The 72089-nt window shown below is 41.2% G+C and overlaps 2 protein-coding genes and 1 long non-coding RNA gene across 12 annotated transcripts; 1 reads left to right on the forward strand and 2 right to left on the reverse strand.

Annotated features, from left to right (window-relative positions):
• Nucleotides 1–12409: 12409 nt before the first annotated feature.
• Nucleotides 12410–30875, reverse strand: PLEKHF2 (pleckstrin homology and FYVE domain containing 2). 5 transcript variants are annotated; one of them, XM_040082353.1, is made up of 2 exons: nt 30776–30875; nt 12410–13497 (listed from the first exon to the last, which is right to left on the reverse strand). In XM_040082353.1, exon 2 carries the CDS (start codon nt 13481–13483, stop codon nt 12734–12736), a length of 750 nt encoding a protein of 249 aa, XP_039938287.1. In that variant the 5' UTR covers nt 13484–13497; nt 30776–30875; the 3' UTR covers nt 12410–12733. The 5 variants fall into 5 exon arrangements, with proteins under 5 accessions (XP_039938287.1, XP_039938296.1, XP_039938305.1 ...); XM_040082362.1 differs by lacking the exon at nt 30776–30875 and adding an exon at nt 30389–30554; XM_040082371.1 differs by lacking the exon at nt 30776–30875 and adding an exon at nt 30157–30553.
• Nucleotides 30876–35419: 4544 nt separating this feature from the next.
• On the forward strand, nt 35420–41323 carry LOC120755456 (uncharacterized). Its single transcript, XR_005701782.2, has 4 exons — nt 35420–35509; nt 35856–36012; nt 36496–36583; nt 37464–41323. It is a non-coding gene; the product is annotated as an uncharacterized LOC120755456 (long non-coding RNA).
• A 6688-nt stretch (nt 41324–48011) lies between these two features.
• Nucleotides 48012–65731, reverse strand: NDUFAF6 (NADH:ubiquinone oxidoreductase complex assembly factor 6). Of its 6 annotated transcripts, none has more exons than XM_040083468.1 (9): nt 65592–65731; nt 62035–62134; nt 61001–61123; nt 58911–58967; nt 57140–57242; nt 54568–54701; nt 52659–52760; nt 48659–48715; nt 48012–48156 (listed from the first exon to the last, which is right to left on the reverse strand). In XM_040083468.1, the coding sequence occupies exons 1-9, from the start codon at nt 65729–65731 to the stop codon at nt 48028–48030; spliced, it is 945 nt and encodes a 314-aa protein (XP_039939402.1). In that variant the 3' UTR covers nt 48012–48027. The 6 variants fall into 6 exon arrangements, with proteins under 6 accessions (XP_039939402.1, XP_039939447.1, XP_039939456.1 ...); XM_040083513.1 differs by lacking the exon at nt 65592–65731 and adding an exon at nt 62252–62271; XM_040083522.1 differs by lacking the exon at nt 61001–61123 and having other exon boundaries at nt 65592–65689.
• Nucleotides 65732–72089: the final 6358 nt, after the last annotated feature.

Raw genomic sequence — 72089 nt, forward strand, 5'->3', positions numbered from 1 at the left:
TTTAAGAAAAACACCAAATACATCAAGAGCCAGCAGCACCTTTTTCATGGCCCTCTGCAGCCAGCTGCCCTTCTAATAGCCAGCAAAAGGATTCCTCTTCTGTGGGCTGCTGGAGCAAATTAACCATCCTGACTTCTCTGCTGAAGAGGACTGCTGTGTAGTCTTCCCAAACCCCCCAAAATGACAGCAAAACATGAGAGGGGCAGAATCTGGTTGAGAAGAAAATTAATAACCAGCCACATCATTCACTCCTCACTGCTTTTTGGGAGGCATTGCTGAAGCAGCACACTGCCCTCACCCTGGGTAGATACAGCACCGTCCTGCCCACCTGCAGACAGCCTCCAGCCTCGCTCTGTGTCAGGTGAACAGCACTGTATTGGTACCCAAAAATGAATTCACACTGCTGGTGGGAGTCTCCCCACGCATATCTTCCAGCCAAATTCTTGCCTTCTCCAAGAGCTCTGCTCATTCTTGGTTTCTTATCCAGTCTGTGTTACAAAACTCAGAACTACTACTTTAGCCAGGTTTCTGGGGAAAGCAGTCCTTCTCTCCTGTTTAACATGCTTAAACAGGTTTTGAATCTGCCCACCATATTTTAACATAATAAGGGGGGGGGGGAGGGAGGAAGGGGGTGGTGAAAATTAGAAGCCTTGAAGCCTGCAGAAGTCTTGTGAAGATAGAGATAGTAAATAGAAATCTTGCCATCACCCTCATGGCAGAATAGGCTGATAAAGGAAGGCAGCTTGCAGCAGGCATCAGGGAATCCCACAACAGAACCTCATCTCTCCTGGCTCACACAGCTGCTCATCTACAGCTCCTGGCTCCTGTAAGACTCCTGCTTTGGGCAGTTAACAGCATTTCAGAAACTCATGCAACATTTCTCTTGTCCTGTGCGGCAGCAGCTTCACAGCAGACGGGGCTCTGGCAGCACTCTCAGTCCCTGGAGCTGAAGGGTTCCATGCAGAAAGGCCCCGCAGGACACGGTGACTGCACCATGAGCTGCCCTTTGCACCGTGGAAAGCCTGACGTGGGCGAGCTTATGGCAATGAGCAGTTTCTCTGTGTGTGGCGGGGTCTCCTTGGGACAGTCTCCATGTCTGGGTGCCTCCTGGGTTTGAACCACGAGCCTCCTGTCTGATTTGCTTCCGCGATAAGACTTGCAATAACTAACTGCATGTACAATGAAGTAAATATTCAACCAACTCAGAGCTAGATTGCAGATCAAATATCTTTAAATCTTTCTTCTCTCCCTGTTAAAAGCAAAAACCCACACATGCAGCCTGCAGGGGAAAGATTGCTCTCTTAGCACTTCCCTCAGCTCATGAGATAAATAAGCAGCTATCAGTTTTGTACTTTACAAGAAACAGGCGAGGCAGCTGCGCCACTACATACCATGGTAATGTGCTGGGAAAGAGCCAGATGCCTGCTGAGGTCTGGCTCCTCTTCTCCACTTGCTCTTTAGTTCTGCCCTCCAACCCAGCTCATTGGCATGGCAGCATGGGCTGCCTGAGCTGTCTGTGGTCAGGAGAGGAGGTGGATGCCATCTCCTGTCCTTCCCCACCAAGTGGAAGGACTACATTCATACAGACTCAGACTGAAGAAAATCCCTAGAGAGACTGTGGCTGAAAAACCCAGGCTTAAAACAGAAAGAAGAAAGAAGGAATATGGGATACATCTTCTTTCCTGGTTGTGCATCCTGCAAAGGTTGTGGATTCTGCAGAAGTGAGTGCCAGCCTCCGATGTTCCAACAGGAAGGATGTCACAGTGAGGACCAACCAGAAGCAACAGTCCAACAGTTTCTGCATACCACCATGGGTTTGCTGGGTGCCCCTTCTGCAGCGCAAGGCAGTGTTCCTGGTAAGGAGAGGCAAACTCTTCTTCCCTCACTGCTGGCATCATTTCACTGAAGGAAGGACACAGCCCCTCACATAAACCATCTGCATGTAAAAGAGCAGAAAAGGTTTGTGTCCAACCCTCAGCCTGACATCCAACAAGTCATAACTTCACTGATGTCCCCATCCTGAGCAAAATGATACCCAGCATGCGCTGCAAAGTCCTTTGGGACTGCTGGAAAGGTACTTGACTTTCCTCTAGGCATGGAAACTTATAAGAGTGAGAAACCCAAACCTATGTATGGCACATGTTTGGGCTGAGCAGTGCTGCTCTGTTTGGAGCAGTCCTTTGTTGCAAGCAGCAAATCCAAAACACGAATGAGATCTTAGAGCTTCTTGTCTGTGAAGCATTGAAACTTGAGAGACAAAAACCAAAAAGTGACCACATGCTGCTTAAGCACAGGCTTGACTGCCCACCAAGTATTAGTGTCTACAGTGACTGTACTCTGGTGGAGAAGCACAGCCTAGAGCTGGGTCTCACTAACAGCTTGGCATGTCCCCCAGTAACACCAGGTCACCGAACAACTTCCCCATGGGACAGACAACAACTGACAGTCACCTACCCTAAGCATTTCATCAGGTGAGAGCTCATATTCATGAGTTTCAGAGAATCATTAAGGTTGTAAAAGAACTCCAAGATTCCCAGTGAACTGTGCATCCATGTTCACATTAGTTTGCTGCTGGACCCACAAGGATAAGTTCCCTAAAAGGGCTTACTTTTTACTTGTGCTAAGAATTGCATTGTAAAAACAATTGGCAACACTAAAACCTGAAGTTTTCCTCTTTGTCCTCAGTTTATAGGCAAACAACAGAAACTGGCTGCCTTTCCCTTCCCCTCCATACCTTTCCTGCTTTCCACCACAGGATGCTAGGGAGAGGGAAAAGAGCAGCCAATTTCCTGTCACAGGTGCTCCACTGTAAACCCATTGGGAAGAAGCCCCCATCTTTGTATCCGATCCAAGTGTTCCCTTAGCCGCGGTTGTTCCCTGGGTTGGAAGAGTTGCTCTCCCTCGCAATTACAAGGAGTTTCATGCCTTCTCCTCAGTGGAGCACATCGAAGCAGCTCTGCCTCGGCACAGGAAAGAAGAGAAAATGGCTGTGGTGCTACTGCCAGGGAGCTCCCCCCTTCACAGGGGATGACCAGAGCAGCTCTTGCAGCACCCATTACCCCACCTTGCTCTCAAATCAAGCTGCACTGGAAATCTACCGAGCACAGCTCAAGTTATTGACAGTGCCGAGCAAAGGTGCAGGGAGCTGCAGCCTGTGCAAAGGGAAAGGGAAATCAATGGTGTCCTTGACAGATGAAGGAATCTGAGCAGAGCAGGGGACTGAAAGATTTGGGGAAAGCTTTCTGAGGGCCCTGAATAGCTTCCTTGAAGGCTGCATGGCACATTGCACTGTGAACTTGGCTCCACTGGACCACAGTCAGGTCACAGGGAATGGCCCATGCCCGACCCAGTGACACGGCCGCGGCTGAGCCAGGCAGATGCTGTCTGGAGACAGGCAGGCACTGAGCAGTAGGGATTTGGCACAGTTAGGGCTTTGCAGAGCATAAGCTGCACCCTTACATGCACCTGCTAAAAAAGCCCTGGCAGCCACTAGCTGCAAGGCAGGCACAGCATGGGAACCCCTCTCCTTCCCACCATGGCCTCTGCAATTCCCAGCACGAGCAGTTACACAAATTGTAAGAGGAAATCTGATATGCAGCATTAGGTTATTACTTAACCTTGATTCGGCTCCCCTCCTGTGCTTACGTGAAAAACTCGCCTGTAGTTCTGCTTTGACTTTTCCATGCACGAAAACAGCCCTGGTTGCTTGGTCACTAACAGGTGCCCACTGCCTCGTCCCCACATCCCAATACCCACAAAATACAGCTCCTAACATCCAAATAGCACCACTGTATGGATCATGCACTTTGTACAGTGGAGGACTGGGGCAAAAAGGAGTCTGGTGCAACCTTCCCAGAGCCACAGCAGTGTTGAGGGTGCTCCCAGTGCACAAGCATGCTATGGGTGAGATGGATTTCCACCCAGACCCCCAGCACTTTCCTCCCTTCCCTTGAGAGAGGTGAGAGTGCTGCTTCTGTGGGAGATGCGAGGTCAGGCTTGATTACCAAATCTCTGATCAAAGAGGAGAAAAAAAAAAAAAAAAATTGCACACAGCAGAGAAAGCGAATTAAGAGGAAAACAGCACAGCAGTCTCCAAACCCTGCCCTGAGCTTCTCTCAAATTGCCCTGAACCAGTTGTTTCTCTGTGACTCATATTCCTCTTCTCCTTTATCTGCCCTTTTTCCTTCCAGACTTGTTAGAGAAGGCAGGTTTAGGCATTCCTACGAAGTGAAGCAACAAAGGAGCCCTTATCTCGGCAGGGATGCGCGGCTGTTTCTGTCACAGCCGGGGTGGGGTGTTGCCTCGCAGAGGCGGAGAAGCTCCGCTCCCTGCTCCCCACCTCCCTGCCCGCAAGAAGGTGACGCCTGCACCAGGACACGCTTCTTCTCCAGGGCAGGCACGAGTGTTTGACGCCAAGGCAAATGCCCATCCCACTTTGCTCGGTGGTTTCACGCTCTGAGCACCACATCCTCTCCCTGCCTTCTGCAGGGCTGGAAGCGCCGCAGCTGCCACACCTCTGCCTGCACTAAGCCGCCCTGGGCAGTGAGGACAAACAGGCGGAGGTGAGGGAAGTCCTGTTCCCACCAGCACAGGCTGTCACGGAACCGACACCCACAGAGGTGCTATTTTAGTCACAGGCAGGCCCACAGGTGCGGCAGCGGCCATGCGTCATCTGGGATGCAACCATCCCAAACACGGCCAAGATTTTTGGCATGGGAACTCCTGGCTGGAGCAAACCAAATCCTCACACTATATTGGGAAGGCCAAATCAAAGCAGTGTGAGCGATTCTGCTAGAAAACAGAGAAGTATTTAAGAGGTTGGGCAGTAGTTCTCCCACCTAGAAAGAAACACAGTATGGGTGAGAATGCATGGCAGAGCAAAGGGATGGCAACAGGGGTAATATCCTTGTGTGAAAAATCTGGGTACAAAAAAAGAAAGTACCAGCAATGTTTAAAATCTCTTCCTTCCTATTTCAAAACACATAAAAATACAACTTTTTTTTGGGGGGGGGGGGGTGGGGCGTGGTGGAAGCGGGAAGAAGGAGCACAACTACACATGTGGAACCAGCAAACCTGAAATAAAAAAATCAGGTTAGCAGAAGTTTACAGATGTGCTCAGCACTTCATGATCCAATTTACATGAGGCAAAGTATGCCCTTGCAGCAAAGGCAGCAAACAGTATTTTCAGCTGCAGGAGGCAAAAATGACCAGCAAATACAGAGAGGTGATTCCTCCCCTCTGCTTGGCACTAGTGAGGCCACACCTGAATCCAGTCCAGTTCTGGGCTCTCTAGTAGAGACAAGACATGGACATACTGGAGAGAATCCAGTGAAGGGCCACAAGGATCATTAAGGGACTGGAGCATCTTTCCTATGAGGAATGGCTGTGCCTGGAGCACAGTAGGCTCAAGGAGAACCTTATGTGTAAATACCTGCAGGGAGGGTACAACAAAGAGGGAGGCAGGCTCTTTCCAGTGGTGCACAGTGACAGGACCAGAGGCAATGGGCACACCCTGAAACACAGGAGGTTCTCTCCGAATGTCAGGAAACAAAGGAGCACTGGAATACATTGCCCTGAGATATGGTGTAGTCTCCATCCTTGGGGATATTAAAAAAGCCACCTGGACACACTCCTGGACCACCAGCTCTAGGTGGCCCTGCTTGAGCAGGGGGGTGGTTCAGTCAGCCTCCAGAGATTTTGCCAGCCTCAGCTGTCCCATGACTTCCCACAGGAAGCAGCAGACAGACACGATTTCCCCTCTCCTCCCAGTTTACACAGGTACAAGAAGAGCAAGAGAATAGGTCACAGATTTTTCTTCAGCCAAGGAGTTGTGTCAGTCCTGCCCTCACTCACATCACTAGTCTGACAGCACACAGGACAAGAAGGAGCAGAAGGGAGGACCTTGCATGGCACTGTTGGTCCCTTGCTCCTGCCAGCAGTTGTGTTGCATTTATTTTGTAGACCAGTAAGCTTCCTTTTAACCCCACCTAGGTTGCCACTACGTGCTGTGGTGAAGAGCAGCAGCCAGAAATGTGGCAGGGGCAGAAGCCAGCCCCAGGCATTAGTCACCTGTACACCAGCACCAAATATTGCACAAGTGGGACAATTGCCTGCATGCCTGACGCCCTTCTGACAACCAAAACAGCCTCTTAACTTGGGTACCGACAAAGAACACCAGATCCAAGACAGAAACTGCAGATAAAGCTCCTCAGCCAGCAGCTGTGGTGCCAGGTATTCATTGCTGAGCCCCACCTACCCGACAGAGCCAAGCGACAGCATAAGACATGCTGACGCTTGTGCTATAAGCAGATTGCAGTCTCTGCACTCGCTCTACTACCAACTGCAAACTTCACCAAACCCATCTGCATCCTGGGGTGATCCTCCCTGCAGCCCCCAGCCAGCTCTGAGTTACCCAGCCCGCTCAGGTGAGGACTGCAGGGCACAGCTGGGCAGCAGGAGTTCACCACATTTTTGTGAGAGCTGCTGCAGAGCACCCAGCAGTGCTGGGAACCATCATCCAGGGCAGATGGGCACGGGCACTTCAAATGAAGCATGCTCTACCCCATGTGTGGTTTTGGGACAGCATGGCAGGAAATTACTTGTCTCCAAAACTACATCAAAGGATCCTCAGGCATTTTCAGCTACTAAGGATCACACACTGAACATGCCAGCATTAATCTCTACATGCTGACCAGCAACAGCAGTAATTTTTTCCTTCCCAAATTGTTCCTGTCCCTTGGAAAAGGGTGACAGGGAGGGCCCATGTTAACACTGTACTCATATGCTGCTCAAGACCTGCTGTCATCACCTTCAGTAAACCTGAAGCCACTGGTATGCAGCACATCGAGACTGCTTTGTTTTAGGAATGAGCAGAACTGCACTGTGCTCATTTTGTTTGCATTAAATACTCCCTGCAACAAATCAGATAGATTAGTTTATTCACAGAAAGATGAGATTTTCTTGGTCTTATCACATTTAACTCCCATCAAGGGAAGTAACAAATCCTTTTATCACATGAACTTCAAGAGAAGCCAAATATCCTCTGCTTCCAATTGTCTCATGTGAGACAAACTATATGCATCACTAAAAGCCAAAGAGAACAATATGCAAAATAGACTTTTTCATGCACTCCTCCTCTTATATGCTGTTATTTCTACACTGTTAAGAACATTACCTAATGCTCTTGCTTAAAAGCCAGGTTGCTCTTTCCAACCTTTAAACCCATCTATTCAACAAGTCAAGTTATTGTAAGTAACTTTCAGGTCAGATGCACACGAATAATACTTTCACAGACCTATCACAGACTTTTTTTTCTTTACTTTTAATAGCAACTTTAGCTTGCAGATTACAGACCCTCCAAAACCTGTTCCCACTGAAGCTGGTTGCCTTTCCTTCTGCGTTTGGCAGTAAGCACCACAGCATTTTGCATGCTCTAAGTAGGCTGAGAGGCCAGGTCTTGTTTGTTTTCTCAGTGTAGCACTTAATCTGTTGTCCTCGTAATTCCCAGCGCAGTGTACACATCCCACAGCCTGCTGTAACCCCAAAGGAGCACTCACATTGTCCTGGTCACACTGGAGAGGCAAGCTCAGCCCTCAGTTATTTATCTTCCAGGGCAATACCCTGATAAAGCAAGTATGCAGCAAGCCAGGTGGGGAAGGAAGGAAATTACCTATATATTTACACAGATGGAAGCAGATATCCCAATTCATTTTGGAGTTGTCATTCTGGAGAGAGCACAAGCCTGGAGTGGGGCAAACAGGCACCAGAAGGAACTGACTGCTATTTCCAACAGACAAAGCACATCCCCTTCTTTTGCTGCTGGACACATTTCTCAGAGACTGCTGATCTTATACAAACCTGATACAAGCACAGAGGTTAGAAGTGCTCAACAGCAGCACCAGGCTCTATAAATAAAATAGCCAGCAAGCCCTAACTCTTATTACAACACAACCTATGATTAAATTTGCATAAAGGCAACAGCTTTTGCAGACAAAAATCTAAAGAGTAAGTCTAGCAGCAGATACTAAAATGAATCAGCAACAAGACACTCACACCTGTTATAGAGCTGACCACATTTACTTTTCATCAGCAAAAAAGACTACCTAAGAAAGGTCAAGAGATGCTCTTGAAGGTCTGACTGTTCAAAGATTTAAACCCTTGAACTCATTAGCATTATGCCTCAGAATATCTGAATAAAATCAGCTCTTGCTTTCTGCCGGAACACTTACTTAGTCTGGGGGTATCATCTTGTCTAAAAGGATTTGTAAAGGAGGTTTCTTTTAGAGAAGTTCTTACCGTTTAATCCAGTTACCTTCTGTGTAACTGAGAATGACCCTGAACAGGGCAGGGGGGAAGCTGTGAGTACAGTCAGGCCTCTTGGCATCACCTTGGCCTTTGCTGCTGCTGCGATGTGTTAGCTTTCTACGCTTGCAGAAATTAACCTGGGAAGGCTTTTTAAAAAATACTAGGTACAAGTAACTGTGAGTTTCATAGATGCAACACTTCATCTCAAGGGACAGATTTGCTCACTTAGATGGGACCTGTTAGATGCACTAAGTGACCATGAAACACCTTCTGCTTCTTAGCATATTCATATATATTCATAATCAGCTCAACTGATTCACTCAGTTTTTATCCTAAATGTGTCCAAGTGCAGTTGAAGCATTTTGACTTTTACTCCAGGCACATGTAGTATTTCACAGACAATTAAAAATTTGCATAGCTATTAAGCTCTATTCCAAAGACTGAGGTTGAAATTTCTTACTCATTAATGAATTTCAGAGAACGTTCAGTCCGTGCAGTGCAGCAGAGCCACAGTCACTGTGCTGCGCTCCCGAGCAGCTCCCAGCTCCACCACAGAAAGGGAACAGAGCGGAGATTCTTCCCAGTGAGAGTCACGGGAGCCAGCTCTGGCAAGAGACTGGCTGCAGGCACAAACAAGTAGCTCAGATTTCATCAAATGAAAGGCAACAGAGAGCCAAAAGACTTTCTAATATTTACTACAATCATTTGCTATTGGAGGGGAAAGGGGGGATGTCAATGCTCTGACTCTTTTCTGACTGTATCTGCTAACATAACCAGGCATGCTTCTCTCAGTTCAGGATTTACAGGAAAACACAAAAATCACAATACACTCCATAATCTGCTTCCACACAAACATTAATCAGCAACTACAACAACCACCCTTTCATTTGCATTAAGAGATTAGCTAAAGCGTATCCCCCAGGGGGAAAGCCTCACAATACAAGGTTTCTGAATGTGATTTTCATAATCTGCCTGTTAGAGACAGGACCTTAAAAGCCCCACTGCAAACTCAGCACTCAGTAATCCACTCGGCCCATTTTGTTAAACTTTGTTTCAACTGAGCAGCAGTGCTTGACCCTCAGATTACAACTACAGCAAGGACAGCTGAATTTATCTTAATGGCAGTTCAGGTGCAAAAGCTAAAATTAGTACTGTTCAATTCAAATCTTCAAAAGAAAGACTTTTTCCTTTCCTTTAATATTTCCAGAAAATGAACTATGAAGTACTGGTAAAAAGTGTGCAAAATGTGAACTCAGCCAAAGCAAACACATACTTATTTTTCCAATACAGAATCTTCAACAAAGCAGAAACTGACTGCAGAACCTTGCAAGAGACATGCACACTGTTGCTTTTATTTCACGGAATTTGAAGGAAAAAAAAAAAGAAAAAAAAAGAGGGTGTTAAATCTACCATAAGAAAAAAGCACACAAAAAACAAAGACAGCCCATACATAACCACTATTTTATGATGTGAAGAGTGCAGAAGTTTTGGGAAAAGTACCCAGTTCCTCTCCTGTTTGATACCCAAGGAGTCTTGTCCACAGGGGTGGTCTGACAGGACTGAGAACTGAGATCTGCAGTGCTGGAGCCAGGCTACTCCAAATGCAGGATTCTCCAGCCCCTTCCAGTGACTGGGACTGTCAGTTTCAGCAACCAACACCAGTCCAACAAAACCCAAACTTTGCAATGTGCTTGTCATACTTCTTTTAAACCATTTCCTAAGCATGTAAGTGGCTTCTAAATCCATAATCACATTCATTTCAAAATTAGTCTTAAAACTCCTTCTGCAGGTTTATGCTCCCAGGTCTTCGGTATCTCCTGACAGTGAATAAACCTGCTGCTAAACTACTCCCCAATATAAAAACCAGCTGCCCTGTTTTCTCTCACTTTTGAAGGCTCATAGTTAAAGAAAATTAAACACAGGCTTGAAGCTATACCATGTATTTGTAAATAAAATAACTTGACAGAACAAGATTACAAAATACAAAATGAGCCCTTTCAGAAAGCTTTAACTAGAAGAGAAGTCAATGTTCAGTCCATTTTCAGATGAAAAATTCCACACGCACGCATTGGTTTGGTTACAGCTTCAGGTGTCAGTGCAGCACAGTGCAAGTTTCATTCACAGATAAAAAGATATATGAAGTAGGTACAAGTACATTCTCAAAATAACAGGATGTGATCTAACTCTCAGAAACCCTTTTCCCCACCACCAAAAGGTGCTGAAAAGCAAAACATATGGAAAACAGAGATAGACTCTTTAATAAGACAAGTTAATATTTGACAGCTTAAGAAAGAGGAAACAATTGGATAAGGAAGAAAACTATTGTTAGTCACTGGAAGGTATGTACGAGGGAGGTTTGTACTTTGATTCTACAGAAAAAAGGAAGCTAGCAAGTCTCCACTCCTGAAATAGAAATACCAAGAGGTAAAAATGTAAGCACTATTAACTCAAAGTGCCTTCTCAGAACAGCCCATTTTCCCTGCTGCAGCGTCACCACGCCCTCATCCTTCAAGGAAAAAGTATATGCAACTATTTATTTCCATTAGTCTTCATATATATACACAATCTGGCAATTTTACAGAATCTTCCTGGTCCCAAGTCTGTATTAAAGTGTTTTTCCCTTTGTGTATTTATTTCCAAGTAGAACAAATACTCCTCTGTGCTTCTAAAGAAAGCCTTACTTTTAGAAATTGTCTAAGCTAAAAATACTGATGCAATTTTCACCTGAAGCAATGTCTTGCAAAGAATGAATGTAGAGTGCCTCTCTATAGATGCTAAGTGCATCTTTAGCTACCAGAAATCTCATGGAAGGATACGGCTCTGAAGTACTCTGCTAGTTGTTTAAAAAAAAAAAAAAATTACTGACACTTTCAGCATACAGAATGGAAGACTAGTGCAACAAACATCATTGATTGTTTATTCAATAAATATTTAATCCAATTATTGCCAACCAAGGCAAACAGTGCAGAAATTGTCATTTAGAGATACAAAAGTTTAACATTATATATAAAGTCAGTTGCTACTATATTCATACAACTATTTCAAAGAGGTTTTTCTGCTTCAAAATTGAGGTTATCATTATAAAAATACAGAAACATATTTGGGGGTTTAACATGTCTTTGCAAGTGTAATTTTTGCATTTATATGGGAACACGACGCTTCTGTATTCAAGAAATTAAAATGAACACTATGATAGAGACATTTTCTGCACTGACTATTTCATGGTAGTCCTTACATACATCTTTCTTGGTCCTGGGTATACATTTAAAATGAAATAACTTGCAACTCACATTTATCCTGAGGTCAGCTGTGTAAAGAGGAAAGCCAGTTTTATAAGGATTCTTGCAGGCTTCTTGTTCAAAATATGAGGTTATTTTGAAACAAGCCTATAAAACTTCTGGGGGAAGAAAAAACCCAATACTCTCACCAGTGTTTTAAGAAAAAAAAATTGTGACATTTTTGGGAATTACTTCCAAAAATATGTAGGCTAGCACACCCAAATGCTGTATCACCCAACTAAAATTTCAGTACGCATTTACCAAATTTGAAACTTAGAAACTGTTCTGAAAAGACAGTATATAAATCCCCGTGAAGAATCTCCCTAAGCGTCTCACTTCAAGATCCCAACCTACAACACAACTTCTGCAAGGAGAAAGCTGCTGGAGCCTGTGGGAATCTGCAGTGTTCAGGTCTGCCTGCACAGGGGAGGATGTGCCATTTGAGTCTCCATCATCCATCATGGGGTGCAGTTGTGACCTTGTCAAAGCTCCACTTTGAACACAGCAGTAATTTTCAATAGCACCAACAATCTCCCAGATACCAGCATTTAGGCAAATACAGACATAAAACAGATTTGTTTCTTCCTGAATCAGCACAGTTGGTACAAGGCACTGCTTGGCATAGGAAGTAATAAGTAACAGCAAAACAAGAGTTCCCAAGTTTTGTGACACTTAGGTTTGTACATTGGATGACTTTGTAATTAATTATACACCATGGCTAGAAAAATAAGATGCTCTGCAGGATTAATGAAAACATCACCATCCCGTGCATGCTCACAGTTTTCCTCCCTAGATCTGAAAAAAACCTGCAAAACAGACCAATGTGAAACATTAGAAAGTACGGGTTGTTAAATTAAGGAAGTACATTTCGTTCTCCAATCTTCCACAGAAGTCTAACCTAGACACAACTCAAGTAAATGAAGTTGGAAAATATTCTGATAACATTTGCACCAGTCTATCCCTGCGAGGAGAAAAAACCCAACTATTGTCTAGATAATTCATAGATTGAGGCACATTGCAGTTGAAGATATTCAGGCATATTTCATGGCTAGAACAGGATTTCTCTGAGGAACCTCACTACAGACTTCCCCAAAAGCAGCTCCATATCGTTTGAAACACAACTTGCAACACATGGAAAAAACGTTTGGTCCTTAATCGCTACTGTCTTCATCGTCATCATCATCAGATACATCATTTAAAGATGACTTAGGTGACTGGCTGTAGGAGTCTGACCTAGTGGACTGACAAGCAGTCATCTCCCCTGTAGAAAGCAGATCATAGCAGAAGTCGCAGATCCTCACTGGCTTGGAAGACTGGCTCGGGAGCAGAAACCTCTTTTCCGAGCAAGGCCCGCACACAACAAAGCCACACTTGCGGCAGTGGTGGCGGCGGTTGACGGGCGTAAACTTGGCTTTCTGACAGCGCATGCACACAGAGGCTTCCGAGTCCGGTACCCACACAGCTGCGTGTTCATTGCTAGGGGTCTTCCCACTTTTGGAAAGCAAATCAGAAACACACTTATTTATGTGGTTCATCCACTCTGACTTCTCTGTAGCAGTGGCAGCGTAAACCGCAAAAGACTTTGTTGGTGTCTTGATAAGCCACCCATTCCGTAAGTCTCCCTCATCCTGGATGGAATCAATAGTGACATTTTCCAGTGGGATTATGTGCTGTTTATTGTATTTCTTCTTCTGGATGACAATGTTACCATAAACAAGAATGTCATTGAACAGGAAGAACTGCCTTGCTTTGGGCTTCTTCCTACACAGTTTTGTTAGGACTCCCTCTCCAATCAGAACACGGCCAGGAATAGTCAGGGGTTGACCAGCTGCTCCAAAGCAGTTTTCCACTATACTTATTCTTCTAGTATTTGCTTCGCTGTTTGCCAAGCGATCCACCATCTTTCACAAGTATCCTAAAATTAGAAAAAAAAAAAGTTTGTTATTAGAACAGGACTGATTCAACAGCAAGCAGCCTTCCCTAAGGAAGGTACCAACCCCGCATTTCTTAAAATATCTAACAGGACCTGCTGGCTGAGAGGCATTGACTTGGACTAGATTTAAATAAGTATTAACACCGAAGAATTTTTAGTAACCGATTAGTCTTTTTTCTGAAAGCAAAAATGTTCTATGCAGCTGACAGCTATCTTTGTCACACAGACAGCACCTACAGCACTGCATTCGAGAGCCTCCGGCAACAAACTAGTTTCTCTCTAGTAAGGCCACTGCATCCTGATTTAATGCTCATATTTCTCTGTATATCCTCCTGTACCTACTCCAGATAGCAACAGGAAGTATCATCCATCATTTCAAATTCTACTGCTACAAAAACATCGACTTAACTGAGCAGCCTGGAGAGCCACATTAGTTTTAACACAACAAACAAATTATATAATTGCTGTTCACATAGGAAACCACACTCGCCAAGCTAGCTCACTACTGCTCTTTTTTCCCAGTATGTAAACCTCAAATCATGGGCCAAAACCATGAATCTACCTGCTGGAAACATTTTGCACAGGCCACAGCTTGCACCTCCCACTACACTTGCTTTCATGGCAAACTCTTGAGCCAGGAACAGGGAGTGAGTCATGGATGGTGGCTCATCACCTGCTTGCTGCTGCCTTCATTTTGCAGGAGTCCCACAGTCCCTCCCTCCTCACCTACACGAACCATACCTGCATCCACCACATTCAAACAACCTACATTGGCAGACCTGCACAGAGGATAAGCCACACAGCTCACAACTGCACCTGAGAAAGACTAAGTGATCCGTGCCAGCTTGAAGCTTAAAAAAGACTACTTTATATTTCAGGAAGCACTAATGAACTATGCTCCAATTACAGATTAAAGCCCCACCTTGTTGTTCCCTAAGTAGCAAATAAGATTTTTTTGTGTGTGTGTGAGATAGCTAAGGCATCCAACAGGGAACTAAAATTACGAAGTTACTACAGTGATTCATACCTTGGCAAACCACTCCTTAGCCTCTTTTGCCCTAGAGTTTCCCAGGCAGAAGTCTGGCAGAGGCGAATCCTGCCAGTACAATCTAGCTCTGCTCCCTTCAAACTCCTTGCAGCACAGCCATGAACCTGAACTGCTGTGCTTGACAGAGCAGTGAGACAGCTGGCAGAGGCAAGTACTATGGACAGGCTTTTTCTCAGCACACAGAAGACATTCCCCCATGCCTCGCACAGGGCTGATGCCCACAACACCCTTTGCTACAGCCACAGCTTTGAACAGAGAAGAGTGGAGCAGCAAATATTCCAACGCCTTCTACCTGTGCTTCGTGACACAATTCAGGTTGGGAAGTCCTCTACATCACCTATTTTTTCTTTAATTTGCACTGCCTGCCACCAATACAGCATCAGCCTACAGGCAAGAGGAAACTGGGCTGAAACAGGGCTCAGACTTGATGCTGCTCAGACTCCATCACTCTGCTATAACCTGATCCAGGCAATCTTTCTCCTGTGAATCAAAGCACAGATACTTCCTTACAAAATAAGGATGAAACCTCTCATCAGGCCTCATCTAAATAAGTATGTTGTATGTTATCTGTGATTACACATATCCCAAGTATTATTATTGTAAGTTACTGCTTTAAAAGTGTAATTAGTTTCACACTAAAGTAGTTTGACAAGTGATCTTGCACAGATATAACCATGTTTTTTAAGATCAGCACACTATCTTATATCAAAGTCTGACAAGACAGAACCTCTAAAAGTCATTTCTCAACACTGTTTTTGAATTTTCTTTACATGCCTCACAGCATTAGTTACAATACATGAGTATTGTGTTAACTAGTTTTGTGGTTAGGAGAATTACAAAGCCACCAAATCCAAAACAATTTTGATATGCAGAAGGTGAAGATAAAATACAAACTGCCGAGTAAAATGTGTACTTGCTGTTGTCCTAGGCTTCAAAATCAAATTCAGGTACCTGATTGCTGAAGCCCAGGATGTGGAATGACAGTTGATTGCCATTAACTGCAAAATAACCATTCCCATTTAACAACATACAAGAAATAAACAACCTCTGCAAGCATCAAAACTGAACTAACAGCCTTTCCAACTTAAAAAGCAAGGCCTCAGTCACAGGGTCAGTCTAAAGTTATTTAGTAATGCCACATTCTCCATGAAGTGCAAAAGGACATCAGTCATCAGAACGTAAAGGGGACAGCCCAAAAAACAGACTTTTCTACAGGTACAAATCAACATGCACGACTTATGAACTTACGCTTTTACACAAATTAACTACAAATTACAGCAAGTTAAATGCTTTTGGTAGTGCACAGGGGGGAACACTACTCCCACTTCACCCCCACAAACACAACCATACTGATGGGTTTCAGTGAAGCAAGCTCTTGGTGTGAGGTCACAGCCACCTGTAGGAAGCACTCCCTGTTCCACAGCTCCAACTCAGCCACTCTGCACTCCCTGCCAAAGAACTGCAAACTCAGTTCAAGGCCACTGCAAAAAGCTTTCAAAATACAAGTCACTGGGAGAAGAAAACAAAGGGGAAAAAGAGCTAAAGGTTTCAATTAACTGTTCCCTAGGACAATTTAAGAGAAAAAAACTCTGACTAGGATCATTTAATAATCATCATGGCTTGAAACCAGGACACATGACTCCAGAACTTGTGCTGAAGACTGTATTTTGAGCTTGTTGTGAAAATAATACCTAATGGACCTTAAGCAAGAATCCTGGGAAAGTTAAGGACTGCTAAGAAAGACACGATAAATCCTATCTCTTCTAGATTGAAACATTTTTCTGTAATGGATAGCATTCCCACCTGCCAGCCTCAAGGCTGTAAATATCAGAGACTGCTGCTGCCAATTCCACCTTTCCAAGGCATTAATTGTATTTTCCACACTAACATATTAGACTTTTTAGAATAAGCACTCAAATATTTTTCTCATGAGTTTTTAAAGAACTAAAAATTAAAAATCCATCTGAAATCCTATGCACACTAATGCTCATACACCTTCACTAGCCTTTTTTGAGAAAGGAAGTAAGTTGAGAAATGGATGGGAAACGACCCAAAATACATCCTGATTACAAATAATCATGGAACATGACAAAAATAGACCAGAAATACAAGAGGCGACATCCCTAACTCACAGGAGCTAGTTATGAGAACTGCACCTCTTCCTCTCACGAGCATACTGACCAAGGAGATTGAAATCAAAATATTGTCTGGACATGAAAAGGAAACTTTTAACCCCAAGATGTCACAGTCCAAAACGGAAGTTATCAATACCCAGTCTTTAATACTCACAGTCTTGTCTTAAACCATATTCAGATCTATTTTTAAGGGACAGCACACCATCATACCCTGGAACTGGGCGGCAATATCCTCCTCTCTTCCAGCTAAACTTTCTTCTGTTTTACTGTTGGCTACCACGAGAAGCAGATACTGGATTACTGCCCTGAAGATGCAGGATCTCAAGACCTGGTCAAACAGAGCGATTCCTGAATAATGGCAAATTGCTGAAAATATGCCCAAGTTCTTCCCCCAAGCAAGTGAGGAATAAACTAGAACCACAGGCTCCGAAATAAAAGGTTAGACAGCTCCACTTAAGGGGAAAGTATCTTATACAGTCTCATTTTATGGATGCTATGAAATCAAATACCTCAAACGTATTATTCAGAATTCTATAATATTTTACTAATTTCACACTTCTGGCACACAAACTCCTAAAAGTCCTGAGGCTTTTATGCAAGAGGACCATTTGTGATGGACTGACAGTCCTCAGACATCAGATTCATTTGCTGTGTCCAGAGACAGCACAGTACTAGCTGCTAGTCAAAACATTACCAAGGGGAAAAAAAAAAAACAAAAAAAAACACCCACCCCAAAACAAACCAAAAACACAAACAGATCACTTCTTAAGAAAAGTAGCTTTGTAGAGCTACATGATAAGCATGGTTTAGCAGCCTTTCCAAATAAATAAATCTCAGCCCTCAAAACCCTGCAATACCTTCAGTTTGTCCCTCACACACACTTAGTAAGTACCTTTCATGATGAAAATGCTGGGCAAAGGCTTTCATTTCCATGGCACTTTTTTAAAGGTGACAAAATATTTCATGACACAAAAAGCCCCAACCCTTCTACATTATAAAGAATTGTCTCTGACACTTCAGTTATTTCTACTTTTATTCACATGAAGCTTCTAGGGAAATAACAATTCTGTTATCAAGATATCAAGATCTTCTTGCTCCCCTATTTCAGTCCAGTTTTACACTTGTATCCTGTTGGTGAAAAGAGCCATCTTCAATGTGATCAAATATAGACATCTCTGAAATTTTTGAAGAGCTAAGTTACCCACTTACCTAGAACACAATCCATGTTGAGGAAATCACCCACTTGGTACAGTTAGTAACATTCCAAACTACCGCAGCAGGAAAATAATTCTATTAGGGTTGCTGTGCACCGACAAGTCACTTCACACATAGTTTTTTTCTTTTTGCCACTGTATCCTAGAGACCAAACCAAGGATCTCCCAGGACTCAATGTTTCTACAGGTCTTATTTAAAATAGAATGTTTATTTTATATGCTAGCTCTGCTTGTGATAATGACCAGACTAAACTGCACAGAATTGCTGCAGCTGAGAACAGACATAAGGAGTCAACTAAAAACGCAACCCTGACTGACATAGCTACACCCAATTCAATACCAACAGAAAACTTTTCTACTAGTACATCAGCACTGTAGCAGTTAGCATTAGTACCATAAGCAGAACCACAAATAACAAAGGTGCTGGAGGGGAGAAATGAGATTAAAAAAAGCTGTTATGGCACAGTGATGCAGACTGCATACAGCTCAGCACAAAAATATTTCCTCACCCCAGCTCAGTGCATACTACCATTACAACCAGCACTCCCTTCAGGCTGTAAGATGGGCACAAAGGGTGTGCAGGAAAGAGAGACAACCCAAATTCCCAAGTTCCTTCAGCAAGACAGCAGAACTGGCAGTGTTCCATTACTTCTGGCTTGGGCAACAACAAATCAAGTCCAGTGTACAGTCCCTGCTAACAAATGCTAATTAAAAAGCATCTAATTTTTAGCTTTTTTTTTTTCCCCAACACTCTTCAAGGGAGAAAAGTATTACTGTCCTCCTTATAATTGTCAGTTCATCTATCTAGTCTGTTATAGTCTGTTAGCAACTACATTTAACACACTGCATTAATACAAACCAAGCAGTCTGTATTTCTCAGAGCCATGGTATCAGGACACAGGCAGCCTATCCATTCCTATGAATATTCATAGTTAAGGTGATAGCTTTAAAGAAAGAAAGAAAAAACAAAACAAAACAAACAAACAAAAAAACCAACCAACCAAAAAACCACCCACAAAAAAAAAAAAAACCAACAAAAACCACAGCTGCATATTTAAGCTGCTGCAAAAAGCACAAGAGCTCAGAACTAATCACAAAGAGGCCCATCCGGTCCTAAAGCTGCAACAGGATTCTGGATGTTTCAAAGCCAGATTCAGTAATGCAAGTCCAATAAAAAAGTGTCACTAACCACACCATCAGAATGGACGAAGTTAGATCTAGATATTGCACTGAAGCAAATGTAGGAAAAAGAGTCAGAAATGGAGGAGTACAAAAAAGAATAGAGAAAAGGCAAAACCAGCAGATCTAAATCAAAGCTTGCTATACCTTGTGACTCAATAAACTTCTAAATAATTATCCAGTTGTCATAGAGAACCCTTGTTCTCACACCTGCACATACAAGGTCAGCAACTATGCTATACCACATACATTCAAATTAACCAATTTTCCTTCTTACCTAAAGGTAACATACATGCTTCATAAAAGCTTCTGATTAGTCATTTAATAGAAGACAAAAGTTACAGGTTTTATCATGTTTGACTCCACAACTTGAAGGTTCTGAATAAAACAGAAATTTCAAACAGAAATTAATTTTGCTTCATTATACTTAAATCACACAAATTAAAAATATATGTAAGGTACAGAAGATGATTTTTTTTTTTGCAAGACAGAAACAAGTAAATTGTAAACCAGAGACAGACAAGAATTATCTGCAGACCAAATATCTAATGTGCATTAAATGACTGGTTTGTAAGATGTGGATCATTATTTGGATCCACAGAGGAAAAAGACCACATTCTCCCTAAAAAGATTTCATCAAGCAGATTCAGTCATATAGTTATGTGGGAGTGCTTTAGTAACAGGTTTCAAATAACTGTTATACATTATCAACATCAAACTCATACCGTTTTTCTCTTGCACTTTTTCTGTGCAAGGAAGACAAGCTATTTTGAGTTAGTTGCATAAACACCAACAATTAAGCTACACAGAACCCTCACACATCCCTCACTTAAAGCTGTGGCTGAAACAGTAATATCACTGCTTTTTGTGGACAAACTTCCAACTGTAAAGGCATCTCAGTACTGTAATACAGTATGCTGACATCTATCAATATTATATATATTGCTCTTAATAGCAACATTTGACATTTTGCACTACTGCCAAGTAAAACACAAGTGTAAATTCCTGAAGTGCAACCTGTTTAAGGAAACTTAGCCACATTTAAAATAGTTTTAGTGGGGAAATTGCTGAACTAGAAACATGCACAGCAGATCTGACACAAGTGAGAAGACAAATCAGCATGTTTTAAATCTTACTTCAGCCTCACTAATTACACCTCCTACCCTGCATCCTTCAGCACATCCAGAGAAGGATAATACCGATGCTTGTCCTAGTTGGCAAAATTACATTTTGTATGGACTTGGATCTCATCAGCTGCAATCAGAATCCAAGCAATCATGTATAAGCCACCTTTATGGTCCTTGACTGGTAGCGCCAATAACAGCAGCTGGATTAAACATTATATAGAAAGACATATTCAATTAAATGTTATTTCTATAATTCAGCATATAAAATAAAATACTGAAGAAAATTAGGTGTTAAGCATCCATCAACCCATTTTTAATCTATTAGTATTTCATTCAATTGTCTACAGTTACTTAAATAGATCTATAACAATTAATTGATAGTTTTTTCAGTATTAATTACATATTTGCATTATTCACCAGTTGCTTTTTCTTAAATAGTACAAAGACCATTTTGAGCATAAGGTTTAAAAAGACCATTTTGAGCATAAGGTTAAGTGAAATTGAAAAAATTTCACCCACAAACATATTATGTTGGTAGGAGATACGGGTATGATGAATGTTTTCTAAAGGTCTTTATCACTGCTAAAAGCTGACACGACAGCAACAACTAAATGCCTGTCCTGTGCTGGAGCTAGCTAGATGCTATTTAAAACATAAGACAACAACTGTCACTTAAAGAGAAATACAGCCTTCTAACAAGCAGTTCTCTTAATAATTCTCTTCAAAAAGGTATTCCCCAAACTGTTGCATTTAAGAAACAGTCTTGTTATCACAATCATAACCAGCTGGTAAGGATATAGAGGATAACCCTGATAATATATCAAAGATGTATCAAGTACAACAAAAAGCTTAATAGCAATACTCAAGAGAAAGAAGGGCAGAGATATTAAAGAAACTTTATCAAGGTAGAGATGATAGCAGGAAATGAGTCAGTAAGATCCTCTGAACTTCAGCACAATCTTTATCCAGATAATCACTTTTAACAAACCTGGTTAATGGCTGTAGTGTTCAGAAAGGTACTGATAGTGGGAGAGAAACTGTGACTTGATTACAGGGGAAAAAAAAAAAAAAAAAAAAAAAAAAAAAAAAAGGGTAAGAAAAGCCCAAACAACCTTTTCCTTATGGCAATGTAAGTGGTTCAATCGTCAAATCATTTCCCACATCCCTAATAAATACTGGTATTTAATAAAGTCAGAAAAGCTGCAAGACAAAACACTAGAAAAGATGTTGGCAAAACCAAGGCTGCTTCAGGTTACAGATACAAAGATGCTTGCAACAGTTTCATTGGAACACTACAAAGAAACAGCCTAAGCAGCAATCAGTAGCACACTGGCAGGAAAGAGGGTGTCACTGTGGACCTCTCCCAAGTCCCATTTTATGATTCTCATGATTTTTAGGATTTTCTATATGGATGCATTTTTTTTCTTCCCCCCCCCCCATGACGACACATCTTCCCGCATTGTGCAAGCCTGTGCGGGAAGGGCTCCAGTGCGGGGAAACACAGATTAGCCAACTCACCCCCTTACTGGTACACCCAATATGACCCAGCAGTATTAACCCTTAATTTGTCTCAACCTGCTGGCCAATGCTGTGGCATCAACCACAGAAACCATGCCGGAAATATGTGAACAGCAACCACATTACTTCATACTGTGCAGGTGCAGCCCGTAAATACCCTGCCTTGACAAACCTTTAGAAACCTTCAGATTATTTCTGAGTCCAGCATACAGTCATGTCCAACTTCATCATGAAAGTCATGCAAGCAAATCCATGCATTTGGGTGGATGTCATCATAAGCCTATAATTACTATAATGAACCATATGATAGTTTGTACAAACTATAATGAACTGTTTTGTTTTCAACTGTTGCACATGACTGTCACAAGTCAAATCCCACTAAAATTCTTCTTGAAAGGACAGCGTAGAAAATCTTGTTTTAACTGGCTAACATCTTACAGTTTAGTAATTTGTTCTATAAATTACAGTTAAATTTTGTATAATCTAATTACTATCTTAAAATCAAGGACTGCTCTTTCACTTTAGCTAATTAGTTGTGCAATAATTTCTCATATAATGAAAATAATTCTAAATGTGTAACAACAACAAAAAACCTCACTTTATTACCAAACCTGCATGGCACGTGCATTGCTTTTCAAATTTGCATTATCCAAATGAGTTAGGAATTCCTGAGTTAGGATCGCCTAGAAAGGCCAATTCTATCTTCAGGATGGAGGTCACTTCTAGGTAGACCTTTCAAGATCTATCACCTCATGTTCCCTAATCCACTCAGAAGCTCATAAAAGCTATTTTTAGCTTTATATTTAGCTTTCTTTTAGAAAGACTATTCATTTTGCCAAGCAGCATATGTATTAGCACAGCAAGAGCAGAGCAATGCTGTTTTACTATCCAGGCTACTCTGCTGAACAATTACCACACTCCGTGAGTTGCTGTATGCAGGCAAAACCATCTAAGTTGTACACATTAGTCCTCACAAGGTTTGGCATTTAACACCATAAACCTCAGCTGGAAATAGAACACCAACTTAACCTGCCTGTAAACAGAAACGCCAGCTCCCACATCCAGAAGAGAGTTAGAAGTAATCCTAGAGGAGACACAAAGAAAACAAAGGCATGCGGAAGAGGGCTGTCCCTCCAGACACGTCTGGCCTGTTTTAAACCTGCCCTGCATGAAAGATGAGAGGAACCACCTTGGCCATAACGCCACGTGCAGGAATGGCAGCACCCCCGCTCCAAGCAAGAAACCTGTGGTACCCATGAAAGAGACAGAGAAACCCCAGAATTGCTGAGTTCAAAAGGTGCTCCCTCTAACTTCTCCTGCTTGGAGAAAACATGGAAGATGGAAACACAAGCAGTACTAAAGGCTTTGTATCACAGGGAAGTACATGATCAGGAGGCCTCAATGCACTCCCACACCAATTGGAAGGGTTCCCTTCTGTATTTCCCTTCTGTCCCCTGCTGCACTGAAAGTCACCCCTGAATACCTCTTAGGAGAGAAGATACCTCACTGCACAAGTCCATGAGGAACATTTTTGTAAGAGGTCCAACTTCTTAATGAAGTCAGCTGCTTATTACCACTGTCAGGCTTCTATTTACAATAAACCATGGTAGCTGGTATTGTTTTTGTCTTCTGCCATGATAGAGACAGAGTTGCTGCTAGGAAGAAACACATAATCCTCCATCCCCCGCCTGGCAGTCAGGGGTTGGAACAAACAGAGCAACTATCTAAACTAACTTCTCTGTGTCCTTAGTCATCTCTTGATAAACTGAGCATTTCCCAAGCACCTACACAGGCTTACACTGCTTTGGTGTAACTTCAGGAGCTCAGGTGCTGCCACATTTAGAAGTGGAAATTCATAACACTGTTCAGAATATGAAAGAGGAGGTTGCCAGCATGAGCATGTGAAATGCCTAGAATTAAAGGAATTATTAAAAAAGCAATCAAACAAAAAACATACACCAAAAAAAAAACCCAACCAAACCACAGCAGAACCAAAACCCCCGAAAGCTTGAATTCTGAAGAGATGAACAAGCAGGCCTGATCCACCATGAATAGTGCTCAACTTAGACAAACTCATCTCTCAAAGCACAGAAAGCAAGATAAAGGCAACTACAACCACAGCAAATACGTACAGCTGTCGGCATACTAAAACAGGGATAAGTAAGAAGGCTGATACTTGGTATATCTAAAAATTATGTATTCATAAACTACGTAACATAAATGTGCCCTTTAAAATTAATTAACAAACAACCGACTAAAAAAGCCCGGTATTCAGATCAAATTTTTGTTGTCATGGGAAAACACCTAAGTATTTTGACTTGCCATTTGTATGTATTTAGCAGCACTATCAGTGGCTTAGCTTAACTTCTGGTGCTAGCAAACTGCATCTTTCATCTTAACCAAAGCACTGGGGACACACACCAGAATACAGTCTCAAAATCAATTGCCAAAGATCTGAAGTCCAAAAAAGATCAAGTTCCTTCTGAAGTTTTCCACAATTCTGAGTAGATGAAAGACATCAGCAGAAACACATCAAAATGTGCCTGAAGAGTCAAGGGCAGAGGACAGCAGCCTGGGATCCTGCTACACTTCAAGAAGCTCCAGGAGACAAAAACCCCATCTGCTGGGTCGGTGCCTAAAAGATGACTCGACCGGGCAGCGATACCAAACACTGGGATGTACTTTTCTGTTTACAATTTAATGTTTCCTACTCCAACTGTTTAGCTGTTTGGAGAGTCTCCCAGCAAACGTTACTCTCCAGTTTGGCAGCAGGGACTTACCCCTCCCTTCCAGGCCTGGACAGGCGCCAGGGGTGCCCCTCCCATCCGATACACTGCTTTTCAAGGAACAGCTTAACTGGCAATAGCCCACCTCAGCAGCACCAGGCCACAAATCTGGACAGTTGGGCTAGCAAATTACTTGACAGATACATACACTTAGCATTAAATGAACACTGGGAGAGCAACGTGAAAAAAAAAAAAAAAAAAAAGAAAAAAATCAGCCAAAATGACCTGACCAATTTATGAGCAAGCTACATCCTGCTTCAGATTTGTCAACCCAGCATAACAAAGAAAACCCACTGCATCAACATTTTAAATTTTAGAAAAGGCCTATTTAAATTCTTTTGAGGAAGGGACTCAGCATCATTAGTATAGAAAAACACAGATCCAGATGCAGCTGTTCTACAAGAACTATTGCCAAATCCATCTTGCAAGCAATTTTCCAAAACCAGATTGGCTGCATGGTTTGTTGTTTTTATGGATTATTACAGCACACATGGAGGCAACTTGTTAATGGCTACCCAGACCGTCTCTCAGTCAGTGTGAAAAAGAGGATTTGGTTTCCAGTGACTGAAATAAGTTGTATTTTTCAGCATGCTTCTTGTAGCAACTTTAACTGACGAGTACAGAACAGTAACATAAAGATCTCTATGTATCTGTAAGACACAAGCATACATTAAAAACAGCACCTCCTGGATCTCAGGGCACCTGCTTGTTTTAGCACCTGAGAGCTACCAGACCAGCTACATGTTCCAAAGAGCTTCACCAAGTTCACAGATTTCCACTCCCCCCCCCGCCAAAAGTGCAAACCTGTGACACACTAGCCTGTTCACTGGGTCATGCATTTTTATTATGCACCAGTACCTAAACAAGACTGTGTTAAAAACAAAAACAAACAAACAAAAACAAAAAAACCCCAAACCTTTCTGTTTTAAGTTTTCTTTGGTTCACTTTTATTACCATTATGAGAGAAGTTACTTCACTAGAAGTCTAACAAGGACTAGAGGACAGGTAATAATTCACAGCACAACCAAACTAGAGAGGTTACCAAGTAATCAGAGCCTGATGAGAGCCATTAATTTTCTACAAAGTACTACAACACAAAAGGACTTTCAATTTTAGCAAGCCATGTTTTAAAAGAGAGCAAAGTTTTCCCATGGAGTCTCACAATTTACACACACAGCAACATAACATCATTGCTATTTCATTTTATTATATCAATTTTTTTCACCTGTCTGTGTTCTTTGAACCCTGTTATAGGAAAAGAAGCTGCACAACAAAGAGGTTTATTTTACCAGCCCAGTAATTTTAAGCAATTGCACAAAACTAAACAAGACACAAACCAAGTAACAACACTCAACCTTCTCTTCTCTGAGCAGATGCAATCACCTCAACTTTCTCCAGCTCCTGACCCACCTAAACTAAGAAATTTCTACTTCAAGAGGTAATCCTAATAATATATTGCACTGTAGAAATACTTTCAGAAGGCCAAAACACTGCTGGAGCATATTTTCAATATTATCGTAGAAAAAAACAGAATACAGACATACAGAACTCTTTCAAATTCCTCACTCCTTAATTTAAAAAAGCTATAAGTAACTTCTACCAGACAAAGGACAAGTATGACTGGTTGCAGGGAATCCTTTTCCTACTATTTAAAACCTCTGAAAGAAGTTGCCCAAATTGGTACCAAAAATGGCTCCTGCCCCAGTAACCATATGCAGGGTTGGCATCAGGAAATCCCAGAGGCACAGGGAGCAGAAACACAGCTTGGGGCTTGGAATCAAATTACATGTGATTTTCAGGACATGTTTTTGACAACACTGAAGCACAGCAATCATGGACCTGTCACTGCTGATCATCAACAATATTTAAAATATATTTATCCAGCATTATTTAAAAACACATAAGCCAATATGCCAAGTGTTGAATCCTTCTTCTGAGCAAGGGACATAAGATCTTTCTCACGTCAAATGCTGCTACCTGGTGACAAATGGATGAATGCTGAAGGTGTAGAAAACCAACATCTGACAGCTATTAATAAAAGCCGAAAGGAAAGCTTTGACAATGACATCATAAATAAAATTTGTCAATCTTGGATGCAACCAGCTTCTCAAACATACCCTGTGTGTTAAAAGGGCAGTTCACCTGCCTCCATGCTGTTAACCTAGATCAGAGAGAGGGCTGGAGGGGGAATTAATTGCTGTCACACAGCTTTCAGAATAGAAGTACACTGAAAATTACTCTCAGAAGTTTTATATTACCAAGTATTGACAGCTAAGGCAGGAGAAATTTAAAGCAGAAGAACAGTAAAAATAAGGAGCTACTTCCTGAAAGAAGTCCTTAATCACAGCAGCTTACTGAAGGTGAAGGCCTTCCTGGGAAATGCCTTCACTGGCCCTTTTCCCTTTCACTGCTTGTCACATGTGTTTGATTTATTTTAGTTACATGGAAGCAACTGAGAGTACAGACTATCTAGAGGACAACTGGAAAACAGCACAAAGGTTTGCACTGAAGTTAAGCTGCACAGGGAAGATGCTGACAACCTGAACAGCTGCATGTACGGTACATTGTTAATTTAGTTAGCAAATTATGTGTACACTTCAGAAATGCAGATGTCAAAGAACATGCTGTAACTTTTCCTTTTTCAGAAGGCATATTAAGCACTTAAAAGCAAAACAGTTACCTCTAGATGATATGCTGGACACACAAGAAGCATTTAAAGAAAGCTAAAGCTGCTGATACAAAGATCCTATTTATCACTATTTAGCAGCCCCACGTGTCTGTTCGAATCAGGCAAATTTCTCAAGAGATTGCCCCTCAACACAGTAACTAACAGCTTGCGTGCCATCTTATTACATTCACATTACATTGGGGGTTGGAGGGCAGGGTGATGCAACAAGAACATTCCTGTATTTGAAATCTTTAACTTTCAGCTAGGTTTTTTTTCTTCTTTTACAGTCTGTCGAATGCCAAAATCCTGCTACATTCCATACACAATATGCTTAACACTGTTTTACTGTAAAATAAAATGATGCAAAGGAAAAACAGAAAGTCACTCCCACCTAAATTTAAAATCCTTAAATTATTTACAATCACTAAAAAGCTAAAACAAACCAACCAAATGAATAACAACAATATAAAATCATAACATGATTATGTCCAAACAAGCAGTACTCTTACCTATTAATGCAACTAAAGTGAACATGTGTGCATTTTTCACTGTAGCATTAAAGTGGCGGGCTGAAAAAATGCAGTACTCTTCAATAACACTTCTGCACATTTATTTTTATAAAAGGAGCATCTTCATCATCATATCTTACAGTTCAGGACAACAATAAAATAATCTTCAGTAAACATATTCTACCATGCCTATCTATATAGTAGTTTTTCACTCCCCTCAACTATAAAAACAGGTCCTCCAATGAATCATGAAGACAGAAGTTATCCTACAACAGTAAACTTGGCGCTTGCTGCATCAGGGAGGAAGTTTTAAATATGTGTTTCTATTTCAGAAATCCATATTTGCCTGTATGTATTCTCTTTTGGAACAATCTCCAGATTATCACACTTTCATCCAAATACTGAATTAATTCATGAAAGTAGTAAAATATGCATATATAAGTTTAATCTATAACTTTAAAAAATTACAAAAATTAAATAGAAAAGTAAGCTTGAATATTAACAGAGCTTGAAATAAGTCACAAACAAACCTTTTTGACTTGAGGCTGTACAGAATAAGGTTTCATTTCCTAATACAAAATCAAGAACTTAATTCCTTACCTACCATTATCTAAGAATCGTATCAGTTGTTAATACTGGGATTTCCTTATTTGACATCACCCATTAATAAGTGCACTTTAAGAAGAAAAACTGGCATGCCATTTGTTTGCTAGGATGCCACCGCCAACATTTTATCTAACATACATTTTCAAAAAATCGGGTCTGCAAGTACTAAAAAATTCAACTCTGCCTTATCTATGTGCCATGCCTTGCCCCTAAGCTTTCACTTGAACATCTCTAGCACTCTTTGGTGAAGACAAGCCACTAGAAATGCTGTAAGTGTATGAAATCAGTGTTTGTACTCTGCTGTAATTGCTCTCACAGGGCTTTTGGCAATGTTCTGTCACATCATGCCTCACCTGAAATTGCAGTTCCATCCCTTTAGTGCTCTGAAACTATCCTGCATCCACTAACAGTGAAACTTAAAAGCCACCATACCCTTTGAATATAGCAAACATTTTGCCAATGATAATTTTTGTAAACTAAAGGGCTTTAGGATACTATGGATAGATCCTTCTATCATTTTGGGCACATGTCTTATTACTACAGTTAAAGCTCAGCCCTTGATTTAAGAGAAACAGAACAAAACTCTAGCTGAAAAATTATTTCATCACTGTATCTAATGAAAACTTGCTTCTAGGTCAAAAGATGCTGCACTCTTTCTACAGAATACAACAGAAGAAACTGTTAGCTGTTGTAAACCGTTGGCTTCTCCAGCTAAAAATTTCTATACACCAGTTTTCATTTCACATTCAAGAGACTTCTTCTGTGTAGAGCAAAACCCAGACACAGCAAACAGCACACAGCCGATCTGTATTCAGAAGCCAGAATTTGGGACTGAGGCACACAACACTTCACTTTCACTAGACAAAATTTTTAGACAAAATTGGTGGCACTAAAACTCTTGGGAAAGTATTATTTAACAAACCGAGCTGATATAAAAGACATTTAGCAACACTAGGATTCCTATTACCCACTGGGATTAGTCAACAGTATTCAGATTAGAGGCTAAAAGCAAGAGAACTGCCTTCTGAGTTAAAGGATTCCATTCTGCATGCTGATGACTGCACACAAAGCAATTAATCTGTAGGATCTCGGCACTGATTACACTACTGTCTTTAAATACTTCCCTTCTTTCAGAGAGCCATCCCTAAAATAATTCAATATACAAGTATCAGAATTTAAGATCTGAACATTTAAGTTCTCCTTATTTCAGGAGAGAAAGAGGAATTTGCAGTCTCGGTTCTGAAGCGATTCTGTGTTGTGGGTCTGGTTTTAGAGTCACTTTGCCAACTGTATTAACCTCATCTGACCTTAAGCTGTTAGGCACATCGAAGCTTCAGATATACAGTGTTTCTCAGGCATCAACCCCTTCAGTAACTCTTAGCACAGCCTGACGACAGCCTGAATTAGAACTTACTGGTGCTTCTGGAACCATTCGTATGAATTCAGCCAAAAGACAATCCTTGATCTCTGTTTAAGGACATAAAAGGTCCTTTTGGTCATCAACAACCATTGTACTGACGCTTCATGTCAAAACCCGAATTACAGCTATTTCCCTTAATAGGGACAAAGGCGATGCCAGGACGTGCTGCTCACCCATCGCTTTCTTACCGTGATGAGCAGTTCTACAATTTATAAACATCGGTGCCTATGAACATAAGTATTCCGAATGAGGCGAGAGGAAAAACATGAGGCTGCCTTTTCTCGAGCTACTTTCAGAAAACAGCTTACGAGCCATACGTATCTCTGGCAGAACAGCTACATTACCCTCAAAATAGGCGAATTTCATAGTGGAAAAAAAAAAAAAAAAAAAAAAAAAAAAAAAAAAAAAAAAAAAAAAAAAAAAAAAGGCACCTTATGCTCGCAGCCGCGCGACTCGCGGTTCCGCTGGTTTTTTACCACAGCGTCAACACTCTTCAGGCGACTCGCTCCGAGAACGACCCGGAGTTTCACGGGGCGAGCCAAGGGTCGGGGGAGCGCGGCCCCACCAGCCCGCCGGGGCAGGAAGCGCCCTCCGCCCGTCCCGTCCCGTCGCCTCACGGCGCCTCGGTGGAGTCACGAGTCGAGAGGAGTTTCGGGCACTTACGTAACGCCGCGGGACCGCCGCCGTTGTTGTTTCTCCCCCTTCCCAAAGACGAACTCGTTTCCGAGACGCCCCAACTCCCTCAGTGCCCTGGGACAAGCCGCCGTCGCTTCCTTCCCCGGGTCCTTCCCGCCCGGCCGCCTCCCTCCCTGCCGGCGGGACGCGGCGCTGCCCCAGCCCCGCGGCGGGACCGCGGAGCCCAGCGCCGCCTCCCGCCGGAGAGCTCCTTCCCCCCCAGGCAGCCCCCGGTTCCCAACATGGCCGCGGGAGAGCGGCCGGAGTCCCGGCGGAGAAGGGTTCCGCGACGAAAGTTTCCCTCTCACTCCCCGGCCGGTCCCGACCCGAGCCGATCCTGGGTCGCCCGGAACGCGGCCGGACGGCGCTGCTCACCCGGTACACCCCGCTCCGGCCGCCGCCTTCCCCGCTCGCCGCACGGCCGCGGTCATACACCCCGCGCCGGGGGACGGGCCCCGGGACACCGCCCGGCGGGGCGGGGCCGCCGCCATCTTGGGCGGGAAGGAGCCGCGCCTCAGCCCCGCGCTGCCCGGAGAGCCGCCCTGAGCGGGGAGGGGGGCCGGGGCGGCTCGGCCGATCCCGACCCACGAGTGGCACCTCGTGGAAGAGGGATACTCCAGGCACGAGACCTGCCTCGTGGGGCTTTTTTAAGAGACAGAATGTTTCCATTCTCTGTGGATGATCGTGGGTTTGTGCTCGCGCCTGTGGCTCTAAGTATGCTCGCCCAGAAATAGTTCAGGATGGGCACCCTTCTAACCACCTCTCTCTACACAGCACGGAAGGGAATTAATAACAGGTTTCAGTCTGAAGAGTTGCTGGTCAGCCTGGAGAAACTACGGCAGGTCTACTAGAAGCCAGAAACAGTCAACACAGGGAGCCCTTTCCACCTTCTGTGTTAAAATTTTTTGTGTGCACATAGCGAATCATCCAGAGCAGTATTTCCCAAATCTAGCTGGCTGCGCGGGCAGCTCACCTGATCCTCTAGGATTTCCAGCCGTTGATGGATGCTGTCAGTGGGGAAGGGTGGCTGGGAAGGTTCCGAAGTGCTGTGGAGCAAGGAGGGGTAAGAGGGTACAGCATCATTAACTTCTATGGTGTTGCTCTGATGCCAAAGTCTACGCTGGAAAACAGCCCAGTGGGGTGCTTTCTTTTCTTTTTTCTTTTTTTTTCCAAAGAAAATTTTGCTTACATGTAATATGGCAGTTTCATGTTTCAAATTTCACATTATTGAGCAATAATGTGGTTGGCTTTTCTGGGGGTTGAAAATAGGTAGTGGGGCTTTCCACTAGTAAAATTGAACCCACTGAACTTTCTGACTTTCAGCTGAATTTTCTATCCCAGCACAGACAGGGACACAGATAGGCAAGAGCCACATTACTGAGCTGGATTTTTCCTGCTGTGGAAGAGGGACGCAGGAAAGGGAGCAGGACATGGAGGTCTAAGCACCCTACAGCGTGACAATCTGGTCTTCCACTCCTCCTTCAAATCCATCCAGTGTGTCAGCCTGAGCAGTCATGTAATTATTCTTAATACATTCATTTGTATAAGGTGTGGGCCAAGCTGTTTAACATGAGTTTTTTGGAAACAGGTGCTTGTGGCTGTTTAAGCCACAAATCTGAGAGTGTGTGCAGCAGGGTGTATTTGGCAGGTGCTTCATGTGTAAAGAATTCAGGCACAGGCAGTATTTAAATTGGCCACAAGTGTCTTCATTTTGTGATTGTCAGTTGTAGAGAGATCTTCATACCAGATGATCTTTTATGTATGGGCTGGCCTGGTTCTTGTGAATCAAAAAGATCCCTTTGTGTTGTAAACTTCTTTAGATTTAAGTTGTCCTCTAAATTAATTTTCTTGGCATCAGAAGCAGCTTACAAATAATTTTATAACACCCAGTCGAGTTTAGATGTAGCAGAAAGCTGGATACAGGCAAGGTGAAGCAGTCCTAGTGTTTCTGTCTGTGTGTGTTTTAGTTCTGGTCAGCAAAGTGACATTGTTTCCTGTAGTGTTTGAAAAGTGTAACTAACAGCAGTGAGATGCTTTGTCTACCATATGTAGTCATGGAAAATCAGCACAAGACCTTAACTCTGGTTAAGAGAAGAATAATTAACCTGTTGTCTGAGGAAGGCTGGGAACTAAAAATGACTTAATGTTATGCAAAGCAACTTTAGTGCTATGAAAGCCTGCCATAATTCTTTTCTGTTACCTACCTATATCTTCAGAATCTTTTTTTTCCTTCTGAATGAGATTCTTTTTACTCTGTTCAGCCAGAGGGGAAAACAAACCTGCAAGTGTCGGTTTGCAAAGCCTCAAACACTTGTTCCTAAGTCTCTCTATTAAAAAAGTAAATATTTGACCTAATTTTTAAGTAGTGTTCCCATTTTCCATCAGAAGCTACAAGCCGGAGCTCATAATGTTGTTCTTGTTCATAATCCAGAGGCTGAGCAATGAAGACAGTTCCAATCTCAGGTTCCACATCAAAAATCCCTTTCACATTTCCTGAAGTGATCTGATACCTTAGTTTGGCATTTGCACCTACAAGTAGTGTTGAAAAATTTAGCTAAATGCCAGTGATTCTTTTTTTGTATTCCCATATCAAAATGTCATACTGATCATAGGTGCTGATTTCAATGTTTTTGGGGATTTTTTTTTTTTTTAATTTATCTATCTTTGCTCTTACTTGTCAACTTTGTATCTTACTACTGCAGAAGCAATCTTGCAAAAAACTGGATGTAAAGAGAAGATGCATAGAAGGCAAAAGGTGGAAGATCTTGGGGTTTTCTACTGGAAGAAGTAGACGCTAATTTATTTTATTATTTCACATAGAGTGATTTTTTTTATTTGTAATTTTAATTTAGCTGAAAAAAACCTTCTTCCAAAGCATAGTGTAGTCTAAAGAGACATTTAATTTTGCTCTTTATTTATAATCTTACTTATAAGTTTTGCAAGAGCTGTGCTTTAAGGGTGGAGGAAATATCTTCTTCAGAAAATATGAAATTGTAGTGATATACTGCAACATGTCTTATACTATGCTTCCTGAATTGCCTTATGATTTTTGAATGGACACTGTTTACACACAGCTGTTTCAGGGCTTGCATTTTCACTTCAAATCTTCACAGGGATCACATGAAACTTGAAGCAAATCTGTCTGGTGTCGAGCCAATGCAAATAGTCGTTTCAGTAAGGATTTTTACTTCATCATGTCAATGAGACATTTGCACTATTTATGAAAGCTTCCAGTAGTGGGCTGTCTACAACTCCCTTGGCTTATAGGTTTCTCTCAAGCAAATTGAAGATTGCTGTGAACCTTTTCTTTGTGCTGACATCAAATTTCTGATGGAACCTCATTGAGGTTGCAGCTTTCTTTAACATATGAAAACGCTCCAAAATTTTCTGCACTGTTGAGTGGGTTTTTTTTTTTTTTAAGTAGTTAAAAGTAGTTTTAAGAAAATTAAAAAGTAATATTTAAGAAATTGATAGAAACCAGCATATATGTAGGTTCAGAGGTTTACTGTGAGGCAAGATTATCCTTTAAAGGTGTCTTGCCTTTAGAAGCTGGAGTTGGAGATTTTTTCCTTTAGAGTTCCATGGACAATGAATTACCTCCTGGTAGTCAACTGTAGTTTGCTTCGTGGAAGTCCACTTGTCTCTCCCACAAACTCTGGGATTTTTTCAAATATTCAAGCATCAGTTTTACAATTGATAGAACTTGCAACTAGTACCTTGCAGTGTTTGTTGTGCTTCAGCTAAAATAAGAATCTGTCCACGTCTTACACGGCTGACTTCTGTGTTACCAAATGAAATTATTAGAGATTTAATTATTAACATTATATATTCTTGGTCAGCAAAATTCAGTTATGGTATATTAAAATGGGAATTTAAATGCTTTGCTTACAGTAACTTTAAAAAGTAACAATGAAAGGAACATCTTTATGTCTTTTGCTTCTTTATTAAATGAAATTTATTTTAAAAGAGCAATGTGTTGGCTTTTCTAGCTGATGGAAATGCAGAAATACAGAACAGCTTCCCAGCTTTAGATTACTTCTTCTTTATTACCTGCAAAGGGAGACCAAACCCAGTAATTTAAAGCATTTAAAGGAGGAATTAAATGCTTTGCTCTTACATTTTGCCTTTTGTGAAAATGAGAATGAATATGCAGAACTGGTGATTTCTAAGTTATCCTCGTCTCAGCTTCAGCACTGGAAATTTGTTTGGCCCCACTGTGTTGTAACCATCCCTGTTGGTTTGTCAGAGCTTTTGGATGTGTCCTTCTGGGATGTTAATATCTTTTCTCAATGTTTTGTACATACACATTATCCTCTTCATTAATTTCATTTGCTGCCTTGTTGAATTGTGTAGCAACCCTTTTGACTTTTCTCATGCTTTAGCTGCTACTGCTGTCTTATCCATGAAGTGTTTTGCTGACGACAGCAGAGCTGTGTGTTTTAGGGATGGGGGTTATAATAGGCACTTTTCCATTATGGTTTTTTCTTATGTGATTTTTTTTTTTTTTAATTGCATAGATTTCCTGTTCTATGGTACACCAGGGACTGGAAAGACACTGGTAGCTTGTGCAGTTGCTAATGAATGTAGCCAGGGTAATGGGGGAGTAATCTTTTTTATGAGAAATGGTGTCAACTGCCTGAGTGAATGGGTAGGAGAATATGAATGAGTTTTACTATTTGAGCAGGTGAGATTGAAATATGCCACATGTTCTGTCTGAGTTGTAACTAATTTTCTGTGGTCAAAAAGAATTCTTTTTTATGTTTTGTCAGGTCCTTCCACTGAAATGGGACTGTCAGTGTTTCCTTTTCCAGTGGGGTTTTGGGGAGCTGAAAATCTTGGGATGTATTGGGAAATACGAATAACGCAAACAAGAAAATTTTGCAAAGCACCACCATCCCCCACAAAAAAAACCCCAAACTAACCAGTTCCAGTGCTCTTGTAACCATAATGTTTTTCATGTATTTTCTCTTTCAAATAGTGCTGTTTTCCCGATGTCAGTGTTCCTGTGTTTTCTTTGCAGGCCTACCAGATGCAACCATCAGTTGTTTTCCTGGATGAGATTGATGCTCTTGCTCCTGTATGCAACAGCAAAAAAGACCAGGTTCATAGGTAGGACATGTCTTGTATCTTGTGTAGAAAGTGCTTGATCTTTGTGAAAAGAAGACCACAACCTATTTAACTTGATGTGACACCTTCATTTAACCTGAAAAGTAGTAATTCAGTGCTAGTGAATTTCAGATGATTTTTAAATGAGAACTGAAAACAATTCACTAAGCTTGAAATCAGCCCAAGGCCTGTGTTATCTTATCTGTATTTAATGTCTTAAAAGTAGTCTTCTGCAAATCAGCATCTCATCATTAAAAACTTGTCCTTTTTGAGGGATTAGTGGAGATGGTTATGTGGAACTGAAGAAAATTTACTAAACTAGTGAATGAAAATTGTATTTTTCTGTTAGCTCTGTTGCAGGAACACCTCTGGCGCTAATGGATGGCTTCACTGACGGAAAGGTTGTGGTAATCAGAGCCATCAGCAGACTGGAATCTGTAGATCCTGCTTTACAAAGACCTGGACACTTCGTGTGAGAATTCCACTTCAACTTGCCAAACAACGAGGTCAGAACTTCAACTCAGCCTTAGCACTTATGAGGCAAAGCCCACCTTTTTAACAAACCCCAGTAACAAGGCAGCATGGCAGAGCAGTGCAAGTCTCCATCAGCATTGTCCAGACTGGACACCAGAGAGCTGTCTGGAGGCTGCATTTACTGTGGAGGCCAGACCTGGTACTGGATATGTGTGAGTAAGATGATCTCAACAGGTAGTTAATTCTCTGGTCATTTTTGGTTTCACTTTGACCAGTGATAGAACGGGATGCTGCCAGACACCAAAATGTTTAAAAAAGAATGAGTTAATGAATTAATTATAAAGTATGGCTGTAGCATCTTGAAGGAGAAAAAAAAAAAAAAAAAAAAAAAAAAAAAAAAAAAAAAAAAAGCGTGCACACATTTTCTTTTTGGTAACAAAAGCTTTGATCAAGGCTGGTGCTGGAGCAAATTATGTGTGTTGGGATCTGATGTTCTTACTTGTACTTATTAACAGAGACTTGGACTAAGATGTAAAGCACACTGCACAGATGCAAGGCTTGGGACCCTTCTAGCTTATTGGCAACAGCTAAGCAAAAAAATGGGTATGTAGCAACCAAAAACTTTTGGGATAGAGGTGGTGTGTGGGGGACAGTGTGCAAAACTGGTACCCTGGTTTTGTGTTTTTTCTCTGTTTTTTTTTCTCTTTAGTATTATCACTAATACTTTTTAGTAACTTTGGGAAAAAAAAAAAAAAAAGATCCACTTCTTGGATTGAAGGTTAGTAAAAGTGCACTAAACAGCACATTTAGCACAAACATTTGTCTCCAGTTTTTATTTGCTTCCAGGAACAGAAGATGAGGTGCCATGAAACAGATCTAATACATAATTCCCTGCTATGGAAGAATTCTAAAAATCTGTCATAATTAATCAGGAAGTACTTCAAAGAAAGATTTGTGAAGATCAGAGATAAGGATAAGTGACATTTTCTGGATGAGTGACAGTAGTTTGAGTTATACCTACTCTTCCTGATAGTAACTGTAGTAATTTGGAATGGAGTGCTAGGACTGTTTTCCTTGAATGAACTGGCAGAAAAACAAATTTAATGAACTGAGACTGTCACCATGAAATTTTGCTAAATTTGATGAGAAAATTCGATGAAAAATCTAAGTTTTCTGACAAGGTTTTACTACAATTTTTTCCTCATGATCATTAGGTCTCACACTTACAAAAACTCACTTTTGATGGAAGGGGTATATGCCTTTTATTTCACTACAACCTGTAGCAAGTGTTTAACATAATAAGTTGAGAATTATTAACTTTCCCACTTGAAGATGCAGAGTGTATTAATAACTGACCTTTAAAATGCTTAAAAGTATAGCAGATAAGAAAAGTATTTGTGTTGGGGTGAGGGCTTGCCAGAAGGATTGTGTTTTTTTAAAGAGAAAACTTAGGGCAAACTAAAGTGCAACCATTTGTTTTCAGACAAGAAAAGGGATTTTCAAAAGTCACACAGGAGACTGGACCCTGAAGCCATTGGACAACTTTCTTGAAGAGCTGGCTGTGCTATAAAGGACTGTGTTAGTGAAATATCTACAGTTAACAAAAACTTTCAAGGAGGAAAAAAATCCAAACACCAAACGATCCCACGGTGCATAAAATTCCAGGCAGGACTTTCAAATGCACTTCAGGATCCACAGGAAGCAAGAAATTATCTTCTCTAGGAGTTGGAACATGGCACATGACAACAAGCCAACCTGTTTTCTGTGCTACACTGAGCCTGCTCTGAAGGCTTTCCAGGGGGAGGTTAGGAGCTATTCCCAAAGTCACTGTTGGCTTTCCATCCTTCTGAGCTGCCCAAGAGATGTAAAACATGGAGCAGGAAGGCCTCATAGGAGTGTCTGTGCTTGTATGACAGCAGGTGGTTGGCCAGGAACATGCTATGCGTCAATCACTGCAGGACATAATTGATGAAAAAAGTGTTGCCCAGGTTTTGGAGGCCACCTTCAACATCCCCCTTGCCCTGCCAAGCCACGGACCTCTTCTGTAGAAGATCCCATTCTGGCAGAGCCATTTCAAGATGGAGAAGGACACTCACGGAGGAGCACCACCATTGCAATGGTTGCAATGCCTTGGTTTTGGGTCCGTTCTTTGCATGCTCAAACTCTCTGCAGAAATCAGAAGCAATTTAATTTTCCCACACTCCTCAGTGCAGCCTCTTGCTGCCTACCCTATTCCTGCAGCGACTTCCTGCTGAGCCCCATCTTTGTGTCTTCCAGGAGCTCACCCGCAAATTTTCTTCATCTTCTGGATTTCTCATTCCCACAACATCTTCCATAAAGATCTGCACTCAACCCAGCTTTCCCACACCAGCACTCTGTGTCTCTTGGGACTCAGCGCCTGCTCCAGGGTGCAAGCCTGGAGTAACAAGGGTGGTCTGAGGCAGGGGTGTCCCTGCAGTCTCCTTATGGCTCCAGTCCCATCCTGTCACGTTCAGGTAGCACATGAGAGGACACAGCACTAGAAACTGGAAATTAGATCAAGGTGCTCCAGCCCCAGCTGTTCCTGGACAGGGACAATTCTTGTCCTCCCTGTCCACAAGAAGAGGCAGTGCATGGCATTAAAAAGCCACTATGGAATGGTCCTGGAGTGACTGGGAGAGACTGAAGGCAACAGCAGAGACACAAGCTGACACAGGAGCTTCTCCCAGGATGTTGATTCCAACGCAGGGCCCCAGCATCAGGGTGACCTCAACCATAGGGACCCCAACAGCCCATGCTTGGAACCCCATGCTACATCCCAACCTACTGACACCCCTCACACATACACACCCCTTTGGGGACCAGACCCTGGCAAGCTCATCCCAGCACCCTGTGCCTGCTGAGCCAGCATTCCTGAGACCTCCCACCCAACCAGCACTGTTCCACCACTGTGCCCCTGCCTTAAATCAGTAAATGCTAGACTGATGCCAGAGGGTTCCGTGTTTCCTGGGTGCCCCCATGCACTAGTAAGTGTCCCCTGGTGCCAAGTCCAGTCAGAACACACCCATGTCGTGATGGGTTTGTGTGTCCTATGGATCTGCATGTCCAAAACTAGCACACATCTCCAGAGATGGAAGGACTGATGAATGAGAAATTAAGTAATTTTTTTATCACCTGTCATTCTATAAAGTTACAAGATTTCACCTGGTGATCATCTTTCTCTTTGCTCTTTTGGGTTTTTTTTCCCAGTGTTTGTGGTTTTGGCTCTTCTCCAGTTCTCTTCCATTTCCAATGCTTCCTGTGCTGCTTCCTGTACTACTGCTGCTCCTTTTTCTCTTTTTCTTGCTGCCTTGACTCTCCAGAGCTGGCACTGCTACTCTGCTTTCTAGCTTGACTCTCCAAAGGCTGAGGCTACATTTTTCTGCACTCAAAAATTAAATTACTGTAATTCAGTCATCCTCTCCCCAGGTTTTTCCTCCCAAATTTGGCTTGGGTCTCTTTTTTTAACTCTGCATATGCTTACATTAAAACTTCTTTCAGCTGCTGACATAATGCCTGACAGCCTGTGAAAGGTTCTGCTTGAAGGCAGGACAGCTGCTGCTTTGTGAGTGTAGAACACACCAGAAGGATCAGTCTGCTTCCACTCCCTTCTAGCCCATGATCTACCAGACCTATTGGTGGATTTCAACTGGTATATACTGGCCTCTACTGGTACCTGACACCCACTTTTAATGTTTGTTGTCCAAATCTGTGTGCTCACTGACTGCACTGTGTTACTGAGCATGACTCTGACTGATCAGAATACTGACAATAGAAATGTTATAGAAGTTTAAGAGGAACACTTTAACTCCAGCAGTTGTGTGTCTTTTATATTCCCAATATGCAAATTTACTCACTGAAAAGGTCCCTTTGTTTTTTCAGCAGAGAGAGATGTTCTTCGGATTGGAGGAACGCTGTTCCAATAGCTGTCAATAATTAGAATCATTGTTGATGAAAGTTTTTAGCCAAACTAAGGAAGTTTTGGGGGTTACAATCCACTATAACCCCCCACCTATAATTAATGGATGAATATGATCAGGAATTGAGAGCATAAAGCTATCAACAGTGCCAGAAATTTCTGGTACACAGCAATACTGTCTGGTTTGGGGATTTCACTGGTGTAACCTTTGAAGATGTTGAACTGGCTGGGTCTAATGTTTCAACCAGTCACTTTTCCACTCTCCAGAACAGTGAAGAGTAACCAATCTCCAGGTTAATGAATAAACCACATTTCAAAGCACTCAAAATTAAACTAAACACTGAGATTTTTGAAGACTAAATCTCTCCATAGCTACACCACCAGAAGGAGGAGGTGACAATTTTCCTTCTGTAGATGGTTAATAGATGAACTAAGAAAATAGGTCAGACTAAAACAAATAATTTTTGACAGCTAGAAATGAATTTTCCTTTCCTGTTGTTTGCCTGAACCTGCAGGTTCAATTGCAGGACAATGTTGTGTGCTCACAACACCTCACCAGGTTGAGGATCCTTGTAAAATCATATAGAGACAGTTGACAGTGGCACCTCTGCCTCACCTCTGCAGCTCGAATACCTTTTCATCTACTGCCACTTAAATGGAGGCTTTTTGGATTTCTAACCCTCCCCTGCCTGTCTTCAGAACACCTTTGCTTAAAGAAATGGTCTAAGTCCAATGGGTTCATATTTTCTATCACATTACCTCAGCCACTAACTTCTCTCTGAGTGAAATTGCTGGCTAGAAGTAAAGTCAGGAATTCAGGCCAGTAGCACTGACATCCCACATCATAAAATGGTTCATCAAGAGAAGACTACTGTGAGAGGGTGGGAGATGGGATGTGTTTATTACTTGATAAAACTGCAGGCATTTAAAAAATTAATTTATCATTCATTTTACTTGCATTGGGTTTACAGTCCTGGAAAAGTGTCATTGTCACAGAGGTTACAGGTAGGGCTGGCTCCTATGCCTCAAAGGCTCTAGAAACCCACCATCTCTCTCAATGATGTTAGGACCATTTATTCAGCCATCTCCTATTTTGGGGGAAAACAAAACAAAACACATCAGGATGCAGAACCAGGAAAAAAAAAAAAAAAAAGTCCTTTTTATGTGTTGATAACTACAAGTCTGACACAGCAGGCTCAGCAGGGACTAGCAACTGAAGGGGCCTGATCTGACCTAAGCAGAAAACGTAAAGTAACTTTTCAGCTAATGAATTTGATACAGCTAAATATTGGAAATAAAGACCACCACTCCAAGCAAAAAGTTCCCTGTAGAACTGTAGTAACATTATTATATAAGCCAACAGAAATATTCAGTCTTCTTTTCTTAATCAGTTACCAGCCAATGAAATTGAGTACACAAATAAGTCCTATGGTTATATCAAATACATTAATAATATTTAAACGATCATATGTCCAATCTGTAAGTAACTTCTTAGTAAATACTGCTAAATTCCTTTTCCCTGATTTGGGAGAAAGTGAGAAAAATACGTGTTTTGGAGGAAAGCTCTTCAGTTGGTGTTCAATACTTCATGCAGCTCAATGGACATGGGATGGTTTTTAATTAGCAATTCCTCCAGACAACTGCAGTCATATAAAGGTGTCAGGAACACAAGCACTGACCTGTTTTTCTGCCCCCATGCGTGCACTGTCTCACACACACTGAAAACCGTAACTCTTGCAGCATGCAAGGTTCTCAAGACATCACAGCACATGCATTATTCTCAAAATATCACCATTTATACAGTCTAGTTTCATGTAAGTGCACCAGCTCTACTCATTAAACAACTAGCTTTCAGTAAATAATAATAATATGGCAAAGAGCATCCCAAAGAATATTTCCATGAAGAAAATACTGTGAAACAAAAATGGGATTTTTACTACTGTTGTGATTTTGCCTAGTAGGTAGACCCTACAAGATAAAGCATACAGAAATACAATACAAAGCATACAGAATTAGCTAAAACTAAATGCAAAAAAACCCAAACAGACAAGTTTCTGTGCTTCTAAGTAATCAAAAAGCAGTTACTGTGAAACAAAGGATAAAGTTAGCAGTTCAGATGAGTAAAGGGAGCATTATTAACTCAAACCTTTCTTTACAAGCAGCCATTTGAAAACTTTGAAAAGACCACAGCATGCCAAAAGCAAGGGCTTGAGACTAAAAGGTGCATTTGTTTTGGTTTTTTGTTTTATTCTTCTGATGTTTTGTTTTCCCCTGAATTGCATTGGATTTCTAATAGGAGGGTTTAATTTTTTTGCCATTAATGCAAGAAATTATATTGATTCAGTTTATGATCAGAGGACAAAAATGCTTTCAGGAACAAGTCATGGTAGTCTGTCTACAAAGACAAACCACCAAAAAATCCTAAAATTCCTGTTTAGTAAGTCCAAAAAAATATACTGTTCTGCAGGTCTGAGGCCAATTGTTTCCAAATACTTTATTTCTAGGATATATGTCTAAAGGTGAGAATCTGAACTTCAATTGAACAGAACTGTCACTGTGTTTCCGTTATGCCTTAGCCAAGTGCAGAAAAATAATCCATCAGAGTATTATGTGTAACCAAACTATCTGGGTTTTTTCATTATTACTTTGTTCCATCCTTCACCATGATTTTAGTGATATAGTCTGTTGATAGCAGAGACCCAGAAGCGTGCCAAGACCCTGACTCAACTGTCAGATCTTGCCAGACACGAGCACCATTTCTATTTGGGTGCCAAATTTCCTGAAAGGCTTTCAGGACTTAGTAAGAAGCATATCATTACAGTATAGAGGAGGAGATGAGTGTCTGACATGGGGCAGTTGATAAGTTCATTGGAAAGAAGCACTTGGGAAACATGAGCAAAACCAGCGTGGGGCAAAAAGGAAGATAGAGGATGGACTTGATTTCTTTTCTCTAGAATGAACCAGTACAAATATTTTGTTGTTGTGCCAGAAATGCTGATTTGAACTGAAAGACTGCAGATCTAGGTTAACACTGGCCCTGAATGAGTCATCAGAGGAGAAAGAAGAGATGCCAGTCAGAGGCTGAGGAAAAGAAAGAAAATAAATGAGGGAGGAAAAAAGGCAGAAGAGATGTCTGTGCTTTGATAAGGGTGGCATGAGAAGGAACAGAAAAATTGCTTTCAAAGATTTTATTATTTCATATAGTTTAATGAGGTTTCTATCCCAGGCAAATCAGAAAGGCATGACTCCAGCCAAGTCTTGTGCAAGTATGACAAGTTTAGTTCTCAAAGCCCAGATAACAGTCACATTCACAACTTAATGATATTGTTAAATTTTTCCACTTTTTTCCCTTAGATATACCTTGCCTATACCAGAGTTATGTACCAACTCCCATGATGGAATCATCCATGGAAGCAATTCTAGAAGACTACTTTCTGCAGCAACCGGCAGTTGCTACAGTATGCAGCAGTATGAATGCAAATGGATGGCAACTGCCTGTAAGAAATAAAAGCTGACTGCAGTACATGCTCAAATGCATGTAAAAACAGTTTAATCACCAACCCCTCCACTTCCTGCACACCCCATCACAAGTTTCTCTGCACCTCAGGTGTCAAATCTGATCTGGGGCCCTCAGGCATGTAGGGAAGTGATGATTCTCGACAGATTCCTAAAATAGCTGTGCAAGGTATCAGCACTATCAGGATATATTAAACTATTTTACAGTACCTGTAATAAACATTCAGTCTTCTTTCTCATCAATCTTAGACAGTGTCCAGTGAAACACTGTATGTTGCCAGAGGAAAATTCCTTGGAAAAGAGGGAAAAACATAGTTCCCTTCTTCCAACTCAACCCTGAGGGCTGCTGGTCTTACTGTTAAAGACTGTGGTGTTAAGTACCTCTGCTTTTTCCTCATCACATTATAGACGGGCTTTTTGGGGCTGGTCACTGAACTAATTTTGAAGAGTTTTGATTTTTTCATGAAATACAAAGTTTTTATGAAAAGCTTTGCTGCAATAATTTTTTCAAAGGCTATTGGGCTCAGGTTGTCCACAAGAAAAGTGTGGGAGGAGAGCTTTAGCTGTGAAAGCTGGTTTGTTAGGGGTTTTTTGTTTGTTTGTTTTTTCTTGAGAGCTACTTCTTGGTACAGAAGTGGTTGTTACCTGCTGTTGGCTAAGTCAGGAGAATTACAGAGTAAGCTTGCCTCAATGAGTCAGAATTTCCTCCTTAGCTCAATATAAGTGGTTCAGATAACTGTGTTCTTCCTTCTTTTTCCAGGAAAAGTTCAGTTTGCATCCTCTGAATATATTCCAGTGGAAAAACATTAAAATGTCAAAGACAACTGAAAAATGGGTAAAAAAATGAAAGAGAGTGATCCTTGTGGCTAAGTCTCCTTCTGTAAATAAGAGTATCACATCTCATACAGTCACACCTAAGCAAGGAGCGTGAAATGTTGGATTGCCAAAGAGCTCAAACTTCTGAAGATGCAGGTTCAAATGGCAAGTGAAAGTCAAACTGAACCTTTAGCTCCTTTTTTTCTTCCCAAGGACAGTTATGGTACTTATTAGGTTTTAGCTTTCTTAAATCCATTGTTAATTCTGTTGTCTCTCCCCCAAATCAGCAGTTTCTTGCATAATGCTGCTGCCCCTCAAGTTATGCTGGCCAAATTCGTGTTTTTCAGTAGCTGCTGGTTTTGATTCTGTAGTTCGGTTTTCAAACGGTACCTAATTGAAAAATAATCTTTTAGCTTTCGTTTCTTCTATGAGTAGCTTCCCAGTAATAAACAGTGTAAGGTAAAAAAGCTGTACTTCAAGCAGTGTGGACCCAATGTCATGTGAAATAGAGTAATTATGTCCTAAAGTTTTCAATGCAAGATGTTTTCCCTAACATAAATTACTTCGAGTTCTACTGTACAGTGCTGTAATACTAATATGACATTTTTCCCTAGTGCTTTTTTTTGTATCCAAGTTTCTAATTTTTATGGAGCTGTGACTTTTGCCAGAAAGTTAAGCATTTCCTAGTGAAAAAATGGTAGCAGTTCTCTTTGTTATTGCAGAGACGTATCTATTCCAGGTATGGGGTCCTTCACTGATACTATATTCCAAATAAAGAGAAATCCTGACTTAAGACATTTGTGTCACTGCAGATTTGCGGGTACACCCTATGGCTCATGCATGATAGTCTCAGCTGGATGGAGAATCACAAGTATGTGATGGGAAAGCAAAGAAAATTTATATATGGGGAGCATTTTTGGATTACCCTGAGCTCAGAGTAAGTCTGATTTCAATTTTGTTAATACTAAAGTGGGACATTTTCTTGATACTTGTACAGTTGCAAATTCAGTTGGTTGTTAACCAATGCCAATTCAAACCATTGTGGGAGGGATATTTAGCTTGTGAAATAATTCAGCCTGTAATGGACTATGACTTGTTTCCACAGCTGGTGTAGACTGTTCCTCTTGCTTTTAGTGAACTATATTTTAGGAGACTGGTTTCCCTTCCTAATTTTTAATGTAAAGGGGGTTTTTACATTTTAAAATAGCCCACTGAAAACCTCCAAGTAATGTTGGTTATTAATGTCTTAGCAGTTTTTATGATGGATTGGGGTGGGTTTGTTTTGGTTTGCCGTTTGCATGTTTTTATTTAATCAGAACCAGAAAAGGAGTGATTTTCAGCAGTGATGATCTTAAACCTCCAATTTAGTGACCTGGAGTTCATCCTGGACAAAATACTAATACTTGCTTTCCTCAAATTCCTTCAAAATCCAGTGTTAGAACTGTGCATACATAGAGCTGCAGTATTATATGGTTACCTCAGTCCACTGTAGGAAAGAAGCTGCCATCCTAGGCTACAGCTGGGGACAGGGTCAAGAACAGGCCTAGCTACAGCTTTGCATGGATTGGAGAAGGCTGGAGAATAACCTACCCTTCAGAGGATATTGCTATGAGGAAAATTTGAGATATTGCTAGGTTAAAGAGCTGGAGGATGGTCAAGGCAGAGGAGACTGCCATTTACCTGCCATGATGAGAAAGGGAGTATTACAGAATCACAGAATCATTTAGGTTGGAAAAGGCCTCTGAGATTGAGTCAAACCTTTGACTGATCTCTACCTTGTAAACTGAACCACAGCACCAAGTGCCACGTCCAGGCATTTCTTGAACGCTTCCAGGGATGGCAATGCCACCACTTCCCTGGGCAGCCTGTTCCAATGTTCAACAAACCCTTTCCACAAAGAAAGTCCTCCCAATGTCCAGCCTAAACCTCCCCTGAACAGCTTGAGGCTGGGTCCTCTTATTTTGTTGCTAGTTGCCTGGGAGAAGACTTTACAGGAGAGTGATTCCTTTTGAGAGGACAGACAGGTCTGCCTCAACTGTCCTGACTCAGCACATTTGGAACAAAACAAGACCAAGGGCAGAAAGGGGTGTTTGTAATGCTTGCTCACAAAATAAACAGCGCCAATGTGCAGCTGGCCTTGTAGCAGCTAAAAAGCCTAAGCCTTTGCTCTTCATTTACCATGAAGCTGCAGTGCCTGCATAGGAATGAAACATTTTCTTTTTACCAGACCTCTTTGTCACATTCAGAAACACCAGTGATACGATAGAACAGCTGATCTGAAAAGTGGACAGAGCCTGTAAAGATTTTACATTAAGAAAACAGCCAGTATGCTCCCAATCCATACTGAGTCTTCTTGGTTTGTATCATGTTGATTATTCCACCTCTAGTAACAGAGAAACCAGGAGCCAGAGCTGAACAAATTCAAAGGGAAATGTCTTACTCAGAAATAAAAAACTGCATATTAACCAAGATCTGTATCACAAACCAACTTCAAACATGTAAAGCAAAATCACCAAATGAAGAACTGTAATGTCAGGATACTAAGATTTCTACCATGCTGACAGTTTGTGATTTAAAAAAAAAAAAAAAAAAAAGAAGCCACAAATCTTCCTCACAGAAATTCATTATGTAGCATTTTACACAAAAACACAGGATGCTGTTATACAGCCAAGCATCTGGGGTGATTTGCCCTGATTCAAGAAAAAAAAAATTCTAGGAAAAGCAGCTATTTACTAGAACAAGGATGAGGGCACAACAAACTACCAGATTTGTGCAATTGAATCAGGCTGAATATTAGGAAGCATTATTTTACCATATAACAAATCAAACAGAAATACTTACCTTGATCCTAAGAGATGCTGAGTACAAAGCTACTAGTAATTTCCCACAGAAAAGTCCCAGCCCAGTATCTTCAGAGAGAGAGGACTAAAATTACCTGAAACATTCAGGAATATGTTTTCACAGTACAGAAAAGGGATTCAGGGAAGCCATGTAGGAGCGTGTCCTGAGAGACATGCTGAATACTGAACACAGGGGCAGTAGAATCCACATTGCAATGACAGCTGAGGGCAACAACAGAGACAAAGGCCAGCAGGAAGATACAGACAAACCAAGAGCAGAGTGAAAACACCGGAGATAAAAAATGTATTTTGTTTTATCCATGCAAATCCATACATTATTATTGTATGGGCTCTCTCCCTTGGTTGCAAAGTTATCCTCCCACTACCTACAGTCACTTCAGTGCTCAATCTCAACACACAGTTAAATAATTTCTGCTAAAACTTTTCCTGCATTCAAATATACATAGTAATTCTTCCAACTTTGAAGCACCATCACTACTTGAAGGAAGTCTGCTCCTTGCACTCTACAGAACTACTTAGCTGATATATAGGACATTCACTGTAAATGCTTTTGGGCACAAACAAAGCAGGCACTCTTCATTTTCCTTTTCTCAGCAAAGAATCAGAACTGTCAGAGGTATCCATTAGCACAGTGTTTGTCCAAGAATTCTGTCATACTGCTGTTATTACAGAAAGACAAAAAAAGCAACCTCAGACAAGGACATATGACTTGGCAGACAAGTAAAAAAAGAGGTATCAGCCTAATATTCCAAGAAGAAACTTAGCTACTGCCAGCAAGCTGACAGCTACAGTTCATGTGCATCTGCTGTTTCCCTGGAACTGCTTTTTTTCAGAAGTGTGAAGTCAGACAATTCTAGCAAGTTAAGACATTAAAGAAAAAACTCAGCACTCTGAATCCGTATTAAAATAACCAAACTTTAATATGTTTTTTTCCAAGATCTAATATACAAATACAATGGCAATAATGTACTCTTCTTTTGTAAGCTTGGATGAAATATATTGAAGTCCACTTTTCGTATGTTATATAAATAATGATCTAAAGCAACCTAGAAAAGAAGCAAAAAAGCTTAATACATATGGTGCACACAAGTAATTAGGCATTAAGTTGAAAAAGCAATTCAAGAAACAGAATGATAAACTGCAAAAAAGGCTTGACAGCTTGCCTGTGCTATTAAATGGTAGTGTAATCAGCACATTCCAAGCATACAAAAAAGTAGAGTTTTGTGAAAAGCATTATCTTTTAGCAGACCAAACACCAAATTATGAAAATGGATAGGATTTGGGGCTCTTGCATCAGAACAGCAGTATATGAATAAACAGACTTCTTGGGTGGAATGACGTAGTTAAAAGAGAAGTATTAGAAGTGTTGATCAAAACTGTAAGATTCTACAGTCAGGCACACATTATGATTTCTATGAGTTTTAGGTATTACCTCCTCCCAAAATAGAAACGTGAAGTCAAATTAACCATGCTTAATTTGATACTCTTCACAAATGTATCAGCACAGTAATAAGTCCATCACTTATAGAGTGCATACATCACACCCACCGTAAAGAAAAAAGCAGGATACGCCTTCACAGGAACTTTCTTACTGAAAGATCTAGCCTAAAAGTAAATGGGGTAAGGTGGAAGGGAAAAACAAAACACAAAAAAAAGCACTTATCAGAATTTAACATTTCTGATTAAACATCAAGTACTATATACAATGCTTGGAGTCAACAAACTATATTACCAGCATTATCCCTTTCTATTTTGACATCCTGAAACTGTAATGTTTCATTCCATGAAAGCTGTGTACAAAAGTAGTTACACAAAAGTATTTAATACTGGGAGAGGCTTGCTGAAATACTTAGGTGATTTGACAGACCTTAAGACTACATACTACGAACCAAGGTAGATTAGCATGCCTTGTTCCAACAACATCCCCAGTTGCATCTGGCTTAGTAAATACAGTTTAACTTTTTTTTTTTCCCCCCCACATTAGACAGAGATGATGGAAGACCAGAAATGCATTTTTCTGAATGTATCTTTTTGGTTAACATTGCCATCAGTCCCAGGAGTCCAGTTGTAAATGCTCTGGTTACGTTTCTGAGACATCAAAATTATCTCAGTATCTACATATAAAAATGTAAAGCATGGCTGCATCAAATCTGCAATTTAAACTAATATTCAACTCAGTACATCTAACAGAGCTGAACAAGTCTTCCTGTAATGCCTGTCTATAAAAACAAAATCCCTCCTTGTTTTGCCTTTTCTTACAGGCTAAAACAAACTAACTCTCTATAAATACTGGCAAGAATGTGTGAGATTGTTTAATTTTTCACGGCCGTTTCCAGGCAACTGAGAAAATGAGCCTGAAACTTTAGGAGGAAAAAAATTATCAATCTTTTCAGAAGACAAATAATTTTAAAGTTTCAAGATATAATAACATCTGTGTGTGTTTGTGTATATCTATCTCTAAAATAGAAAAATGTTCTTCCTTGATCTAATCCTCAGCCCATCTATTATTAATTGCAAGATGAAAAAATAAAGTAGTCTTGTTTGACCTTCTCAACCCAGAATGGGTCACATGTCATTCAGAAAGCATTTTATCTCCTTTAGTAAGCTGAGTCCCATAATGATGCAGCACAGTTGAGACAAATGCAAAAAGCCAAAAGGGAGACTCTGTTTCACAAGAGGAATCAGGGAAGGAATGCTGAAGAGAAAGAGGGAGAATATGTAAATGTACTTGTAGGCTTTCAAATGGAACACTTTGGAGGACTGACAGAACATTTTGTTATATGCTTTAATGCTGATAAAACACACAATTCCTAAGGAAAACTGCAATCTTCATTATCATCTTTTGCCACCTGCTGGTGGTTACAGTGTCAGGAAGACCTGACCACAATCCAGAAACTTTCCTCCCAAGATTAAGGGTCACACAACTACAATATGCTTCATGTAATATGGCTGAGAATCCATTCAGCATTTCAGATTTATGTGTCTTCTGGCTGTGAAATGAGGGTGGTAATTGTTACCCTCATCCTCTAAAATACATGGTTTGTGTAATAAATGCTGAGATAGCTGAAACCTCTCTGCAGGTTTGAACTTTACCCTACCCTGTAATCCCAACTAAAACCAAGGATAAGTGGCTGTAAAGACCCTCAGGTAAAACAAAACAGTGATTTTATACAGAAGAACACATGCATTTAAAGGCACCAGCACATTAGATTCACCAAAAGTCCTAAAATACCCAGCAAATGCTGCCAGCAAAAGCCCATTTCATCCATTAGGCAGAAAGTATCCTTGACCTTGCATTACCAAAGACCATCTGATTTTGAAGGAGGCCAATACTCTGTTGCTATTGCCAGTTATGGCCAGCTCAAGTGGTTTGAACACTCTAGAGTTCCTGCACTGTCAACTATTCACTGATGATGGAAGACTAGAAGCAAGTATTCAGAGAGGAATTTTGTTTAAATTTTAATTAAGATGATATAACCCATCCATTAAAAAACATACAAAGCGGGGAGAAAATGGGAGGAGTGCCAGGATCAACATTCAGTTGAATAGAATGCTGTTGCTGCCCTAATCTGGTTTCTTTGTGTTTATACTTTTCTCTGTAGTCTCCAATTACATGATCACATTGCATATTTTCCACAGGACACTCCCAGTGCATAACATGGGCAGGGCTCTAGGAATGAAGTGGGAAGAAAGGAGGCCTGTTCTCTTCAGAACATGGTAGGCTCATCTTGAGAGCCAGGGGAGCAATGCGCTCTGAATTACTGAATCAACTGAAAGGTTCTGAAGAAACATGCTCTTCCTGCTTCTGTCCCAAACTTTCCATACAATACCAGCAATCAAATTTTAAATATGTGGACCATAAATACATATTACTCATTTTCCATGCCTCTCATCCCTGATATGAGGCACTTCAGGCCATGCACTTGGCATTTTTCTAAGACAAAATTGCAACTAAAGGCAATGGGTTTTATACACTGTACATTATAGGTTGAAAGGTGGAAAATAAAAATAAAAATTAAAAAAAAATCAAAATATTTCAGCTTGAACAAAGATAATTGACAGTTTTGATGTTGTACTTTGTCTGTTCCCTGCTTCTAAATGGGATAAACAGTTTTCTGGGGCATGTGACCACAAAAACTGAGACATCAGGTAAAACAACATGAATAGGAATGCCTTAAATGCAAATTACAGTTAATGTCTGAAAATAAAGCCGAAGGGTACACAGAATCATGGAATGGGTTGGGTTGGAAGGGATCGTCTAGTTCCAACCCTCCTGCCATGGGCAGGGACGCTTCCCACTAGACTAGGTTGCTCAAAGCCCCATCCATCCTGCCCTTGGACACTTCCAGGGATGGGGCATCCACAGCTTCTCTCAGCAACCTGTGCCAGTGCCTCACCACCTTCACAGTAAAGAATTTCTTCCTAATATCTAATCTAAACCTGCTGTCTTTCATTTTAAAGCATTTCTCCTTGTCCTTAATGCCCTTGTAAAAAGTCCCGCTCTGGCTTTCTTGTAGGCTCCCTTTAGGTACTGGAAGGCTGTTATAACATATGCACATTATTAACATAAAAACATTAATCAGCTCAGTAGGCAGCGACTGAACAAACCAGGGATGCCACATATGACCTTCAGAAAAAAGCTGAAGGGCTCTCCTATTTTGACTGCATAAGATACTGTGATCACAGGTAATGCTGTTATTGAGGACTGTATTAATGGCACAAATGCAGAGATAAATCTGGCATTTCTTTACTCTGAAGTGCCATCTTGACTGGAACCACTGGGTGCAATACTCAAAGTGTACTTCTACTTGTAGACGTAAGAAACTCTTTGTAGCACTTTGTTTTCCATCTAGAGGCAGACAAAGCATTGCCAATAAAACATCCTTCTGCTTTTGTACTGTGCACTAGAAAGAATATCAAAATGTAGCTAGAATAAAAGCATGAAAGAAAAAAGAGTAGGACTCTGCAGTTCTTCAGGGCCCATCATTCATTGTTCCAAACAAACAAACTTTCCTAATTGACTCTGCTGCAAGCCAGGAAAGAAATAAACAGAAAGCACCTTTTTCAACATAGCTTTGGGCATGGCTGGTCATGTTAGGGAATGAATCCCCCCCTCCCACACACACACTAACCAGCAGTTAGAGGCAACATGCTCTGTTTTCTTGGCAGTCATTCCACTGTGCTGTGAAATACCATATGCAGATGTACTTTCTATAGTGCTCATCCCATGCTGGCACATAGCTGCATTTGTAAGTCTACTTAAAGTTTCTTCTCCAGTAATAATTCTTTCAGACACCATTCATATATATGAAATTAAGCCTGGCTGTGAGTAAACTGTCTCCTGTACATAAAGATAATATTCATACAGAAGTAGTTGTAATAATTGAATCTCTTGTGTGGTAGGATTTTTTTTAATGTAAACTCAAAATAATAAAAGGCAAAATATTTGAAATTAAGTATGCAGGTTTAAGTCTTCTAATAAGAAATGCTTTGTGAAGACTAGAATCAGTTATGTTTACTCAGATAAATGGAAGGAAAAGAATCTCACATGTTCTAGATGAATATGGGCCTGGCTGGCGATGTCATAAATTACATCTCTCACATTTTTCTCTTGCTTGCCTCTTATGAAATCTTCTTGTGAAACTCCATGCTAGACACAGGAAGGAAAACCAAAATCAAAAGAGAAAAAATCAAGTTTCCATTTTTGCTTCTTAAAAACCTGTCCCAGCAATGAAGCTAAGGACTTAAGACTAAAACAGCCTAAATGTTCTACCACTGCTCTCTCATTTTTCAATTCCCTTTCTTTAGGTCAGTCACTTGGGGAAAAAAAAAATCAAGAGAACAAAGAGAACAGTTGGTACAGACACTCTGCACATGTTTGTTTCCTACAGTTTTGTTGGTCAGTAAGATAAGAAAGTCAGGTTTTAAAGTTTGGGGATTTAGATCAGTTAAGATACATAATTTTTAAAACCATAATCCAAGAATCAATATTAAAGCGGAAGAAAGCCAGTTACAGCTACCACAGAAGCCATGCTAGATTTTGGATCTTGGGATTGGTGTGCACTTCCCAGGCTTGCAAAAAAACCAACCAACCAACCAACCCCCATCCCACAAAACATCAAACAAAAGCCATCTCCAAAAACCAACCAACCAACCATCAAAACCCAGAACCACCAGAAAAAAACCCTTCCAAACCCCCAAAAGCCAGCTCCAAACTTATTCTTCAACTCTAGTGACCAATGTTAAAAAAGAATATGGCATATGCAGAATTGCACCAGCTGCCCACTCCTCTCAACAACCCTCAGGCGTGTCAGCTGGATGAAGGTGGGCAGAAAGGCTTCACAGGATATACAGACTCAGGAGAACTCCACAGTTCTTGCCAGCAGCTGAAATGCTTACAAGATTGTCTGCACAGAAGGGATACAAGCTGTTTTTACAGTTTCACAGCAGAACACCCTCCATGGTAAGGAATGACTGAATTTTCAGGCTATGTTTGAAAAGCTGAAAACTTGGAAGGCCTCCCATAACATGCAGTCGCAGAAGGGTTGAAAGGAGAGTGCAATTCCTTTCTGCAGTCTTATAACCCTGACCTATATTAGTATCTACATTTTTTTGCAGCTACCTACATTACTAAACTTCCAATCCAAACTTTGAATTGTATTGAAATTATATTCAGAAAATACTAACACAACCACCTTAGGAATCACCACAATTGTATAATTCTTGGTTAAGTTGAAAAAGAACAGCATTAACATTTAAAAATAAAGACTGGAAATGAAGGACTAACAGCCAAGATGCCTACAGATTAACCCATGGAACACCGATGAAAAAATTCTGAGCTTTAATCCCATTTCACCTAAACTGCAAGATCTGCTACTAGATTCCAATGCAAATTTGATGTACAGTTTAAATTGGAGGACTATACCATCTCCTACAGAAACGTACACAATATAGGCTTGTAACTGTCAAATATGGAACAGAAAAAACCCTACAAACCACCAGCACATTATGACAAGGTAATAAAGGGAAGTGCAAGAAGACTGCTCAAAAGTAAAATTTCTCACAGTGCTTCCTTTATGGTGATAGAAAAAGAAAAAAAAGAAAAAGAAAAAAACCCCCACACCCAACCCCAAAACACAAAACCTCAGGCCTCATTCCATACATGCATTTTTACACATTATTGGAAAAATTCCTGAAACTTAAAATACTACTACATTTAATAATAATAAACAAACCCCAAAGAGAAATCTAGAGTTTCTTGAAGATCACTCCTCTCACTTCCCAAAAGGTATAAAACCGTGACATAGCATATTAGCAGGCCACAGCAAAATGAGTAAAAATAAAGAAAAAATATACCATTTCTTTCTGGCATAATAAATTATGATCTCATATCTAGCTTTGAGAAACACAGTTAGAAAAACTACACTGTTCCATTCCAGACTATTTGCTTCTCTTACCAACATACAAATGTCCATGGGAAGGAAGACCTTTTGTCTTGTACAATGATACGGAGTTGCTCTTAAACAGGTAACTATGCCTTGTGCTTTCCCAATGTGACTGGCTGCATGGTCAGCATGGATGTCCCTCACACCTAAAATTGCAGAAACAGTATGTTTAGAAACATGCAGTAAGGCCTCTTGAGGAGTATGATCTTCTCTGATGCATATCACAGTCATACTTTAGGAAAGCTATGTGCACTGGTCCATGATAGAACTGTCCATATGCATAAACTGCCTTGAGATCTCATCTCAGAGGTGCAAAACAGCAGGGAAATTCATTCATTTCTACACTCAGGAGCAGGATGCCTCTTGTTGCAGTATCTGCAAAGGGCAAACTTAGCAGAGCAGCAGCTATTCAGATATAACACTCTGGTACACAAACTCATTTTCATTGGCATAGTCTCTCCCAGGATAACAGTATTCCAAGAACTGCTTTTCCTGCCAGAAAAAGTCACTCAAGTGTGAGATTCCTGACAAGCATTAATGCTTACAGTGTGGTTTTATGATTAGCTGATTCATCAGTGTAGTGAAGTCAAAGAGAATGATCCTGTGCTTCACCCCCCCAAACCCATACTTCTGCCCCCTCCCTTGTGCTGTCAGGAGCAATGAGGCAAACTCAATCAAATCACTAAAACAATGGAAAACTAATGCTAGTTACTGCACAGTCACACAACTGGGAGAACTGAAGGAGGGAGATAAGTGCACCATTGCTCTTTATGGCAAGGGATAAAATGAAAATTTTAATTAAAAATTATAAAAACTCTAACAGAAGCAGCATTCCACAAAGAAAAAAAATGAGGATACAGCAACTACAGATCGATGAGCCTAACTGACATCTGGAAATAACACTGGGGGTACCAGATTCACTGCAGAAGCCTATCTGGGTCTTCGGTGGGTCTCAGAATCCTCTGTGAAAGAGTGCCTACACCCAGACTACAGGGACTGATTTTGGCTCTGGCAGCAGAAAGCAAAGTGTGGCTTGGAGGAATCAATGGATATTATTAACTAACTACTTAGGTAATTAGTCAGAGGGCACAAATATTAACATTTTTAAATTACAGGAGTTGAGAGGAAGTACCAGGACTTTGGATGACAAGATTACCAGTCAAAATGAGTTTGACAAAAGAAATAACCTGAAATCAGCAAGAACAGAACAGCACTAGTACTGGGAGAGATAACACTAACTGGAGACTGGTCAGGAATAGAGTCCAAAAAGCACAAGAAATCTAGCAAACATGACCTGAATGAAAACAGGTCCACCTAGTCTAGAAAACACTGCTGATGGGCAACACCAAGAAAGGGGCTGTATTTGATTAGTTTCTCCATTTGTCGGGGGAAAAAAAAAAAAATCACAGAACTGTTTAATATGCAGTGAAGGAGACTTTTGCTTAGATATTTCGTAACATTTGTATATTTAAGAGAAGTTAAAGATGACAACAGAACCTTCAGAATATCCAGAGTCTCCATACAGATTTTCAAAAACAGTTTAAATGATTTGTACAAGAAGTGAGTGATCCAAGCATAAGTGAACTTATTCAGGATTTCTCAGCATGGAAGACACTGGCATTTCTCATACTCCTACATTTCTTCAAGAAGAGGTTCAGAAAGACACTTGCAACATTTCACTGATTTCCTACTGAGGAAGCAAACATCAGATGTCAAAATATTAAGTTCCTCAATTCTAAAGAAGAATGTAGTCACCATCTCTCTCTTTTTACTTCTCTTTTTCCTATTTCTTTAAACTCCTTTTCGCCATTCATCAGATTAGTCTGATAAGTAAGAGGAAAATATTGCTATTACAATACTAAACACTAAAGAATAATAATAATAATCATCATCACCTTTTTTTTTTTACATCCAAGCTTATATTGGGAATATTTTCATAATGCAACAGGCACCTAAATGAAAATTACCATTTTCTTCACTACAAATGAACAGTTCTTTCCCAATCTGTGGTTCTTACATTAGTCATGACACAGATAGTAACTCTTGATCACAAGGATCATCTTTGTTGCATTTTTTTCTAGCTTTTCAATTATTCAGTTAACCTACTTCTAGGAAGAGGAGAGGATTCAGACCCAAATTTACAACATCACCAAAGGAAGTTCACAGGATGGGAAGTTGTGTCTCTCACTGCAATACAGAAGAACAGCTGCAGGATACCTACAGCACTTTGTATTCTGACAAGCAGGGCAATCAAAATACAGTGAAGACCTGAATTTACCACATTCTATAAGAGGAATGAAGAAAAAAGAACAGAGAAAACAAAGCAACAAAGAACAGTAGGAAACTGCACTTCAATGAGCTCTGCACTGAGCAGCTTCCAAGGAAAGCCCAGACTTCTAAGACAGCTGCAGTACAGTTCCACATTTATGGTTCAGCATTCAAAAGATATCTGATGTTCTGCCTAGGACAACTTTTACTGAAATTAAACTCCAGTGGAAAAAGAAAGGGTTTTTTGAAAGATCAGTAAATATTGCATTTGCACGAATGAGTCAACAGCAAAACGTGGAAAGGGGAAAACACGTACCCAGCGTTTCCAAGGTGAGGTACAAGAGAGCACTCTGAGTGTTCTCAGCATATGTTTCGAGCTCCTGGATGTTACGGTATGCCCTGTCATCCAAATTCTTCTCCTGGAATATAAACACGGAGCTTCAGTGGAACACAAGCATAACTGCTGTTCGTACAGGCTTATCACTACAGCCATGTCAACCCAACGCACTACCAAAACAAAAAAAAAGGACAAAATTGAGAGACAGAGAGAGTACAAACTAAGACAGAAGCAGTCACTAAAGCTTATAGCAAGACTAACAAATAACTATGCTCAACTGCACCCAAGTCATCTTATAAGAGCAAATACAACTTTCTGCAACAATATGAAATCAGGATTCTCCATTAAAAAAAGAAACAGCCAAAACAAAACATCATATGGTATTCTTACACTACAGGGCTGTCAATTTTAATATTTAATTTTCAGCTGAGGCAGAGAGAAGTTTAGATAAATAGGAATGTATTTTTTAAAAACATACAATAAATCTATGAAATGCACTCCAGTATTAAAGTCATGTAAAAAAACACAGATTCATAGAATCTTAGAGTGGTCTGGGTTGGAATGGACTTTAAAAATCATCTAGCTCCAAGTTCCCTGCCATGGACACGGAAACCTTCTACCAGACCAGGTTGCTCAGAGGTCCACCCAATCTCTGAACACCTCAAAGAGAGCCCACAACCTCTCTGGGCAATCTGTTCCAGTGCCTCACTACCCCCACAGGAAACAATCATTTCCCAGATCTAACCTAAACCTACCCTTCTTCACTCAAGGCCATTCCCCCTTGTCCTGTCACACCCCTTCAGGATACTGGAAGGTGCTCTAAGGTCTCCCCAGAGCCTTCTTTTCTCCAGAATCAACAGCCCCAAATCTCTCAGCCTAACTTCACAGGAGAGGTGTTCCAGCCCCCTGAACAACTTAGTGGCACTAATAAATAATACACCCAAAATAATAAAATACACCTAAAACTCTAACATCCTCCAGCATTCCTCCTGTCCTAGCGGTTTGCTGAAGTGTGGTTGAAACATACCACTCTTAAGACTAAAAAACAGTCTTAACATTAAGAAAGTCTGACATCTTTCAGAGCAATGACCCTCTGCAGTAACTGACCATCAATCTGATCAATTTACAGCTTCACAAAACACTCACTTCAGCAGCAAAATTAGCTTAGGAGATTTCCCGCACTCTGCTTTTCATTCTTGTCCTTGTGTCAGAGTTTGTAGCAACATTACTGTATCAGTGATATTCTTAATCTTGTTTTTTCCCAGGAAAAAAAAGGTGGGTATTTTAAACTTAATGAGATTTGAATGTTCCAGTTTACACCACTGCTTAGAAAAAAACTCCACAGCCATGATAAGGAGTAGCATGACAGAAGGGTTCAGATAGGTAATTTAATTTTTAAGATTTTATAGCCACGTGAACACAGAAACTACATCAGTTTAAGACAAAGATAAACAAAGTATTCTATTAGCCATTTTGACAGAAAGAACGGAAACTTTGAAGAGTAACATCAAGGAAGAATTTTCAAAAAATGCAGCAGTACCATTTTTAAAGAGAAAAACTACTGTCTGAAAAATTACAAAAGCTTTTGTTTTACACACAAACATATAAAAATAAGACTATATAAACATATACATATGTTTATATATGTTTAAATATACATAAACATACATACATAAGCACAAACATATAAAAATAAAACTATAAAAATATGACTAAAGCCAGAATTAGATTCTGAAGGGTGAATACTCACTCTTTCATCTATGATCTTCATGAACCACATTTTAGTCAAGTTATGCCTCTTGACAGCCTGAAAATTATCAAATAAAACCTCCGTGTTAATGCATACAAAGCGATGGTAGTACTGTATTCTGAAGGCTGAAATACATTTTAGGTATTTAATACAAGAATTGCATTCACTGGGTTAAATCAAAGTGGCATGTCAGTGGAAAAGGAGAAACTTCTTCAAATACAAAAATTTTCAACTGGCATTTACTGGAAGTTGCTGCATACAGAAAATGAAATACCAGACATCAAGCTGGCTAACCAAAAGCATTTCTTTAAAAATGTTTTTGAAATTTATTTATTCTTGGAGTCATATGTTGCCACAAAATATTTGCAGATAACTATGTTCACTTTCCAAAAAGAACCAAGCTTCCTCTAGAGTCCAGCAATAAAAATATTTCCCCTGTAAGTTCTCAAGAAAATGTCAGCCCAACATACCACTACATACTGTAAAGACAGAATGTTAACAAAGCAATATGATTAATATTATGGGTTTGTTTAAAAAAACACAGCATCTCATACTGATGCATTCTTATTTTGGTTCTTGTTTTATATTTGACTTCCTTCCTGTGCCACTTCGTTCTGTCAACTTACCTTCAATCCTCTTAATTCCACACTTCGGAATTTTTCAGAACACTTTGTCAGAAAGGCTATAATCACACATAAAAACATCTATAAACAAAATTTCCGGAGCAGATTTCTCACAATTTAGTCCTTATAGCTCACTTTCAACTTGTTCTTTACAACCACCATACTAGTAAATATTTTTTCAAGGTCTGACAAGACCAGATCTTGTTGATTCAATAAATTCTGTTTCAGACAGTACTTGGTATACGAAAAGGCAAATTTTAAGTTGTAACTAAAAACACTTGTTTTGAGTCTCACTAGTTCACCTCAAGTATCATTTTGTAAATGAAATCCTTGAAATACTAACAGGTCAAGACTTAAAGGACCAAACTCAACTATGCTAAATTATCCAATTTGTACATTACATCCATTTTGAGTTACTTTCATTCAAACACATGGGTCCTCATTTCTCCAAAGTTTGAAAAATTGGCTTCTCCCACAGAAATGAACAAAGAATTAGGCCTCACTTTTCATATGTGCCAAATAGACAGAAAAGTAAGATCATGCATCATACAGCTGCTACATCAGTTATATTAAAGTCATCAAGAGCCGAGCTATTAATAATTCTAGAAATACTATTAAAGGCTAACTACTTTACTAGTGCGTAAAAATTTGGAACCCAAATGCAAGTATTCTGGGATATACAAAACTTTAGGAACACATTTAAATATCATCAATTGAATTTACTCTGGAAAATCACATTGTTCTCATATAAACTCAACAGCAACAAAGGAGTATACATAGAATATGCTGTGTGAAGAAATGTTAATTCTATTAACAGCTCTGCAATACTTGTGAGTTCAGGTGTCTTTCCAAATCCTTCTTTCTAAGAATTGCAATGACATTCTTGGACATCTGTGAAGTCATGGGCTTCAAATAAGTCACTTTTGGGATATTTGCTGAAATATGGAAATAAAATCCCGTCTTAACTGCAAAAGTCACCCAGTCACATTGAACCGTTATTTCATCCCGGTGCTCTGCAGTGCTCAAGAGCTATCAGAGCTCCTAAAAATACTTTCTGAATTACTTTTTATCATCTTATTTTGCAAGCAGTTCTGTCTGGATTGTATTATATTGGTCTTCCTTTAGAGGAATCATACATGAGTTGAAATCTCACCAAAAACCACCCTTCTTTCACTTCAAAACCAATTTTCTGTTCTGTGAGAAAAGAGTATGACTGGCACTCTTAGCTACTGGAGAGGGTTGCAATTGGTATCCCAGAGTCCGAATGACTTTTATGTGAATACTGTACTGGTTTTGGCTGGGATAGGGTTCATTTTCCTCACGGCACTTTCATGGGGCTTTGCTCTGGATTTGTACTGGAAATGGTGCTGTTGCTTAGAACGGATGCAGCACAGCACACACAAAACACTGACATTACTTCCCACAGTAATATTAAATAAATTTTAGGACAAGACAGGTGTATTTTACCCTCCACAGCTCTGTAGCAACGGGCTGATGTGGTGGGTTATCACCGTATATGTCCTCCACAGCATCCCTCCAGAACTGCATCCGCATCAAACCTGTAGTCTTCTGAGTTATGGAGTCTTTAATCTGGAAAGGACACATCTGGAGTGAAATTCAGTGTCTGTAAGACACTTGGTCTATCTATGCTGCAAAGACAGACACAGGACATAGTCAGACCAAGCAGGGACAGAGCTCAGCTCTGAATTGACATTTATTCCTCATAAAGCTTAGGAACACTATATAGAGTAAATGTAAAATCTTCACTACAACCTAATTTTAATACCCACAGAAATTAAGTGCTGGGTAACCCTCACCTTAGCTTTCTTCCCTGAAGGTAAAAAAGCAGCGGTGACAACGGCAATGGAAAGCACACCACGGGTTGCCAGAAGCACAGGCTACAGAAGGTGGTCAGGGGTTTTGCCTGGCCAGCTCATTTCCTGGATCACTCCTTTCTGGCAAGCACTGCCAACTTTCCTGGTTGCACTGGCAGTTTCTGGCCACCTAGCAAAGCGGAGAGACTGCAGCCACTCCTCTCCCACAACAAACAACAAACTTCTCTCCTGCAGCCTTTTCACCTCGCTTCTGCCAACAAAAACTAGGTCCTGATTATAGCATCCTATTTTTTGACTGACCTTCTACAGTTAGGATTTAGCTGTACTTCACCCATTAACTGCACGTGAAGCCAGGACTTAGATGCAATGATGTAACAGTATCAAGAACAACTGCCTATTTGTTACAATTCAGTTTTAAAATGCATAAAGGAAAAAGTAATAAAAATTATATACATAAACAAAATAATAGGGCAGGCTGGATACTTTGTGTGAGCCATTCAAAACTGGAGGTTTGTACTGCACTATTTATTCATTGCCCTTGACAGTATAAAAGTTAATCTTGGCAAAACACCACCTACTACAGAAAGAGTACTTACAAGTGTAATTCAGAATATCAAAATTGTTACTTTAAATTTCCAAAGTTCACAAATGTATTTTAATACCTGCCTGAGCCAGTTCCACGTTGAATGCTCTCAAGGCAAAAGCAGAGGTTCGAGATTCCGCAGGCAACAGCAGAGAACACAGAAACCCTTCATAGTCACGCTTCCTATAAAAGAATCAAAAAGCATATTTGTTATTTATAGCTCCAAGTCAACTGGGTGTGCTACTCCTTAGCACTGAACTCCTGAAAGAGTAGCAGCAAGTCGTAGCTCAAAACTCTGACTTTGCAAAATCAGCAGCTTTTAGGCTTGTTTTAAAATAAGACCAACTCCAAGAGAGAGGGCAGGCTGTCTGAACTCTTGGTACACCTCTGAAACCCACATCTCAAGATATCTGGCTAAAGGCACGAAGCAAGGCTGTGGCAGAACTGCAAATAGAATCCAAATTGTCCGACTGGCAGATTTCTGTTCCAAACATGAGACCACATTTATTTAAAAGATTGTGCTTTGGAGCTTGGCAGAAGAGTGCTTGCTTAACCATTAAGTTTTTGTTTATTGGCAACTCTACTCAAAGCATAAAACCTCCAGGAGCTGGCAGTTTCACTGCAGGCAACTCGTCGCCAAGGCGGAGTGATGTGCCTTCGTTTGGCCACGTGGGTGTGCCATGAAATTAAAAACACGGAGCTCGGAATCATAAACTACAAAATCACGCCAGCTAACAAAAACACCTGACCACCGCTGAAAAGCTAAACTGCTTGTTTTGAACAACATTTTTGTGTACTTTCTGATAAGCCTGAAACCTGATTCTTCCTTAGAACAAGATGAACTCCCAAGTTTGGCCGGGAGAGTGGAGAAGCAGGTTGTCAACAAAAACACATGCACTCATTTTCACTAAGTTTGCTGTTCTTGCATGTACTCATATTTCTTTTGAATATGATCTTAAAATAGAAAGCCAGACCAAACCCAAGGGTTATTTAGGGCTGCTACTTCTAGCATCAAATAAAAAGCAAGCGAAGTTTAACTGAGATGCTTAACCCTGCAATACACAGCAGCTGAAAACTACCAAATGCTTAGTTTCCACAACTGCTGTCAAACTTTAGAGCTTTAGAGCTTGATTTAGAGCTCTCGTTTAGAGCTTGATTCAAGTCCAGAAATATCAACCAAAAAAAATTACATTTTTGAATTGTAGTAGGCTTTAAAGGACCCCTTCATATTACAGAACAGATGCATTAAACCTCCCTCAGTTAAGACACTTTCTGAAAAGTATTATCAGCTCAAAACCTAATATATTTTCAAGATTAATTGTAGAAATACCCAGTATTGCCCACCCTAGACAGAGCTCCATGGTTTACAGCCACATATTCACGATTCCATTGTTGTGTTGTTCACACAACATAGAACCACCTCTACTTTCAGAAAGGAAACAAAAAAATAAAAAATACGTCACACAAAGTACACAGCAACACAATAGAGAAAATTGTCTTCCTTGTGGTAATGGTGTTGACAAGGTGGGGTTTTGGTTGGTTTTTTCAGTTATTCCAAGCTTAAAAATTTAGTGTTGCAAATCCATTAAGCCTCAGTAAAATAAAATGGATATTGCTGTAAATCATGTTCCACCCCAACCCTCTGCATGTATCAGTGTAAGGAATGAAGAAAGGAAGGAATGACCTTAAGTCAGATATTGAGTGTTTTCATAGTTTTCAAATAAGTATAAGCTTACCTATGAACCCACAGACAGAAGAAAAATTAGTAATGGTCATAACTGGACCTTCCATATGAATTCATAATAAAGCTATCCATCCAAAAGCTTGTCTTTGAGAGCAGGTATCATAGACAGTAAGAGATATAAAACATACACTTACAGGGTTTATAAGGGAAACATATTTTTAGTCAAATAGCTTGAAGTGAATTTAGTTTTTTTAAGAAAAAAAGGAAGACCCAGGAGAAAGAGCATCTTCCATATTGCAAAAATAAATATACATTATTAAGGCATAACTCAGTTGTACTTCCTAATGTGTTAGAGATTCAAATTCAGAACTAGGGAGTTGCTGATGCTTGCACAGCCCCAAGTGTTTTCTTTGTTTGAATAATAATTCCTTCCACTTATATTTTATAATTATTATTATTTCCATGCAATATTTGAACTACTGGGAACAGCAGTTTCAATTAAATGATGCCAAAAGCATAACTACCTTTTATTTTACTATATTGAATGCTTGTGTATTTTTCTAATTAGTCTTTTTATCATTAAGCAAAAATACAATCTAAAAAAAAGTTTTCAATCAACCATCTCATTGGAACCTAACAATTCTGTTCACAGTTGCTTGTTCCTAGAAACATTTCACCCGCAGGTGTTAATTTTACCTGTATATTAGCTGTACACACAGCCTCTGATCTCCTGAGTATCAGGGAAACAAATCTTGGGTAGAATAACTAGGAAAAGAAAGCTGTATTTTGAAAACCATGAAAAATGCAATGTGGTTGTGCATTCTGGTGGATCTGTACAGGTCAGCTTCTTGGTGCTGCACTGAACATTTAAGATTGTTCCACTTCTTTCCCTTAGTTTTCCTACCTCAGACATTACTACAGACCACACACACCTTTCTGTTTTTTACAAGCACCCGTTTGGAGAAGATACTGCTTTCTTTCTATACACACATGGAACCCTTCTCCAAGCTTTTGTCAATCATCTGGAACAACAGTGTCCAAAGGGAAACTTCCTAGGTCTTTACTAAGAGACTTGTTTAACATCTTACTTTACAAAAAACTGAATTCCCGGGAACTACGGAGCAGCAAAGGGGGCCCTACATATTGTTTACAGCCCACAATCCAAGAAGGAAAAGTGGCATGACGTGGAAGTGTCTGACTGCACTCCTCCTCCTGGATTTGACAAAAAAAAAAGGGATGTTTTGGAAACATGGCCTTCCTCTCGCGTTTAGGGGAGAGAGAGGTACTGAGCTGTTCCAGCTGTCAGATGTCCTCTGCTCTGGCACGTTTTTCCAAGGAGCACTCAGGAAACATGGCTATTTCTCAGTAGCCAAGATCTGAAAAATTCCAATGTTTTTAAACATCCACTTCGGTGATTTCGCTCTCCAAAACACCGACAGAAAGAAACAAAAGCGTTCAATACTTCTGAAGAATTTCAGCCATGAAGGGGCGGGAGGAGGGGGAGGGCACTGCCGTGGGAGGCTGCCCAGGAAGGTCGTGGAGCGTTCCTCTCTGAACACCTTCAACACCCACGGGACACGTTCCTGTGCAACCTGCCCTAGGAGACCCTGCCTGGGCGGAGGATTGGACTGGATATCTCCAAAGGTCCCTTCCAACACAAACGCACCAGCGATTCTGCGTGCAGGTTGAATCATCCACGCGGCCTAAATATGCGCCTGGTTTCCACGCTCCCGCCACGGCGTGCTCCCGCCGGCCCACCGCCGCCGGCCACACGGGCTATTTTCGGGGCCAGGAGAGCCCGAGGGCGGCCCGGGCACTCCCGGTCATCCTTTCCGGGAACTCGTCAGCGTTCCCGTCGGGTGGGAAGGGCTGCCGAGCCTTCCCGGGCCGGACCGGCCGCCCCGCTCAGCGGAGCGCGCACCCCCGCGCCTGCGGCCCCCCGCGGCGGGCACTCACCGCACCAGCTCGGCGCAGTACTGCACCGCTCCTCCGGCCGCCGGGCCGCTCCAGCCCGCCGCCGCAGCCCTCCCGCCGAGCGCCGGCGGCCGCGCCGGGCGATGGCCGATCCCGCCGCGCCTCAGCGCCGCCCGCGCCATGCTGCCCGCCATCGCCATGGGCCCGCCGCGCCGGCAGGGGGCGCCCGCGGGGGGACGCTGTGCCCGCCCGCCCCGCAGCCTCCGGCGCCGCCCGAGGGAACCCTCCGCTCCTCCCGCACGGAGGCTGGGGAGCGGCCCGCCGGAAAGGACCTCGGGGTGCTGGTCGGCAGCTGGCTGAACATAAGCCAGCGTGTATCCGGGTGGCCAAGAAGGCATCCTGGCCTCTATCAGCAATAGTGTGGCCAGCAGGAGCAGGGCAGGGATTGTCCCCCTGGACTGGGCACTGCTGAGGCCACACCTCGAGTGCTGTGTCCAGCTCTGGGCCCCTCAGCACAAGGAAGACATGGAGGTGCTGGAGCGTGTCCAGAGAAGGGCAGTGGAGTACAAGTCCTGTGAGCAGCGGCTGAGGAAACTGAAAGTGTTTAGCCTGGAGAAAATTAAGCTCAGGGGGGACCTTAATGTTCTATACAAGTGCCAGAGAGAAGGTTGTAGCCAGGTGGGGATTGGCCTCCCCGGTTACAAGTGACACAACAAGAGGAAATTGACATAAGCTGTGACAGAGGAGGTTTAGGTTGGACGTTAGGAAGAACTTCTTCACAGAAAGGGTGATAAGACGTTGGAATGGGATGCCCAGAGAAGTGATGGAGTCGCTGTCCATGGAGATACTTAAGGAAAGAATGGACATGGCACTTAGTGCCTAGATCTAGTTGATATGATGTTTGGTCAGATTTGGCTCAATGATCTCAGAGGTCTTGATTCTGTCATTAAGTTTTTACACCTGGGGCCCAAAAAACTCAAGGAAGCTGAATTGTAAAAGCCTCCCTGTTTTGGGCAGTGTGGCATAGGAGCAGCTCTGGGACTGTGTGAGGGAGAAAGGCAGAGCAAGTTTTGCCCAGGCAGCAACATTAGCCCCAGGGCTCCATCCTTGGTAAAATGTGTTTAAGGTTTGCATCAGAAGCCCTGTTTCCTCTTAGCTAGCAGAGGGGTTCCTCACCGTACAGGCTGTCTGGACTTTATCTAGAGACAGAATGGCTCTGTAATCCACGGGGTCATGGACAAAACAGCTGTGCTTCCTCAAAATTTGGCCTATATAAGGATAAGACAGCAGATTCGTACAAAAATGCCACTGTGCTTAAAAGCAGTTTCACCTTAAAACTACACCAGCTCAACCTGTTAGTAACTAGCCCAATCTAGCCCTTGCTAGAAGAGGCACAACAGCAATCTGGCTCTTCTTCCTGTCCCCAGCTGTGCCATCCTCTTCCTTTGACCTTCATTTTATAGTACAGGGAGTTAAACCAGCAGAGACCCATCCACTGCTCACTTTTGTTTTTCATGAGTTCCTTTTCTGCCAGTTTGGTGCCTTGAATTAGTACACTGTGTGGTCAGCTGAGCAAGGGGCTGCAGGGAGGGTGGGCTCTCCCAGGTTGTGGGCAGTAGTAACACATATGTTCATTAGCTTAGCTGCAAAGGGAGGCCATGCAGTAAATATGGGGAGAGTTTTAAGTGGGCAGTGATAATCAAGGGACAAGGCATCTATTTGGAAATCAGAGCAAGCCTTTATTTTATGTCACAGAGATGAGGAGGAGAAGGAGGTTAGGGATCACACATTAACATTATTTATTTTATTGATTAGTGGCCATTGTGGGTTTACTCTGAGCCTTTCTTCCCTTTTTTTTTCAGGTCTAAAGTTCTCTCTGTCCTGAAACTCTGACCCTCATTTTAAATTCTAGCTATGCCTTGAGCAGGATTTATTGTTTGTCAGGGCACCCAAAGAAGGTCATTTAGCTTTGGGTGGAGGCTGAAACTGCTGTTGTTTAAGTTTTCAGGGAGAACCCCTAGATAAACGAATCCAGCTCTTTCAGTTGCTGCCAAATCCTGGCAGAAGGGTTACATAAACATACTCTAAGCCGCAAGAGTATTATAAATAAATCTTATAAAATATTATACTTTTTTTTAGTCTCTGAACAAAAACTGTGCTAAACTGATTTAAATTCATAGTGAGGACAGAATAAACCGGTTTATGTTTATGTAAAATATTAATCCTGACCTTGTTCTCAGTGTACTGACATTTGTTTCTTATTGTTCTGTACCTTTACTGTTCTTATTAAAGTACTTCTTTTCTTCTTCAAAAAAATATTTCAAGTGTTATGTGTAATTATTGAAATGCTTCCTCAAGACTATATAGATTCTAATAAGTTAGGGGTTTTTTGCTGCCAGCTCAATGAGGGTAATGATTTGGCTTAATGTTTTAGCAAGTTTTTAACAATGTATGTGAAAATTGAAGCTTTGTAAGAGTCATCCACAAACTTTTTTCCCCCATTATCTCACTGTGTTAAAAAGCACATTCCATCACCTTTTTCAGCATTTCTCTCAGAAGCTGAAAGGTGGCCACCTCTCTGATGTGTACTCACTGAATATTTTGTCCCACTGACTCCTCAGACAAAAAACTGAAATCCTTGGGCAGCAGTGTTTGTGACAGCAGTGGCTGGTTTAGGGAGAGATAGTTCAGTTATTACTCTAACCTGGCTCTTCTGGAAAAAAGCCTCCAAGTTCTGCGTCAAGGAAATACTGGTCAGTTGTAGCCTACCCTTGTTCTGAGAACATCCAGATACAATCTGTCAACAGAGAAATGAGAAAAAAAGCCCCTCAGCCATTCCAGTGGCCAAACAGAGGCTGAAGTTTAGGGAGTCTACATATATTTGGTCCTGTGAGTCTGTACACTCAGAGGACCCAGGATATGTTTTCCCACTGTCTCATTTTCCTTTTCTGAATAATCCTGGATTAATTCTAATAACAGAGTTAGGGAAAAATCTGCGTGTACTAACAATAGTGTTTCCTGTCAAGTTCCATGCCACAGTGAACAGGCAATTGCGGTTATTTTTACCTGAACTACTAAAAGTATTCAACCAAAAATCTTTGTTTAAGGAGAACACTAAGAAAATTAGTTTAATGGCAGTCATTTCAGTCCTGGCCAAAGAATAATACATTAATACGGTGCTAATAAATACTGGGCCACTTTAAAATACTTTTTTTCCCCTCATTTTTCATGCTTTAAACATCTCAGTCTTGGATTACGAAGTAGATGAAAAGCTGTCCCAAAGGACATTGCAGTGAAGGGGTTTTATCTTTGCTGCTGCATTTTTTATTTTCGATATGTTCCTCTGTAGATAAATTGCTGGTAAACCTTTGTTTATTTCTTGTTTTCATTGTGCTCTTTCACTTCCCAGTTTCAGCACAAATAAGGCTGTAGAAGGTGGTATGCTAAAAGCAGTGGGAGACAAAGGTCTCGGTCATTTACGGAGAGTGAGAAGCACTGCAAGCTTCCTTGGCTTTTGCTGCAGGGCTGGGCTGGAGCAAATGTCCTGCAGAGGAAAAGGAAATAGCAATTTTTCCTTATCCACTGGCACCTTTGCTAACCATGGGCTTATGCCACTGCACTCAGTAGGAATGGCTGCTCATTTGATATTCCCAAGCCTCCTAGGGTTTTACCTGGGATTCAGGTATACTCTCATGAAATGGATGGATCTATCAACACACTTTACATACACCATCAAGTAAAGGCCAGATATACTGACTTCCTATTACTTCTGTTTCAGACTGCATGCATACTTGTGAGCAAAACATTATCATGCAACTTTTCGGTACCTATATTTTGTTAGGTTAGTCTCATCTCTTTTCAGACAGCAGATTAAAATAGAACTTCTACAGAGAGTAGGTCAGAAAAAGGAATAGTTTCAGCTAATCAGCTTAGTCCCTCTCCTTGCTGTGGGTTACTCTTTCTGATCAGGAACCTCTCCACAGCTGTGCCAGATTCTTTTAACACAGAGATGGATGCAGAGCTTTGGGCTAAGTTTTCAAGTGTTTAGTGCATCAAAACTGCCCAACTTCCACTTTGGGATCAAAATAAGACCTTCAGGCTTAAGAAGCCTTTGCTATTAATCTAACAAGTTCCTTCAAAAGTCCTGCTCTCTGGGGGACAATGTACTCTCCTTAGAATTTTGTCTCTAGTTTTTCAGCACTCATCATAAAACTGCCATGAGAAGAGATTACTTACTTGGCCACCCTTGCACATGAGTGTAAGCCCACACAAACACAGTTCGGTTCCGTGTGTTGTCTGGTGTGACACACTTACAGTATCAAATGCAAATACAGTGAATATTTGAATGGAATTCACAAAGTGTATGCATTTAAGATAAAGTAAAGCCAAGTCCTTCCACTGCTGCTTTGGATGCAAATGTATTTGTAATGAGCTCCGGCTTTTGTCTGTATCCCTTATCTTGCACCTGTTATCATCCTTGTTGTAGAAAGCTTAGGGGTAAGCTTGCCAAATGATACGCCCCATCTGTGCTACCTGGATAAACAGTGTTAGCAAGAAATATGCACACTGAAAAGCCACAAGTTCTTGACAGACAGGTACCAGCACTTTCTCTCTGGTTAGTAAGGATAGGGTCTTTGTGTTCTTTCAACAAGTTGCCAACCTTTTCTTTGAAATTCTTGTGAAGTTGTTGGGAGGGAGATGAGAGAGAGAAAGAGAGGAAGCTGAGGATGTGCAAACTTGTTTGGGGCATGCAGATGAAGTCAACTGCAAATATAACAGTGATTTCAGTGGAATTCACCAAGTGAATGTTTCTTCACCAGAGCCTAAATTGACCTAAATGTTGTGTCTGCTGTGTTGAAGGCAGGTGTATTTGTTGTGTACACTGCTTTTGTTTATATCTCTTTGCTTGGACCTCCGAAAACCAGACTAGCACTCAGAAGGAGGGAAGGTGAGTAATGAGAAATGGCATCACTGGGATTTGTCCCTGACAGGCCTGGAAGAAGTGACAGCAAAAACAGGATGGTGAGAGAGGCCTCAGGCATTTGGGCAAAGAGGCAACAACAGTAGAGAGAACAACTTGTTCCAGAACCTTGTCATGTTCTACTGAGGTCTCCACACTTCCCTATGTTTTCTTTTTTAGGAACATACAGGAGGGACCATTATTGAGTAATTAAAGCACAAAGGTGGCAGCTGGGCTTCTGAAGTCCTGTCATTGAGTTCCTGTGGCAACACTTGTACTGTCTGCAATGGTCACCTGAGGGAGGCCTACACTTCATGGTCCTGGGCCAGGTCATTTTAACTGACTTGCATCTTTAGTGTTCACATCTAAGGGCTTTTTCAGTGCACAGGGCACATCGCAACTGCATATTAATGGGGATACAGGGGGGTATGAGATCTGTCCCATTTGGGAAAGATCCCCAGACCTGCGTTCTCAGTTTGCTAACTGAGGCAGAAGAGATGAGACCAGCAGCACTTGCTGTGGCTGGATACAGACAGCTCCCTCTTTCACTGTTCTTCCCCTGCCTTGTGCTCCCTGTGCAGGCATGCTGGGGCTTGTTACTTTTGTGTGTTAGAATGAGATAAAGGGTAGAACTTGGCATCAGGAGTGACCTGCAAGGGAATTTACCTAATGCCATTTCACCAAAAGAAGAGACAGAATTAGGACCCACGTTCCTTTGGCTGCTTGTCATATGTGCTCTGTGTCTGCAAGAGCTAGGAAGGATCCCTCACCTGGTCTGCCCAAGCCTTGTCAGTCAGCAAACATAATTCACAAACTGCTTACCCTGGCAGAGTACGAGATGACGGCATGCTTTTGCATTTGGATACATTCCACCAGGCACAAGTCAGGAACTTCTGATGTCTTTGACTGTTTAAAAAACTGGTGGCCTGAGGGGATCCCTTTTTATTATGGTCAGTTTAGCCTAACCCCTGACCTGTCCAAGAACTTTAACCAGGCTCCAAACTCTTGCAGGGTTGGGTGTGCTGCCAGGCAGCTGGGCAAAACATTACAGGTTTGCTGGCAGTGCTACAGCAACCCATGCACCTTTGCTGCCTCCAAGGCCCTTGTAACAGCTTGTAAAAGGGCTCAGAGAAAACTTTCTGTGCAGAACAGACACTCCTAGGGTGTTTCAGACCAGGCAGTGTGCCAGTTGCCAGGGATGAGACAATGCTTTGGGAAACTCACCTGTAACAATGACTGGCAGCAACATGTTCAAAGCTTGTAGAGCTACAAGGACACAGACAGATTCATTGTGTCTTGACTTTTGCTCTCTATGTCCCAGCGGCATTCTCATTCCCTGCTCATAATATGAAACTAACTTCTCCTCCTCTCTCCTTCCTATATCCTGGACCCTCATGGCAGGTGTCGACAGTCCCAGTGAGAACAGGCTGTAGAATCAGCTGCTTAGCAGGAGACTGCCCCAAATCCTGCAAGCTTCTTTTTGAAAAAAGTTTCTTTTTGAAGCCCATTGTGCAAGAGTGCAGAGTTGCCAACCCTACTAAAATACCCTTAAATGGTCTGGCAATTTTATTCTGTGTAGG

This window comes from Hirundo rustica, chromosome 1 (assembly GCF_015227805.2).
Source record: "Hirundo rustica isolate bHirRus1 chromosome 1, bHirRus1.pri.v3, whole genome shotgun sequence".
NCBI lineage: Eukaryota > Metazoa > Chordata > Aves > Passeriformes > Hirundinidae > Hirundo > Hirundo rustica.

Bases quoted from the DNA above. Each gene is read 5' to 3' on its own strand.
- PLEKHF2 (XM_040082353.1), bottom strand. From the start codon at position 13,483: ATGGTGGATCGCTTGGCAAACAGCGAAGCAAATACTAGAAGAATAAGT.
- NDUFAF6 (XM_040083468.1), bottom strand. From the start codon at position 65,731: ATGGCGCGGGCGGCGCTGAGGCGCGGCGGGATCGGCCATCGCCCGGCG. The intron at 58,968-61,000 runs GTAAAATACACC...GATAATTTTCAG, and splicing joins TTGCTACAGAGCTGTGGAGG to GCTGTCAAGAGGCATAACTT. The intron at 52,761-54,567 runs GTAAGAGAAGCA...TCCTGTGTCTAG, and splicing joins CCATGGACATTTGTATGTTG to CATGGAGTTTCACAAGAAGA.